This window comes from Xenopus laevis, chromosome 6S (genome assembly GCF_017654675.1).
Source record: "Xenopus laevis strain J_2021 chromosome 6S, Xenopus_laevis_v10.1, whole genome shotgun sequence".
Taxonomy (NCBI): domain Eukaryota; kingdom Metazoa; phylum Chordata; class Amphibia; order Anura; family Pipidae; genus Xenopus; species Xenopus laevis.
The window spans coordinates 79,140,293-79,212,381 of NC_054382.1; the positions used below are offsets into that span (position 1 = coordinate 79,140,293).

Below are 72,089 nucleotides of genomic sequence, written 5' to 3' on the forward strand. Positions count from 1 at the left end.
CAGGAAATGGGCATCCACAGCTCGATCCCTCAAAGTTAAGTACACAGCTACATGATAGATCACTTTATTCATGAAGAGTTCCCAGGAGGATTTTCTGCCAGATGCAGGGAACCAAGCTAGGAAACTTCTTGCATGCCACAGATTCAGGCCCACAAACTGTGCACAGGACATCACCATCTTGGTTCGTTAGGTGTGTCAGTGACACTGCACATGCTCAGTAAGGTCTGGGAAGCTGCAGAGAATCTAGATTTGGGGGTTGTTGCAAATCATGAGACAGAAAAGTTGGTTTACCTGTTGTAGAAGCTGAAGCTACATGGCCGATTATGAAATTCTGAAGCAAACTGCACTGGTTTCTGAGCTGCCATGTCATAAATTTAATTAAATATGAATTCATTAAAAAATGTCACAATACAAGGCTGATTAGTATTTTATATACACAGTATATTGTAAGTGGGTGCATAAGCCCAGTAGCACACACCATGCACTATAGTTGTCTTAGGCTGGTACAGAATCCCTAAATATAATGTACAACATTCTTTGTTAAGCTTTAGGGTAAGGCCACACAAGGAGATTCGGGGAGATTTTGTCGCCTGGTGACTAATCGCCTCATCTTTTGCGCGACTATCTCCCCGAACTGCCTCGCCGTTTTTCCCCATAGGCTACAATGCAAAGTCGCCTGCGCTAATGCACACGCGGCGATGCGTTTTCAATAGTCAAAGTTGCCTCATAGGCGACTATTGAAAACGCATTGCCGCGTGTGCATTAGCGCAGGCGACTTCATTCTAGCCTATGGGGAAAAACGCAGAGGCAGTTTGGGGAGATAGTCGCGCAAAAGACGAGGCGATTAGTCGCAAGGCGACAAAATCTCCTCGTGTGGCCTTACCCTTAGTTCTCCTTAAAGATGTATACCACTTAGAATACAACTATATAAAAATAACTTTGAAAAATTAAACAAGGTATTAAGAGCATTATATCATAACTAAAAGTAAATATGAATAAAAAGAGCCAACATCCTTTTCAGAAACCCTTTATTAAACGAAATATAAAAAAAAAAGACAGATATTGTATACCACACTAACATTGGAGTTATTTCCTGAAAAATGTGGGTGCAAAATCCACTTTCCATAGTGAAAAAATAAATACCTCTTGTAATCTGAAGCTATAAGCCAATGTTCCATAAAAAAGTAGAGCAAATTTTTCATTTGTTTTGACAAAATGTCTGTGCAAAGAAACAAAATGCATAAAGAACACATTAATGCTACATTAAGGCCATAATAAAGGTATAGCAAGAACATTTTCCATAAAGTGACAGTGTAATTCACCCCCCCCCCAGCTATTTTAACAGATATTGCACTCAAAATGGCCTCCTAGGTTCTTTAAACAGCAGGGCAGGATACAGCTGATTGGGCCTTTCAACCAAGTACTGATATTTTCGGCCCAAAGACGCTCTGAGCATTTTTGGGCTAATAAGTGCCAGTACTGCGCTGCCGGGTATTTCTACTTCAAGTGAATGCAATGTGGCAAAGCAGTTTTGAGACTTTCTGCACCAGCTGAAAAAAGCATGCTGCTTGTGCCATCAGCTTTCTTCATATCTTTGGATAAATGCAGTTTTGCAGCAGTCTCTCCAAAGAATTACAAAATGACTCCGAACTCTAGTCGACCACAATGCCCAAGGAAGAAGGAAATGACACATACAAAACAAACAAGAACACAAAAATATATAGCTCGTGAACAATTTAGTATGGAGCTCTGAATCGGTCTGTAAAAAGTGTCTACGATAGAAAGAAAATACGGAATGATCCGATTGTACTAGCAAACTGGCCAAAAATGAGGCTAATATATCTACAAGATCAGAGTTGTATTTGAAGCCGCCACACTTTTGTCTTTGACCTATCTATATATATCTCCGGTCTTTGAAAGCTTTATACAAATGCTTTATATCCAACAGGGAACATTAAAAAAACACTAAACACACACACTAACTAAAGTAATAACAGGAAAGGGTTATATAATCCCACCCAAAAATTTAAAATTGCTTAGAGTGGTCTCCTGAGCAATTCTGCAATGTACATTCATTTTTATGCTTTCATGAGTTTTACACAGCTAACAACATGCTTTCTCCAGCTCTGAACTAAGGGATAAAGGTGTTAAAACTGCCAAGGGGTTCAATGACTGGCTCCGTTTCTCTCAATCCTTTTTAACTCTAAAATCTAAATGGATTTTATTCAGAGATGCTGTCTGCACCAGACAATTAACCTCTTGGCAGTTGGATGGCTGACATGGTAGCTCAGAGCTGCTGTGGAAAAAGCAGTGTAAATCTGCTAACATCATGAAAACAGAAAAGATAAGAAAGTTGCAAAGGTGCTCAGAATAGAGAATTTCACATTATATTTTGGGGAGGGTTTAATGCCCTTTAAAATAAATGCATTGTAAGAGAATAACCCCCACCCCAAATACTTTATATTTAATGGCAATGCCACATGTGGTGATTTCTACCTTTTTCTGTCACAAGAACAGTATCCCACTACAAGCAATGAAAATTGCTCAGAAAGGGCCATCAAATCAACACATTACCAATAATGACAGTCCCTGTTTTTGCCTTGACTTGATTTTTCCTGATCAACAAGCCATGGGCAAAATGCCCCAGGTAATATCTGCATTTGCCTTACGGTATTTGAAAAGAAAGAACCAAATTCTAAAAATACTATGCAGCTAAAACATATTAAGACATACCTAAAACAATACACATTAAAACAACGAGCTAAAACTACTGTGGAGTCATAACTGAACAAGTGCCTTCCAGGCTGTGCTTCCACTGAAATCCCCCTGAAGTATTTGGAAGGTATTTTGGCTTCAATAGTTTTGGGCCAATAATGGTTTATAATAAAATCTAAAAAGGCAAATTCCAAACACTACAGGAAGGAAATATTATTAAAAGAAAATACTAAATACACAACACATGCACACCCCTCTATCCATGATTCAATGAAACAGTTTTCAAGGCATATTGAACCACAAGACCTTTGTGTTTGATCTTCTTTCAGGTTTGATGTCCATTTGGCTGCTTTTCCATCAATAATCTTTAGTCAGAGGAAAGGGGAGAAAGAAATCAATGGTTGTAGCACATTAGTGTAGTCCTAGTAATATACATAGGTACAGTCTATAAAGTGTCCGAAGAGTTCTCCTTCTCAGATTACAGTCAGGTTGAGCAGACTTGCGTGAGTTGGCAAGAACACGTGTTGGACATGTTCCACTGAAGCTCTGCACACAGGACACGACTAGGAAAAAGAAATGGAATTGTGTTATAGTTAAATCTCAGCAGATCATTCTACAAACACATAATGCAAGCATAAAGCACAAATAGCATATTAGGAATAAGTAATATATTCATGCTTACAGGCCTTAATCTGATATAGGGCTAGACATATTGTCAGTTTCCCAGCTGCCCCAGTCATGTAACTTGTGCTCTGATAAAATTCAGTCACTCTGCAAGTTCGAGTGATATCACCCCCTCCCCCCAGAAGCCAATGGAAAGGTAAACAGATAACAGCTCCCTAACACAAGATAACAGCTGCCTGGTAGGTATAAGAACAACACTCAATAGTAAAAATCCAGGTCCCACTGCGACACATTCAGTTACATTGAATAGGTGAAACAGCCTGCGAGAAAGCAGTTCCATCCTAAAGTGCTTGCTGTTGCTGAAAGCACATGACCAGGCAATTCCTTTTAAGAATACTGCTGTAATTAAATAAAACTGGAGTAACGGTAGAAGTCTCTTGTTCACATTATACTGCAGTGTCATAACTGTACATTCAAGTCTATGATGTAATATATGTACAGATACTCTGCTTGTTAAACAGGCTGGAAATCCAGGTCAAGTTCAAAAAGGCTCAACTAAGTTTCCTAACATGCAGCACTTACCTGTAGCTGGGTAGCGCATCCTTCACAGCACACCATATGCCCACATGGGCAGAAAGCAGAATTAATTTCCTCTTCACAACACAACATGCACAGCATGGCTTCTTTCAGCTTCCGCAGCTTTTCCTGCAGGGCCTTGCTTTGCGGACAGCCGAGGCTCTCACGGCTGTTACAGTTCATATCACTGTCAGATGTCTTGAGAGGGGAACTTGGCTCACTATAGTCACTCCCATGGACCAGATCCACAATGCCAGCATTGTACAGGGCTCTCCTTGCATGGTCATATACCTCTTTTGAAGTCCTTCTAATGTCAAATACGTATTTCTTTCCAACGTTGATGTTATCATTGAGGAAGAAAGAGGCCAAGTGTCCTTTAAGGTCTCTACTGTACTGCATCATAACCGCATTAGTGACGGTGTCACATCTTAAAAAATGAAAAATATACAGTAAATATACTTTAAAGGCACCAAAATGCATGCAAGTCTGCAAAGCAGCTGTTTTATTTTGAAGCAAAACAATTCAACAATCAGTAGAACCTCAATAAGTGAACATGTACAGCCTGATAGGTATGCTACCAAATCCATTCTTTTACTGCCATGCTGTACAGATGTGAATTACCTCTGACATAGGGATGTCTAGTTTCAAATATGTATTGCCTATACAGGACATCTGTTTTTTAAAGGTTAATATAATCATAAGTATTTTTACAGCAATTACTCCTATACTGATACATATTATTCAGGTATGGGACTGGTTATCCAGAATGCTCTGGACCTGGTGTTTTCTGGATAACGTATCTTTCCGTAATTTGAATCTTCATACCTTAGGTCTAATAAAAAATCATGTAAACCTTAAATAAACCCAATAGGCTGGTTTTGCTTCCATTAACCATTAATTATAATTTAGTTTGGATCAAGTACAAGGTACTGTTTTATTATTACAGAGAAAAAGGAAATCATTTGTAAAAATTTGGATTATTTGATTACAATGGTGTGTATGTGGGTCAGCCTTTCCGTAATTCTGAGCTTATTGGATAATGGATCTTATACCTGTATAGGAATATGTATTTATCTCCAGAGCAAAAGAATGAACAATCTTTCCAATTCTCTACTACATTTTTCCAAATGAGTAAAATAATCTTAAAAGACCACTAACCCAAGAAGCTGTACACAGGAGAGCTTTATAGTCTTTGTGTTACTAGTCCTTTAATCTACACACAGAACTGAACTTTATGAAAAAAATCGCAAGACTGTAAACATTGCACAAAAGAGTAAAATAAAATTACAATCCATTAATACCAACCTGTAGAATGCATGCGTTTCTGTAATGGCTCTGTAAAGCCCACTGGCAGCTCTGGTGCTGACTACTTTAAAGAGCAGAACTAAACTATTTCCAGGCTCCTTTGTAATCGTCAGGTAGACATTCTTTCCCGACTGAGTTGCCATTTGAATGACAGGATACATAATCCTAAAAATAAAGAAATAAAGATCAACTCTATTCACTCTATAGCAGTTTATATTTTGCTGTGGGAGGCAGTCTGGAACCAAAATAACAGAACATACTGTAGTCGTCAGTATTTACAACATAAAGTCTGTATCACTTATAAACAGATTTTAATACGACATGCCCATTGTTGAAACATTCTTTTATCTTCCACTACAATGCCCATAAATTAACTGTACAGAACAGACAAGCAGTGGTGCTCCTTCAGCTCCTTGATTTTCAGTCATTAAACTGTCAAATATACAACTGCATGCCTACTCAAAGGTGCAACAATTATGCCACTTGTTTGATCTCCATAAGATCTGGCCACACTGTTCAACTGTCTAGACATGTAAGCCAGGTTAAAAGTGGGTTTGAAAATTCCCAATCCTGCGATCCTTCTGTTTGAAAATTTCACCTGCCAATGCACCATGTTGGCAGGTGCATGATGTATTGATAGATGAAGAGTCTCAGTTCCTTTTCACTTCCTGCAGATTAAAGTCTGACCGTCAAAAACATTGAAGGGTTACCATACATAGACCACTCATATGGTATATATCTAGCTAAAAGGCCAGTCGTTGGGATATTGTGGAGATACTCCTGTATGTCCACCTTAACATTCATAACCTTAGTCTCCCTCACACTTTAAGCCTTGTTTCAGGTGTTGCTTTCCCTCGTAAGCATTTTACAGATTTTATACATGTAATTTCTATAGTCCCTTTTCTATAACCCTCTAAAAAAAATAGTCATTAAATTACTTTGGGGTGGGGGTACATCATACTCTATGGAGCATGTATCAAACATGTTACAGTGAACACGATTTAACAAATAAGGTTAATGTTTCAACTGGAAAGACGTTCCACTCCGTTCTGGTGTGAGGTGAAGCATGTAACCATCATTCTTACCTATTAATGGGACTGAAGTCTTCTTTGCAAAGAGAGATGCCTTCTGGGCCTATGCCAACAATTAGCTTCTGTCCATCTGCATCTCGCACAGAATGCCATTCTACGCCATAGTTTTCCAGTGTAGATACAATCTGAAGAAACTGATATTCTCCTGATGCTTGGCTTAACCCTTCCAAATTCTTGTGCTTTGCTATAATACTGTGGGGGGGGGAGAACATTTTCCCATTAGGAGCTGTAATTTTGCTCTGCTGAAAGTTTAAAATACAGTTTACCAGCCCAAATAAAATATTAACAAATAAAACTTAAACAATAAATAAACGGCAAGAGTTTGTTTTTTTCAATTTTCAAGTTCAATTCTAATGTCATTCCTATATATATTATAATCAGGATTATTGCTAAAAAATGGTCAAAATACATGTAAGGGAGTTGTTATTCAGAATGCCGGGACGTGAGGTTTTCCCGATCATGGATCTTTCCCTAATTTGGATTTTACCTTAAGTTTATTAGAAAATTATGTAAACATTAAATAAACCCAATAGACTGGTTTTGCTTCTAATAAGGATTAATTTCATCTTGGTTTGGATCAAGTACATGGTACGGTTTTATTATTACAGAAAAAAAGAAACATTTTAAAATATTTTAATTGACTTAAATGAAGTCTATGGGAGACGACCCTCACGTAATTCAGAGCTATCTGAATAATGTTTTTCCAGATAACTGATCCCATAACTGACAACAAAGTATGTCAATACTCTAAAGAGGTATGCCACCTACTGTAGATTGCCTTTCTCATAGCACCCAAAAACGCAGAAGAATGGGGAAAGCTGAATGTAATTTATATACGGTGATGCACCAAATCCAGGAATCAGTTCGGGATTTGGCTTAATCCGAGTGCCTAGCCAAACCAGACCCTTGACTTTTCATCACATAGACAAGGAAGTTAAAAAATGTTTTAACTGCACTCATAGCATAGTGTAGCACAGCAGTTCCCAGTTCCCCGGCTATACATATTCAAATGCAAGTTTGGATTAGGTTTTGGGATTCAGCTGAATCTTTCGTGAAGAATTCGCCAAACCCAAAAATAGTGGATTCAGTCCATCCTATTAAAGAGATACACCAGAAACGACATTTTTTTTTATCATTGTATTTCCATGCTATTGATAATTTGCCATAAACTTATTTGCCTGATGCTTTTACATTACCTATCTAATCACCTATGTTCCTCTATGAGGGAGCTGCAACACGATCAATAGGTACATTTTACCTTTTGTAAATATTTTGAAGAGTAGTTTTTTAATGTCCTCATCACTGAATGTAAGGGAATGAGGCATTTTGCTGCAATTAAGTCAGATGCTGAATGTAAAGTATTTTACATGATAACAAAACCCATTCCTTATAATTTATAGGTAGTTTCATACACTTTGTCATCCACAGAAGAGAATCTCCTTTAGGGGACAAATAGCTATAGTAGATTAAGAGGTACCAAAATGTAATGTGTGCCATTACCTTTAAGCTTTAATATGTTTATTTAAATTCCCTAATCCCAAGAACAACAACATTTAGTGGTATTGTTAGGCATGGGATTTAAAGCCTTTACCCAGGTGAGCAAAAAAAATAAGGAAGTAAGGTTACTGTGCTATGTAACATTTCCTTTAACCAAGCCCATGTACATTGTCAGACATACATAAGTCTATACCATTTTTCTGCATTCATATATTTTGTAGGACAGAGCCCGAACCAATTAAACACACCAACTTCAATTTAGATTCTGTATATTACAGTTAAGTGGCATCATGGAATTCTTTGAGGGCCTGATCCAGCCCCGGTTTGTTTGACAAGCAAGCAAAGCTTTGGCACGCATTGTGCACAGATTATGTGGCAGAAAATCAATAAGAGAACTTTACAACCCATTTATACAGGCCCTATGTTATTCTGCTTGAATTAAAACAAGGGTACTGGTTTATGGTTTTCTCAGAAGCACAGGAAAAACAGTCATGTAAAGCAACCATCAAACTAAAACTGCCAATATCTTCAGTTTAAGTGCCTGCTACTTAATACGGTTTGTTGTACTGCAGAAACATAAAGCAGGGCTTTCCTAATCATTTTAAAGTGTACCTGATGTGCAATATTGTGATTGATTACAAGGAATAATTATGCTATTTCACTAAAGATCCTGGGAAAGTGCTGCTTTCATTTGCATATCGAATTCCAGATTCTGTCATTTCTTGTCCAGTGTTCCTAATCAACAGGCTATGCCCTACCCACATTCTATTATTGGTCAGAAGGCCAATAACTTTTCATTCTGCAATCTTATTGCATTAAAAATATATTTATTTTGTTCGTCTTTAAAGCAGAACGGTCACCACTCATAATACTAATAAAAATAAAGTCTCCATCTTCTACACACACAAGGAGCAGTGACAGGTGGACATCTGTGAGAAGGGTGCTTTTGATTCAATAGTATTAGGAGCAGTGACAGATAGACTGAGCAATTTGCACTCCACTGCAAAATTCACGTGTACCTCTGGCCTTAGGCTAAAATCACAGCAATGTTGCTAGTGAAGGCATTTTTGCCTTAGAAAGCACTCAAGTGTGCAGTTTGCAAAGAAAGTATGGGAAGAGAAACAAAAGGCACACATGCAGCTTGTTTCCATAAAAATACATTTTCCATAAATAAATTTTCCAGCAGGATATAAGGCTTATTTATTTCAGCTGGCAGAGAATCTGCTGTGTGACATTAGCCTTACATAACAAAATCTACAGCATTATTTGCACTGCTGTTTTATTCATATTTATTTATATCTATAAAGCGCCAACCTATTCTGCAGTGCTGGTTCTTTCTGCCTACCTAAAATCCCTACCTTTCCAATGCAGCAGTGTCAAGTTCATTTGAGCAAAATTCCTGGAAGATGTAAGAAGCAGTATTCACACTGTAATCTCCAAATTCCATCTGGGCCAGAAGGGCACTCAGCTCCACTGCCTGCTCTGGAGAACACTGCAGACGACCTGCCAACAAATCTTCCTTTATATGCAAGAAAAACATGTGCCTAATAGGGAGAGAGAAAAAAAATAAGTGAAAAAAGACAGAGGTCAGATCAGATTTACAATAAAGCAAAAACATAAAAATGACATCACTCCGGAAAATGTGTAGCGCAAACTATCAGCATTTGTTGAATATCTTAAAATGTATATACAATCAGCATTTGTTGAATATCTTAAAACGTATATACAATCTGTTGTAATTTGCCACATCCTTTAACCAACATGTTGTGCTTTGTAAAGCCCTCATATTAAATATGCTACCAAGTTACATTTCCAATTAACCAACACAGTTTGAAAACTCCACAATGCAGATGCATAATAAAAGTAAAAGCCACCTATTATAAGTACAGGTTTGGGATCTGTTATCTAGAATGCTCGGGACCTGGGTGTTTCCGGATAAAGGGTCTTTCTGTAATTTGGATCTTCATACCTTAAGTCTACAAAAATCATGTTAACATTCAATAAACCCATTAAGCTGGTTTTGCTTCCAATAAGGATTAATTATATCTTAGTTTGGATCAAGTAAAAGCTACTGTTTTATTATAACAGAGAAAATGGAAATAATTTTAAAAGTTTTGGGTTTGATTATAATGGAGTCTATGGGAGACAGCCTTTCCATAATTCAGAGCTTTCTGGATAACGGATCCCATACCTGTACAATCTTACAAAGCATATAAACAGATACCTAATCAATTCAATGGAAATTGAAAGATATGTGAACTTATATTCTTGCTTGGTATTGCACAGTTATTGGAAAAAAGAGTTTTACAATGATTTGCATTTATTAGGAGCCTTTGTTTTAATGTAGCACTTTACGCCACTTGTATAAACTATGATACGATCTTTATATGTGGCATGAGTTTTTTTTATATGATACATCTGCACTATGGTCTAGTTGTGTGTGGTCTTGTTCCATCCCCCAATGGGAATCTATACAACGATTGTGAATATGTAATCATTGTCTTTTCTTTTAAATATACAAATGTACCCTTGTGTAAATGACTTTATAACAAAAAGTTTGTTTCGATACATGCACCTTGTTTAATCAACAAGTATACCCTTATATACTGAAACATAGTGCAGGAAAAAACCAAACTTAATTACACCTAAAACGTATCCACTGACATAACGCTAGGGTTTGTCAAATGAATAACATGCTAAAAAAGCAGTGAGGAACACTGCTGCCCATTGTAGGAGTCTAAAAAACCCAAAGTCGACTGCTCTCAGCTCACTTGTTTAGGGCAACAATTAAAAAAAAAAAAAAGTTTAAATATGGAAGAAATATACCATGCTCTACAAATACCCCAAGTAAAAATGTCCAGTATCTATAACAAGATGCCTGTTAAATAATGGACTCCATGGAATAGAAAGATTTGTGGGGCATACACTAATACATACAGTGTCGGACTGGGATGTCGGGGGCCCACCAGAAAACCTTAGGCTGAGGGCCCACTTTCCAAACTACTATACCTCCTCTCCTCACTCAGCCTCTTTATTCTCCTAGTCTCTTTTCTCTACATACTATACTATATTCTTCCATTATTAAGCCTCTGTTTCCATAAAGAAATAGGGAATGACTATGAAATAGGCCAAATAGTTAGAAGCAAGAGGCCCACTGACCCCACCAGGAGTTTTCCTGGTATCCTGATGGGCCAGTCAGACACTGCATACAAAGTATTAGAATACACAAAATCCATTAACTTGTCAAATGTATCCTTAGTACCAGTCTAGAGTAAGCGAGCACATGCATCATAAAATCTAGTTGTTTTAAAGAGAAACAATATGTACCCCTCTCACACTTTATAAAAGTCATGTAGGAGTACTGCGACCAGTATGAAAGCACTGCTAGCCTCATACCTTTTAATAGGTGTACATGACTGGTCATTGTGGGGTATATTATTCCTTATACATCAGTCAATATACCAGAATGAAACGATAATACATATTAACTTAAAGGAACAGTAACACAAAAAAAATTAACATGCAATGAAAATATCATGTACTGTTGCCCTGCACTGGTAAAACAGATCTGTTTGCTTCAGAAACACTACTATAGTTTTATATAAACAAGCTGCAGTGTAGCAATGGAGGAAAGTGAAAAAAGGCTATATGGCACGGTTAAATAGTGGATAACAGATAACATTATGTTCTACAGAGCTTATCTACTATCTGCTGTGTAACCTGAGCCGTTTCTCCTTTGAATGGCTGCCCCCCATTGCTACACAGCAGCTTATTTATATAAACAATAGTAGTGTTTCTGAAGCAAATAGCAGTAATAGTAAATAAGTCATATTTTTATTACTTTAAAACACTTTTTTTATGTTACTGTTCCTTTAACCAGTATGTCTGGATTATCACAGCAGGCCTCTTATAAAATAGATAAAAAGCTATTGAGATTCTTTTTACACACAATATATGAAGAACTATATATATTGCCTGTAGCACAGTGAGACTGCATTCCTTTTAGTGTTGCACTGTGTTTTAGCAGACATGCCTGGGCAGGCAAAGATTAAAGGGGTTCACCTTCAAACAATTTTTTCAGTTCAGTTTCAAGATAGCTCAGTTTCAAGTGGACATTTTTCTAATATTGAAGTGTAAAGTTAAAATTTTCACCTTCTAAAGCAGCTCTGGGAGGTGGGGGTTAACGGTTCTAAATTGATACATTTAGTTGATACATTTAGTTATCTTTGTCCCTGCTGAGCAGAATCCCCAAGTTTCATTAAAGGCAGCTGTAACAGTTGATACAATAGTTGCCAATATTCCACAGCTACTGCCAAGAAATGGATCAACTAATGTATCAAAGAAATGTAGCAAATTGTAACAGTCCAGAATGCACCTGGGTCACTGAGCTGCCAGACTGAACATTAACTTTTAATTTTGGGAAAAATATAAAAAAATAAGAAGCTTTAAGAAGCCAGAAAAAGGACATGCTTTTTACTCAAAAAGTCTTCTCTACTAGCTGGAGATTTTCGGCTTACCTATAATTCTAATGGTTCTGTGCAGTTAGCGTCATCCCTCCAGTTACTTTCAGACAAATTAATTGTATGTTGCCAATTGGAAAGTAAATATTCTGCATGCAAACCCGGCTTTCAATGACACATACCAATAACTTTAAAAATGTTGAAAATGTTTAGTTTAAAGTATATGAGAAAGTTGTGTTGAATTTAGGGATGCACGAATCCACTATTTTGGAATCGGCCAAACCCCTGAATCCTTTGCAAAAGATTCGGCCGAACACCGAACTGCATATGCAAATTAGGATTCGGATTTGGCAAGGCAGAAGGATTCGGCCAAATCCTGCTGAAAAAAAGCTGAATCCTGACCGAATTTCGAACTAAATCCTGGATTCGGTGCATCCCTAGTGAAATTAAATTTTCTTCTACTATGCAAAAAATTAGTTTTGATTGGTGGACTCCTTTAATACACTAAGTTGTATTCTGCAGTCAGAATGAATCTGAATGAATATCAGAGTTTACTTAACTAAATGTATTGTGGAAATGAGGTGAGTGAGAAGTGAACCACTGTAATTAAGTGGCAAGTAGTTTTATTTAGTGCATGTTGTACTTTCTCTGTATTTTAAAACAAATTGTATTTTAACAACAAAGTGAAAAGGCATTGAAAGTCAGATCAACTTTATATTAATGAAAAAGGATCCTCATTTAAAACATTATAACTATATTTTCATTAAATAGACATTTTGTACATTTTTCTTCTGCTTCAACCAGAGGAATACATGAATATATCTTTAAGTGACATGGAACGTGCCATTCATGAACATCAGCAGCAGATGGCTCTACAGCAGCAAATGGAACATCTGAGACAGTCACCATTTTCAATATATGAAGACTCCCCTCTATTCAGGAACCCAATTCTTGAAACAAGAAAGAGAAAGTTTGACACCAGCCCTGAAGAAGATGTAGCTTTATGGAACCCCAAATGATTAAGGCTGAGGTTGGGCAAGAACATATGGTACACCCCAAAGCCTTAGAGAGAAAGCCAGAAGCACAGCAAATACAAGGAAAGGAAGATTGCACAATGGATGATATATTTCCACCCAGAGCAGTAGTAATGACAAGATTGAGGCAAAGAGCAGCAAGTTATGAAGATAAAAGATATGCTTAGAATGATCAGAACTGAGCAGTCGGGGAAGAAAAGGATGAATCCCCAACAAATTAATTATTTCTACATAAGCCATCAATAATAGTTAGAAAAAAATAAAATAATTAAAGTACAACACAAGAAATAATTAAAATAGGAGAAAATAATAGAATGGGAGGTTGGTTAGGAGGTTAGGTTGTGTTACCCGCACTGCTCAAAGAGATAAATACACATGAGAAATAAACATGGACTCAACACTAACTGGATGTTTCCCAGTAGCCTAATTACTCTTTAAACGTGGTATCCTGTGCTCCCTTGGGATACTTAGTAACACACACCGCTGTCCCTTATAAGGGAAATCCTGTTGCAACAAATAAACTGGCCCTGGTGTCATGTGATATTCAAACAAAAATAAAAAAAAAAGAAGATGCAATAGGGCAGCACAGCAGCCTTGCATGGGGTCCTTTAATGCCATCTGGGACCCTATTTACAAGGAGTTTGTATATTAACTGGCTCTGATCATAGTACTGTATGTGTAAATGTGGTAGGGATCTTCGGGTACAGGGTGCTACTAAGGCAAGGAATGGTTTGTAATCTCTATAGTAGAGATGTATAATCTTCTTTAATTATATAACTGCAGCAGCATCCTTTTTTACACTTAAAAAGATATGACCAAAGTCAAAAAATGTTTTTCCACCATATGGGGTTTAACTTGCCGTGGTATGGTGGCTTGACAATTTTGTGATGATAAAGTTGTAGTTAAATTTTTGTTCCAAAAGTTGGAATACATTTCTAAAACATGGGAACTGTTCACCGATTAGTGGTTAGGGACAGAGGGATGGGGAGGTAACATGAGCAAGTATTGGTTATTTATATATAAAATACTGTATTTCTTCAAGCTGTTATTCAGTACTGGATGGAGTTTTTTCGCCAGAGACAGGCTACAATGTTTTGATTTGTTTTTGTTATTAAAATACTTGTAATGGCTTTTCTGCACTGCCCTTGAAGCACAGATAATCATATTGTGGTAGTTAGATTGTAAATACTTTAGGCCAACACAGTTGTTCACCAGATGTGTAGCATGGCACCCACTACTCATCACATCATCAGCACCTTTCTGATACCTTGTTTGAGTATTGAGTATCTAGCCTTAGAGGTGATAGGAACCATTTGACCATTATATTTAAAAACATTTCCCAGTAGCTTGTTGGCCTGTGCATGCCATTGTTTCCACTATAGATAATGGGATTTTGACACAGTACCTAGTGGGATCTGAGAAATGCACCTATGGGTGGTCCCAATAGGAACAAATAAAGCACGCAGTAGCAAACATATAGAATGTTAAATAAACTGGAGTGAAAAGGGAAAGAGACTGACCATGTCAGCTCTGCTTTATAAAGAAATTGTGCAGCATTGACACCTTCTGGCCAAATCTAGAATCTGCCTGGGCACACTGCGTTGGGGAAAAGGACTCTCTCCCCCTCCCTTACCCAATTTAGGTCCAACAATTAGCAGGGGGGTTTCCAACCGTGTGGGGATTTTCCAACCATAGGGGAACTTAACTCAGTGGACCCCTATATAAGCAAATTCTGGTGTATAAAACAGGATATAAAACCATAGAACTATTTATTAAACAACACAATACATAAAGGATTATCAGAAATAACTTAAGAACATAGTATGTTTACAGATGAGGAATATACTCATAGCACCAATGGTCATTTTATTTACCCACAGGGTAAGACAGAAATCCAGAAGCACAGCAAATAAAATACAGCTCCACTACACCCTTCCTGCTTTCCCACAATGGATCCTGAGCATGTGTGCTCAGACAGTTTATACAGTGTTCTGTATTTAGATCATCATTTTTCACACCAAATAATATGTGCACTTATGTGTGCGTATGAATATATATTTGCTGTTGTTACTTCGTTTTTTGGATATTACAGATATACCCTCTAGAACAGTGATCCCCAACCAGTGTCTTGTGAGCAATATGTTGCTTGGATATTGGATATTGTTCCCAGTGGCCTCAAAGCAGGTGCTTGTTTTTGAATTCCTGGCTTGGAGGCAAGATTTGTTTGCATAAAGCCAGATGTACTGCCAAATAGAACCTCTTGTAGGCTGCCAGTCCATATAGGATCTACCAAATAGACCATCACAGCACAGAAACATTTCAAAATTGTGTTGCTCCCAAAGTCTTTTAACATTTGATTGTGGCTCTCTAATGAAAAAGGTTCGAGGATCCCTGCTATAAGGAGATGATAAAGTTGAAAAGGTTTTTATCACAGCAAGTTGCTGCTTGTTATTTGTTTTTTAAGCAATGCTTGCAAAACTGAACAGTCCTATTTTACAATGGTTTATTCTGAATACGCTGAAGAAAGTGAATGTGCCATAAGCATATCTGTGTGCAGCTATTCCACAAACTACACTGTATGGGTCTGTCATTTTTAACTAGTGTTTCCAAAAGGCCAAAGTCTCTTTACAGCACAGCAGTGAAATAATAATCAAATAGGGGTTTACTGTATAATTTTTACTCACAAGTATGCAAGACAACTTTTTTTGAATACACTGAATTAGCTAGAACTAACAACATTTTTGCTACATCTAGCCAATCAAAAATTATTTTAATACTGAATAATTAATACATAAATCAGTCATCTATTGCCTGAAATAGAATGCCATATGTCCAGAAAGCCCTATATGATATGTAAATTATTATTTCTCTCAGTCACAGTAGCTTTTACAATACAAGTCTAAATGTCATCTAATGTTGTCTAACATTAACTATTGCCTGCCAATGCCATGCTAGGATTCTGAAACCCAACATAATGGGTTATGTAATTAAAGGTGCAAAAGTTAGGTCTAGTCAACTATGACAACCAATCAGCAGGAATCTTTATCTTTACATGACTTACTATAGAAATCAACCAGTACTCAAAATTATACTTAGAATGATTTACAAGAATGGACCGATTTTCAGAAACACGGTTCTTAACATTACAGACATGTTCCATGTAGCAGAACTATTAAAACTACAAGGAACATACAAGGAACACAAAGGTAGTGCTTCTTCAAAATAGGAGTGGCTATAGCAGTTTCTCTTACAATAGTGGGAGGAGACTGCAGCTCCTGGGCCCCTGGTGTCCTCTGATTATAGTCCGTATGAGAAAGGCAATAATTTCCCCTACTTTACAGGTACAAAGCCTAATGCAAAGCCCAAATGCAGGAGAAAATTATATCCATAACAAATTTTAGTGACACCGGTTTAAACATCTGTATTCAACTATAATAGGGATTCTCTCCCAGGAAATATATTTAATTAGATATAGTAAGTTGACATGTAAAAAAAGCAGATTTTGGTCTGGTAAATTCACAATGAAAAGACCCCCATACTGTTAAAGGTGGCCATAGACTTTACAATTATGATCTTTCATGGAAAAGATATTTCCAGGAAAGATTGTTATCGGTGTGTCTATGGCCACCTTAAGTCTGACTCAATCCACTTGAACAAAAAAAATAAAAAATAACTGCACACCTGAGGAATGGTGAGGGCACATGAACTTATGTACATAAACTATATTTACTGTAAATATGTTTTAACTGCAAATAAAACCAACCACATTCTGGCATATGATTAAAACAGTAAGTACAGACTATAAGGTACAGCCCATGTAGGTACACATATACTGCTAAACCGTGTGTTAGTTCAGTAGAATAACGGAGAATAACAAAAAATGCACAATTAGTAATACTACACTAAACTCTGAACAAAAGCTGCATTCATAGAGCATCTAATCCCATACAGATAAACAGTACATTAACCAAACAGGTTTTTGAATTGCTTTTACAGGACACTGCATTTGCGATACAAAAGAAATTATTCCATTTGAGTCTCCATAAAACTCTCTGAAATGCATTTCAGTTTAAAACACAGCCTTCTGAAGCGAAAGGGGAAAAATTGCAAAACAAAACTAACTTTACTGCACAGAAACAACAGCAATGCACCAATCAGGGAGGGTCAAGCTTTTCACTGACTAATACATGCCACATTTTTAGCTAGCCGCGTCACTTGCAAGAGGTTACTCAGATTCAATGCCATTACATACTTTCGGAAAGTCTTGTGACTTCCTTGAAAGACTTGCAGGCTTAAGGGGGGGGGGGACAAAAAAAAAACTGTTGAGTCGACTCAGTAGAGATTTAGCCATGATAATATCAGGCACAAAGCCATGCCAATTATCAGTAATAATGTAAATATAAAAGTACAGGTATAGGGTCTGTTATACAGAATGCATTGGACCTAAAGTTTTCCATTTAAATTATCTTTATGTAATTTTGATGACCATACCTTACATCTGCTTAAAATCATTTAAACATGAAATAAACCCACCAATACAGATTCATGCAGCTTAGTTATCAAGCATAATGTACCATTTTATTATTACACACAAAAATTTAATACATTTTAAATATTAGAAGTACTTTTAATCTCTTTTCTGAGGAAAAAATGCTGCATTGTGGGGAAAAACATGGCAATTGTGCTCAAAATTGCACTTTGCTCACTGCACTTGTGGATGCATGTGTACCTTGCATCTCAATGAATGGAATTCCCCATTAACTTTGAATACAGAGGTTTTTTTTAAAGGCATAGTTAACTAAACTTAAAGGAATAGTATCACCAAATCATGAGTGTTTTAAAGGAATAACCATATAATGCACTGCTGTGCTGCACTTGTAAATCTGGTGTGTGCTTCAGAAGCACAACTACAGTTTATATAAACAAGCTGCTGTGAAGCCATGGGGGCATACAAGGGGATTCTTCAGAATTTATATAATCCATTGTGTATCCTGTGCTTGAATGGCTGCCCCCATGGCTACACAGGAGATTGTTTATATAAACTATAGTAGGGTTACTGAAGCAAACACGCCAGTTTTACCAGTGCAGGGTAACAGTACATTGCATTGTCATTCCATTCCTTTTTTGTTGTTACTGTTACTTTAAACAGGCATGTCACCAGGAAAGAATTCCAAAGTCTTTCAGAAAAATGCAAAAAAAAAGTAGCGTTCCCTCCTGGATGTTCACATTTTCTGTATATTTATATACCCCATACTGCTGACTGATAGGTTTCCCAGTCTTAAGTAGGTTGCAGTCACAATCTGTATCCCTTTAGTACTGGATGCTGCAGGTTACTTGATGTATGAAACAGAGAACAGCAAAGGTTAATACAGAAAAAATATATTTTACCATTGCCTATTGTAAGGTAACGGTAACGTGAGAGAAATGGAGATTTAGCACAGGTCACCAGCTCAATTTCAGTTTATGAGAAGTAGCTATAGCGGTTCCAGCCCAATGACACTACATAATGGTGAAGCAAACATCATAAAAAATATCTTGCGACTGACTATGGGAGGCTTAACAGGAATAACAAGACATGGTAATGCAGTATAATCAACAATTACTTAGTGCTGCTTAACATATCCTTTTATTTTCATTTCTGTGTAAAAGTAAACCCCACAAGTGTGTTCACATAAACCCTCCCCATCTTTCCCTCAAAACACAAATATTTCCTGTTGTAAACATGAAGCTATAATACCATCTGATCCTAGGAAAACATAACTCGCATTGAAAGGACTCTATAGTCCATGTGGAACCAAAGGTATTTGTTTACATGTTTTAATATAATCTGTTATTTGTTCATTGCATGCATTTTTCTGTGGGTTGGTGACTGTAAAGGGAATGGCACACAAGGAGATTAGTTGGCCATGATAAATCTCCTCTTCTGAGGGAGACAAATTTCCTATAAATTCTTACCCATCAGCAATAATGTAAATAACTGGTGGTAAAACATACGGGAAGCAGTCCACACTTCAAATACATGAATGGGATCTGTTATCCAGAAAGCACCAAATTAAAGAACAGTTAAATAAAGAACGGTCATCTATTTATATGGTAACAAAGAATCTCTCACTGGAGGCAAGCAATAGGATATGCATCAAAGGACCATTTCCCCACACTTTAAAATCTAATGCCAAACTGAAAGACTTTGGCAAATTAAGTTGTGTCACCACAGTGTATTCAGGAAGAAGTATAGTGGGCAAAATTTTCTTTTTCCATAAGCAGTCACTTTGAATACAAAATGCTCTGACAACAGCAAGGGCTAACTCTGATAGAGGAATTATTTATTTGCTTTTTCAGTTATAATATTTAAGACAAATGTGGATTAACCATGAGTAACTTGGGTAAATGTAGTAAAATGGTCTACATAAACTCCAACAACCTCCATTTTCATATAGGTATCTCCTAAATGGCAGTTTTAAAAAATATAAAATATTCATGTCTCTTGAGAAATAATAAATGAAGAGTACCAGTATCTGGCATGGTTAAGAAACAAATAGCTATTAGGAACAGAAAGCTAACAAGGCCTTTATAAAGCTATAAATATGTAAAAGAAAAACAGGAACAAAAAAAACAGTGTAATATGGCACCTAATGCTGGATAAAACTTGCCTGTTTAAGAGGGAGGGAGTTTCCCTCTTGTGGCTCTAAATGGCTGACAGTAACACAGTAACGCTGTCTGGTATTTGAGGTTACTATAGGGCAAACTGCATGTGTCACTGCAATATAAAATGATTAGAAAATATTATAATGTAAATGTATTTACAATTGAAGATTAATATATATATATATATATATATATATATATATATATATATATATATATATATATATATATATATATATATATATATATATATATATATATATATATATATATATATATATATATACATATCCAAAAAGCGGTCCGCACTCTCAGGTCTTATAAATCACTTATTTTTATTTGAAAAGGTTGGCTGACGTTTCGGCCTCCACCGAGGCCTTTCTCAAAGTACAGAAAGATTAAAATGAACATGCTTAAATACAATCCTTGGCGCGAAAAAATCCCTAATTGGAATAGACTGCTAAATTACATCATCGTTATGCGCCCAAAAATTAGCATACCCAAATGGGTATTTGCTCATTCAGTACTACGTATATACACAACCAGCAAATCTAGCCCACCCCCCTGTTAAAAAATCTGTTAGGATCATTAAAAACATACTTGTAACAGCTCCATGGCAAGGATACAATATTGCTATTTAAAATCCATATTGGTGTCATAAATAATGTTACAAAGTAAAAACTTGAGTAAAGATAGTAAGTCTAGCAGGAGTACACATACGTTCATAATACTATAAAAATATAAATAGGCATTTGAGTATCGAAACTCAGGCTCTGTCCAAACTAGCTTAAAACTAGCTAAAAAGCAGGCGTCCCAAAAAGCAGGAAAATATAATAAAACAAAAAATATATAACAAATAAGTGCTTGCAGTTACTAAAACATATGATAAGGTGCAATAATAAACCGTGATAAGTGACCAAACATCCCCATATCAATGTACAAGCTACCCATATTTTATATACGAAAATAATATTAATGGGTAAACAACTTTAGTTGCTAAGGTGACAAAACCTTAAATAGAAAAAAAGAGACAAAATATTTAAATAAAAAAGTATATATATAAAAAAGTATGTATATAAAAATATATAACTATCCCTCAATATGTGCATAACCCCAAATAGAATCTAAATTAAAGTGAAATAGCACGTGTTGGTATGGGTCCATCGTGCTACTGTCCTGCTTTTAATGGTGCGCCCAAGGAAGGCCAGAGTCCTTACAGTCCGTGATGCGCATGAAGCATGCGTTGTCGCGATGTATGGCTCTGTCGGTGACTCCTCCGGAATGCGGTCAACTGGCACTATAGTTAATGGACCAGACATTCTCCGTTGTCCTTGACACATTGTCCCGCAAAGCACATAACGCCGTAATCAGCCTTGTGTGGCCACGGCTATCACCTTAATGCTGTTCCGGCTTCAGTAGGGCGGACAGCCCTAGATCGTCGCACAACTTTGTCACCCTTATTGGTCCACCGCCCCAGCGTGTAGCGATCCACCCAAGTGCTGTACCGGCATCAATTGGAAGGGTCGTCCTGGATCATCTCGACGCTGAAACACAGGTACTAGTCTACTGCCCCGGCATGCCGCGATAACGCCGCAGTGCTGCCGTGGCGTGCAGCGACAGCGCCACAGGAAACAATATTTCACCGGCATCAACAGCATGGATCGCTCAACACAATATCATCATACACTCGTTTATTGGCCACACATCGGGGAGTATGTAGGACCCACATAAGGCCACGACTCATCGATTCCTCCATAGCCGCCTCCTGTTAGACCCTTAAGACCTCGAAAGGAAGGGGTGTTGCGTCCATCCAACACAGGGATTCCATCGACCATCTCATATTTAGCATTTCATAGGTTAAATAGTCCAAATAGTTCAAATGATCACACGGGTGCCAGGTTTAAAATAGTAAGAATACAAAACAGCACAGAAACCGGCACTCTCGATAAGGGTTTATAGTATGCCTGGGTGCAGTGTCCAAAATCAGCGTAAATACATATCCAAAAAGCGGTCCGCACTCTCAGGTCTTATAAATCACTTATTTTTATTTGAAAAGGTTGGCTGACGTTTCGGCCTCCACCGAGGCCTTTCTCAAAGTACAGAAAGATTAAAATGAACATGCTTAAATACAATCCTTGGCGCGAAAAAATCCCTAATTGGAATAGACTGCTAAATTACATCATCGTTATGCGCCCAAAAATTAGCATACCCAAATGGGTATTTGCTCATTCAGTACTACGTATATACACAACCAGCAAATCTAGCCCACCCCCCTGTTAAAAAATCTGTTAGGATCATTAAAAACATACTTGTAACAGCTCCATGGCAAGGATACAATATTGCTATTTAAAATCCATATTGGTGTCATAAATAATGTTACAAAGTAAAAACTTGAGTAAAGATAGTAAGTCTAGCAGGAGTACACATACGTTCATAATACTATAAAAATATAAATAGGCATTTGAGTATCGAAACTCAGGCTCTGTCCAAACTAGCTTAAAACTAGCTAAAAAGCAGGCGTCCCAAAAAGCAGGAAAATATAATAAAACAAAAAATATATAACAAATAAGTGCTTGCAGTTACTAAAACATATGATAAGGTGCAATAATAAACCGTGATAAGTGACCAAACATCCCCATATCAATGTACAAGCTACCCATATTTTATATACGAAAATAATATTAATGGGTAAACAACTTTAGTTGCTAAGGTGACAAAACCTTAAATAGAAAAAAAGAGACAAAATATTTAAATAAAAAAGTATATATATAAAAAGTATGTATATAAAAATATATAACTATCCCTCAATATGTGCATAACCCCAAATAGAATCTAAATTAAAGTGAAATAGCACGTGTTGGTATGGGTCCATCGTGCTACTGTCCTGCTTTTAATGGTGCGCCCAAGGAAGGCCAGAGTCCTTACAGTCCGTGATGCGCATGAAGCATGCGTTGTCGCGATGTATGGCTCTGTCGGTGACTCCTCCGGAATGCGGTCAACTGGCACTATAGTTAATGGACCAGACATTCTCCGTTGTCCTTGACACATTGTCCCGCAAAGCACATAACGCCGTAATCAGCCTTGTGTGGCCACGGCTATCACCTTAATGCTGTTCCGGCTTCAGTAGGGCGGACAGCCCTAGATCGTCGCACAACTTTGTCACCCTTATTGGTCCACCGCCCCAGCGTGTAGCGATCCACCCAAGTGCTGTGCCGGCATCAATTGGAAGGGTCGTCCTGGATCATCTCGACGCTGAAACACAGGTACTAGTCTACTGCCCCGGCATGCCGCGATAACGCCGCAGTGCTGCCGTGGCGTGCAGCGACAGCGCCACAGGAAACAATATTTCACCGGCATCAACAGCATGGATCGCTCAACACAATATCATCATACACTCGTTTATTGGCCACACATCGGGGAGTATGTAGGACCCACATAAGGCCACGACTCATCGATTCCTCCATAGCCGCCTCCTGTTAGACCCTTAAGACCTCGAAAGGAAGGGGTGTTGCGTCCATCCAACACAGGGATTCCATCGACCATCTCATATTTAGCATTTCATAGGTTAAATAGTCCAAATAGTTCAAATGATCACACGGGTGCCAGGTTTAAAATAGTAAGAATACAAAACAGCACAGAAACCGGCACTCTCGATAAGGGTTTATAGTATGCCTGGGTGCAGTGTCCAAAATCAGCGTAAATACATATCCAAAAAGCGGTCCGCACTCTCAGGTCTTATAAATCACTTATTTTTATTTGAAAAGGTTGGCTGACGTTTCGGCCTCCACCGAGGCCTTTCTCAAAGTACAGAAAGATTAAAATGAACATGCTTAAATACAATCCTTGGCGCGAAAAAATCCCTAATTGGAATAGACTGCTAAATTACATCATCGTTATGCGCCCAAAAATTAGCATACCCAAATGGGTATTTGCTCATTCAGTACTACGTATATACACAACCAGCAAATCTAGCCCACCCCCCTGTTAAAAAATCTGTTAGGATCATTAAAAACATACTTGTAACAGCTCCATGGCAAGGATACAATATTGCTATTTAAAATCCATATTGGTGTCATAAATAATGTTACAAAGTAAAAACTTGAGTAAAGATAGTAAGTCTAGCAGGAGTACACATACGTTCATAATACTATAAAAATATAAATAGGCATTTGAGTATCGAAACTCAGGCTCTGTCCAAACTAGCTTAAAACTAGCTAAAAAGCAGGCGTCCCAAAAAGCAGGAAAATATAATAAAACAAAAAATATATAACAAATAAGTGCTTGCAGTTACTAAAACATATGATAAGGTGCAATAATAAACCGTGATAAGTGACCAAACATCCCCATATCAATGTACAAGCTACCCATATTTTATATACGAAAATAATATTAATGGGTAAACAACTTTAGTTGCTAAGGTGACAAAACCTTAATTTAAGGTTTTGTCACCTTAGCAACTAAAGTTGTTTACCCATTAATATTATTTTCGTATATAAAATATGGGTAGCTTGTACATTGATATGGGGATGTTTGGTCACTTATCACGGTTTATTATTGCACCTTATCATATGTTTTAGTAACTGCAAGCACTTATTTGTTATATATTTTTTGTTTTATTATATTTTCCTGCTTTTTGGGACGCCTGCTTTTTAGCTAGTTTTAAGCTAGTTTGGACAGAGCCTGAGTTTCGATACTCAAATGCCTATTTATATTTTTATAGTATTATGAACGTATGTGTACTCCTGCTAGACTTACTATCTTTACTCAAGTTTTTACTTTGTAACATTATTTATGACACCAATATGGATTTTAAATAGCAATATTGTATCCTTGCCATGGAGCTGTTACAAGTATGTTTTTAATGATCCTAACAGATTTTTTAACAGGGGGGTGGGCTAGATTTGCTGGTTGTGTATATACGTAGTACTGAATGAGCAAATACCCATTTGGGTATGCTAATTTTTGGGCGCATAACGATGATGTAATTTAGCAGTCTATTCCAATTAGGGATTTTTTCGCGCCAAGGATTGTATTTAAGCATGTTCATTTTAATCTTTCTGTACTTTGAGAAAGGCCTCGGTGGAGGCCGAAACGTCAGCCAACCTTTTCAAATAAAAATAAGTGATTTATAAGACCTGAGAGTGCGGACCGCTTTTTGGATATGTATTTACGCTGATTTTGGACACTGCACCCAGGCATACTATAAACCCTTATCGAGAGTGCCGGTTTCTGTGCTGTTTTGTATTCTTACTATTTTAAACCTGGCACCCGTGTGATCATTTGAACTATTTGGACTATTTAACCTATGAAATGCTAAATATGAGATGGTCGATGGAATCCCTGTGTTGGATGGACGCAACACCCCTTCCTTTCGAGGTCTTAAGGGTCTAACAGGAGGCGGCTATGGAGGAATCGATGAGTCGTGGCCTTATGTGGGTCCTACATACTCCCCGATGTGTGGCCAATAAACGAGTGTATGATGATATTGTGTTGAGCGATCCATGCTGTTGATGCCGGTGAAATATTGTTTCCTGTGGCGCTGTCGCTGCACGCCACGGCAGCACTGCGGCGTTATCGCGGCATGCCGGGGCAGTAGACTAGTACCTGTGTTTCAGCGTCGAGATGATCCAGGACGACCCTTCCAATTGATGCCGGTACAGCACTTGGGTGGATCGCTACACGCTGGGGCGGTGGACCAATAAGGGTGACAAAGTTGTGCGACGATCTAGGGCTGTCCGCCCTACTGAAGCCGGAACAGCATTAAGGTGATAGCCGTGGCCACACAAGGCTGATTACGGCGTTATGTGCTTTGCGGGACAATGTGTCAAGGACAACGGAGAATGTCTGGTCCATTAACTATAGTGCCAGTTGACCGCATTCCGGAGGAGTCACCGACAGAGCCATACATCGCGACAACGCATGCTTCATGCGCATCACGGACTGTAAGGACTCTGGCCTTCCTTGGGCGCACCATTAAAAGCAGGACAGTAGCACGATGGACCCATACCAACACGTGCTATTTCACTTTAATTTAGATTCTATTTGGGGTTATGCACATATTGAGGGATAGTTATATATTTTTATATACATACTTTTTTATATATATACTTTTTTATTTAAATATTTTGTCTCTTTTTTTCTATTTAAGGTTTTGTCACCTTAGCAACTAAAGTTGTTTACCCATTAATATTATTTTCGTATATAAAATATGGGTAGCTTGTACATTGATATGGGGATGTTTGGTCACTTATCACGGTTTATTATTGCACCTTATCATATGTTTTAGTAACTGCAAGCACTTATTTGTTATATATTTTTTGTTTTATTATATTTTCCTGCTTTTTGGGACGCCTGCTTTTTAGCTAGTTTTAAGCTAGTTTGGACAGAGCCTGAGTTTCGATACTCAAATGCCTATTTATATTTTTATAGTATTATGAACGTATGTGTACTCCTGCTAGACTTACTATCTTTACTCAAGTTTTTACTTTGTAACATTATTTATGACACCAATATGGATTTTAAATAGCAATATTGTATCCTTGCCATGGAGCTGTTACAAGTATGTTTTTAATGATCCTAACAGATTTTTTAACAGGGGGGTGGGCTAGATTTGCTGGTTGTGTATATACGTAGTACTGAATGAGCAAATACCCATTTGGGTATGCTAATTTTTGGGCGCATAACGATGATGTAATTTAGCAGTCTATTCCAATTAGGGATTTTTTCGCGCCAAGGATTGTATTTAAGCATGTTCATTTTAATCTTTCTGTACTTTGAGAAAGGCCTCGGTGGAGGCCGAAACGTCAGCCAACCTTTTCAAATAAAAATAAGTGATTTATAAGACCTGAGAGTGCGGACCGCTTTTTGGATATGTATTTACGCTGATTTTGGACACTGCACCCAGGCATACTATAAACCCTTATCGAGAGTGCCGGTTTCTGTGCTGTTTTGTATTCTTACTATTTTAAACCTGGCACCCGTGTGATCATTTGAACTATTTGGACTATTTAACCTATGAAATGCTAAATATGAGATGGTCGATGGAATCCCTGTGTTGGATGGACGCAACACCCCTTCCTTTCGAGGTCTTAAGGGTCTAACAGGAGGCGGCTATGGAGGAATCGATGAGTCGTGGCCTTATGTGGGTCCTACATACTCCCCGATGTGTGGCCAATAAACGAGTGTATGATGATATTGTGTTGAGCGATCCATGCTGTTGATGCCGGTGAAATATTGTTTCCTGTGGCGCTGTCGCTGCACGCCACGGCAGCACTGCGGCGTTATCGCGGCATGCCGGGGCAGTAGACTAGTACCTGTGTTTCAGCGTCGAGATGATCCAGGACGACCCTTCCAATTGATGCCGGTACAGCACTTGGGTGGATCGCTACACGCTGGGGCGGTGGACCAATAAGGGTGACAAAGTTGTGCGACGATCTAGGGCTGTCCGCCCTACTGAAGCCGGAACAGCATTAAGGTGATAGCCGTGGCCACACAAGGCTGATTACGGCGTTATGTGCTTTGCGGGACAATGTGTCAAGGACAACGGAGAATGTCTGGTCCATTAACTATAGTGCCAGTTGACCGCATTCCGGAGGAGTCACCGACAGAGCCATACATCGCGACAACGCATGCTTCATGCGCATCACGGACTGTAAGGACTCTGGCCTTCCTTGGGCGCACCATTAAAAGCAGGACAGTAGCACGATGGACCCATACCAACACGTGCTATTTCACTTTAATTTAGATTCTATTTGGGGTTATGCACATATTGAGGGATAGTTATATATTTTTATATACATACTTTTTTATATATATACTTTTTTATTTAAATATTTTGTCTCTTTTTTTCTATTTAAGGTTTTGTCACCTTAGCAACTAAAGTTGTTTACCCATTAATATTATTTTCGTATATAAAATATGGGTAGCTTGTACATTGATATGGGGATGTTTGGTCACTTATCACGGTTTATTATTGCACCTTATCATATGTTTTAGTAACTGCAAGCACTTATTTGTTATATATTTTTTGTTTTATTATATTTTCCTGCTTTTTGGGACGCCTGCTTTTTAGCTAGTTTTAAGCTAGTTTGGACAGAGCCTGAGTTTCGATACTCAAATGCCTATTTATATTTTTATAGTATTATGAACGTATGTGTACTCCTGCTAGACTTACTATCTTTACTCAAGTTTTTACTTTGTAACATTATTTATGACACCAATATGGATTTTAAATAGCAATATTGTATCCTTGCCATGGAGCTGTTACAAGTATGTTTTTAATGATCCTAACAGATTTTTTAACAGGGGGGTGGGCTAGATTTGCTGGTTGTGTATATACGTAGTACTGAATGAGCAAATACCCATTTGGGTATGCTAATTTTTGGGCGCATAACGATGATGTAATTTAGCAGTCTATTCCAATTAGGGATTTTTTCGCGCCAAGGATTGTATTTAAGCATGTTCATTTTAATCTTTCTGTACTTTGAGAAAGGCCTCGGTGGAGGCCGAAACGTCAGCCAACCTTTTCAAATAAAAATAAGTGATTTATAAGACCTGAGAGTGCGGACCGCTTTTTGGATATGTATTTACGCTGATTTTGGACACTGCACCCAGGCATACTATAAACCCTTATCGAGAGTGCCGGTTTCTGTGCTGTTTTATATATATATATATATATAATGTTCTCTGGTTCTGACTATTGAAACAACGTAGCAAGCCAGCCCCCCCCCCCCAAACTGTTGGGAGTTTAAATTAGAGTAAAATGTATATTAATGTCAGAAAATCATTAAACATCAATTTAACAATTGACGTTTACTGATCATGATAATGAACAAGGTGATTGCCTGATCAACAATTTTTTTTTTTACTCCACAAATTCACTATAGTGGCATCCTAATCCTGCATTAAAATGCAGTTGCATTTACAAATAAGCAAAGACAATCTTTTTATGAATTTATATTTAACATTTTCTTATATTATGCAAATCGAACCAAAATTAAAAAAGCAGCACACTAGGGGGCAGATTTATCAAGGGTCAAATTTCGACCCATACCTTTCTTGCAGCTGTTTTGGCCATATTCCATGTAACAGCAACTTTACCCAGAAATGGGAGCCTCCTCTATCTCTTACCTTGTCTGTTCCTGCAAGATTAGATGTGGCTCCACAAAGAACTTCACTTTTAGCTTCAATCTGAAAGGCTCCAGACCATCCATCTGCTGTGATATTCGGTTTCTTAGATTCAGCCATAGATTTTCTCCTTTGTTACCAATAAACTGCAGTCCAAAGTAATCTGCTTCAATAATCCCTAACCTTTTGCAAACCTGGTAGAAACAAAGAAAATACTTAATTTAGAATTCATAGTAAGATATGGTCTAGTATACCAATATATAGCTAAATTACATATGCCAGCACTTTAAACTAGTTACACAAAGTGAAGAGACAACTCTCACTTCATTAACCATTAAAGTAAAGTAAGATACCGAGGCATTAGCTTGCAAACTGAATAAATACAACTTCTGAAATACAGTAATAACAGATTAATTACTTATAATATTTACTTATCACACAATTTAACGCTGAAGGGACCGATAAAAGATATAAAGCTAGACAGCCATCTTTGCTTTGGAACAAATACAGTAACTAAAGGAGAAAACCTCCTGAACTATTACATGCATTACTTTGATACTGTAAAGAAATTTCCCAGCAACTATTACATTCACAGAGAATATAAAGGAGAAAGCCAGGGTGAGAAATTGAGCACTGAACGATGGATCGTCGCCCTGTCGCCATTTCTGAAGAGGATCGCTTTGCAAATTAAAAGTTTAAACTGTATTAAAAAAAAATTACTGGTGCTTTAAGAGTGGCTTGGATGATTTCTTGGACAGACATAATATCGAAGGCTATTGTGATTAAAATCTATAGTTAGTATAGATATGGGTATATATAGTTTATATGAGTGTATGGAGGGGTGAGTGTATGGATACTGGGATTCATTTGGAGGGGTTGAACTTGATAGACTTTGGTTTTTTTTAAACCCAATCTGACTATGTAACTTTGTAAATTCAACCCCTCCCTCGCCTTGTGCCGCTGTAAAGTGATAGATTTTGGAATATGAAGTACCTTTTGCTTTCCACAGTGGGTGGTCAACATGTTCTCTAGAAAGCAGAGAGACTTCAAGTGTAGGGGAATGGGGAACTCATTCTTTGGAACTGACAGACTATCAACATTTACTTGCAATCTTTGGAATCAGGAATGTCTGTGAAACCTCATGAGTAGAACCTCAAGCCTTTGAAATATGAGCAAGGTTTGTGGTCTTTTGCATAATTGTTCCCCAGTTTAGGGCTCAATGTTTGCATAAGAAGACAGTCTGCCAGACTGAGCCAAATGCCCGCAATATATTGTAGTAACTGTTATCACAAAGGATTCACATCATCACTTGTGAAAATAGTAACTATATAGCAAAAGAGACCAAACCTAAACTTAATCACCACTTCAATGGAAGAGATTGGAGTTTCCATTTGCTTTATAGAAAATACATCTGTAGGGGCTGCAAATTGAGGTGCCTAGTATAAATACAACGATAGAGAAGACTTGTTACAGCCAAGCAATCATAATGTAAAATTCAGACATCCCAACATGCATGCCTGTTATACTATTAGATCTTGCATCATGTAGCAGTAATCAGTGCTTAAGAGTAAAACTAAACTGGCACAAATTCTGACATCACATATTTAAATAGTATGAGCACAGAGAAGGAGAGAATGTTAAATAATATAGCAGCCACCTGGGAGGGGGCGTGGTTAACTAGCGATGTGAGCGGACGTCTTTTTGCTTAGCTCCGTAGTTAGCCTACTAAATCCGGCCAGATATCCTGACTTGGGTGGTATGTAACCCGCCTTTTGACTCAACTACTTCTACAGAACCTAGCAGATGGGCAAGAAAAAGCAACAAGCCGCTGAATCTTCAGATATCAGAGCACATCTCCGCACCGCCGCGAGGCCCGCCAACATGGCGGAACTACGCAGTGCCGCTCTACAGCAGGAACAACATGCTCCCTCCTCTCCGCTACCTCTCGATGCTTCAGGGGAACTCTCGGCAACTGATGATACGGAGTCGGGGGCAACATCAGCCCCAAACTTCAACTCGTCACAAGTAGGTGACCCCTTGGGCGAAGCAGAACTGCCTCAGCCTGCTGATTTAACTTTGGCGGAAGTCGTCACGGTCCTAAAGGCTACTATACAAACCTGCCATGTTGCCACAATGGTGAAGGTTGAGGAATTAAAAGTGGACTTTGCGATACTTCGGCAGGATGTGCAAAAGGTGAGAGACCGCACTACTGAGGTTGAGAGGAAGGTAAGCGGCCTGGAGGATCTCTGTAACCCTATGCCTGACCGCACTGAACAACTGCGTCACAGGCTCGACGCTAAGGAGGCCAAAGCTGATGATTTGGAGAATCGGCTCCGCAGGAACAATATAAGGATTGTAGGCTTTGCCGAAAGAGCTGAAGGCCCAGATGCTACCAAGTTTTTGGAACAATGGCTCCAGGAGGAACTTGGTCCAGAGGCCTTCTCCACTGCCTTTGTTATTGAACGTGCTCATCGTATCCCAGGTAGACCACCGCCCCCTGGGGCCCCTCCGCGGCCTATTATTGCACGGTTTCTGAATTTCAGAGACAGGGATGCCGCACTTGCTGCCGCCCGCCGTAAAGGGGAACTACGGTTTGAAAATGCTGTCATCTCTCTATACCCTGATTTCTCCAATGACCTACGTAAGCAACGGCAACAATTCACAGCCGTTAAACGGCGTCTCAGGGACACGGGCCTCCAATATGCTATGTTGTACCCAGCCAAGCTCAGAATCTCAGCGGATGGGCGTACCCACTTTTTTACTACTCCTACTGAAGTTTCCAAATGGCTGGACCAACAACCACAGTCAATCCTAAGCTCTACTGTTCCACTTCTATAGCAGCCCTGCAGCGAAGTTTTGGTATGGTAATGTATTTGTCTTCATACACTTTCCTGGGTAAACCACATGGCTTGCCACCCAACGCCTCCTGGCTTAAGTGGGCCTACGGAGCTACAACGGAATACAGGCCCTGCTACATACACGGTGCTATAGCCCAACTTTTGCTATTTGATACAGTTCAGTTGTATTGATGTATACTTATACTGCTCTCTTTTGATCTACGGGTTAATCTAACTTGGTGTACGATTTGGGTGCACCCTCCTTGTTTGTAATATGTTAAGGGTACAAAACTTCTCCACTTTTGGGAGAAGTAGGGTGGGTTGTGTTGGTTATTTCATGTCTCTGCTGTCCCTCTTCGCTATTTTCTCTTTTCTTCTCTTTTCCCTTTGCTATTTCTCTTACGCTCTACATCTCTCTTTGGGGGGGAGATGGTTCATTGGTTTGTTTTTTATGCAATGACGGAGATAACTGCTATATCTTGGAATGTTAGGGGGCTAAGTTCTCCATTAATCCTTATCCTTGGTATTTAGCTTTTTACGTAAACGGAACCCCCATATTATATGTCTCCAGGAGACTCACTTATCTCAAACTACTAACCCTACCTTCCTTAGAAAACCCTGGATTGCACAGTCCTATTCCAATTATTCTAGAGGTACCTCCATTTTGATAAATAAGTCACTCCCTTTTCAACTTCTCCATTTAAAGAATGACCCGGAGGGTAGGTTTACTCTTATTCATGCCTCCTTAGCTGGCATGCCATATATTCTGGTTAGTGTATATGTCCCTCCTCCCTTCCAAGATACACTATTATACGATCTACTCCGCCATATTGCGGACCTGCCTCTTGGCCCGACATTGATACTTGGGGATTTTAATGCAGTCATGAATGGGGAGCAGGACCGCTTATCCCTATCTACTTTAGGCAGGGCTGATCCTGGGGGCTTGAGAAGCTGGGCACAAACTTCCGGGTTTGTAGATGTTTGGAGGGAATGTAATCCCACCAAAAAGATGTTCTCTTGTTACTCTAGGGGAGCAATGTCAAGAATTGATCTCGCTTTTGCCTCTCCTGACTTATCTTCCAAAATAGTCAAAGCAGAGTTCCTTCCTAGGGGAATCTCTGATCATGCTCCGCTACTAATTACATGGACTCTGTACCCAAACCCTAAAAATAAAATGTGGAGACTTAGTCCGCACTGGATTACCCACCCAGATATACAAAAAACTATACAACTCTCCCTCACTAACTACTTTCAAGAGAATATTAATACAGCCTCCCTGCCTTTGGTCTGGGATGCCATGAAAGCTTTTATTAGGGGAGAATATATCTCAGCTATAGCCTTTACTAGGAAGAAATCGGCCTGTGCTTTGACTGAAGCGGAGCATGCACTGCGGGAGGCAGAGGCGAGATATATTCGGAACCCTACTGAGCAAACAAAAGATCAATACGTTGTGGCCCAGAGGTTATATTCTCAAATACAATGGAAGAGCGCCCATAAAAAGCATTTACACTATAAATTTGCTCTATATGAGAAAGGTGACAAAAATGGTAAAATGCTAGCTTTGTTGGCAAGGGAGGATCAGCCCAGGACAGCTATTCACGCACTACAGCTAGACGATGACACGCTTCTCACAGACCCAACTCAAATCAATTGAAGCTTAGCAGATTACTACCAAGCCCCTATATACTTCTAGAATCAATAAACACCCCGCTGAAGTTTGAGCTTACCTTCATCAGCTAGGTCTTCCAAATCTCCCTCTAGAATATAGAGAGCTCCTGGACCTCCCGATACAGGAACAAGAAGTCCTAGAGGCCATAGCTTCACTTCCATCTGGCAAAACCCCGGGTCCTGATGGTCTACCAAACGCTTGGTATGTTTCGCATGCGTCTACTCTAGCTCCACACCTCACTGAGTTATTTAATCATTCCCTAATTTCGGGGACTCTCCCACCATCCTTTGCAGATGCCACAATAGTTCTGATTTTAAAGCCTGGTAAAAACCCGTTACATCATTCTTCCTACCGACCCATCTCACTTATTAACTCGGACTCCAAAATTCTAACAAAGGTATTAGCCAGATGCCTCAACCTTGTTATTCAGTCACTAGTTGCCCCTGACCAAGTGGGCTTTATACCTCATAAAGCTGCTGAACTTAATCTTAGGCGGCTGTACACTAACATTGTTGTGACACCTGATAATCCAGGTACCAGAGTCATTGCCTCTCTCGACAATGAGAAGGCATTTGACTCGGTTGAGTGGGTTTATTTGTGGGAGACTCTGAAAATGTTTGGCTTTCGCAAAAAATTTTTGACATGGTTGCGGATGTTATACAATAATCCTACTGCTAGAATACTGTCGAATCTGGAACTCTCTGAACCGATAACATTGACTAGAGGTACCAGACAGGGTTGCCCCTTATCGCCAGGCCTATTTGCGCTTGCCATGGAACCTCTAGCATGCCTTATTAGGGATAGCGAGGCAGTTAGGGGATTTGAATTGGGCAATCTCAGGGAAAAAATTTCCCTATTTGCAGATGACACCTTGCTTTATCTACATGATCCGGGCCCCTCACTGAAACACGCCTTAACCCTAATTGATAATCACACTCTTTTTTCAGGCCTCAAAATTAACTGGACCAAATCCTCCCTATTGCTGTTAGATCCGAAAGCTTCTGAGGTAGTTGACCCTTCCCTTCCGCTGACACAGGTAGACACGCTGAAATACTTAGGGATACATATACATCCGAACCTGGATAACTATAAGTCATTGAATATTGACCCTCTAATGGACTCTCTCCAAAAAACAATTGAAAAATGGCTCAAGCTCCCTTTATCATTGCTTGGCAGGATAAATTTGTTCAAAATGAAGTTCCTCCCCAAGTTCCTCTATGTATTTAGACAATCGCCAGTTTGGCTGCCAGCCTCTTTCTTTAAACTACTTAGAATGCAACTTAAACTTTACTGGTCTCCGGGAGCTGCTAGGGTTAAATACACTGCCCTGACGTCCTTGCTGCAGGAAGGCGGACTAGCTGCCCCTGACATGTTTGACTACTTTATAGCAGCCCAATTGACACCTTTGAGGTGGTGGCAAACCCCAACGCCTGAAGACCCAGTGACACTTCTAGAAGCTCAAATAGCAGGGTCGCTTGAAGGGTTGTGTAATCTGATTTATAGAAAGGCTTTTTTCTCTACCAATATTACCCCAATGATGAAAAATGTGGTTAAAGCTTGGCAGTTGGGCTGTAAGAGACTGGGCACTGGTCCCCGAACTCTATCTCCTCACACCCCATTATGGTTTAACGTTAATCTGTCGCAACTTCTTACTGTACCAGACCCTCACCTCTGGGCTTACTACAATGTGAAATATCTCGGTGATTTGTATTTGGATAATGTACTTTTTTCCTTTCAATAACTTAAGGACAAATTTGGTCTGCCTAATGGAATGTTTTTTCGTTACCTACAGTTGAGACATGCTCTCACTCAACAATTTCAGTCCAACACTCCCAGGATTGAACTTTCCCGACAAGAGATTCTAGTACGCAAGGAGCATCTAACAAAACCATTATCCGCAATATACTCTTTCTTGCGTGCTAGTTACCAAACCACAAGGCAGGAACTGCTGCAGAAATGGACTGTTAATATTCCGGATCTTACCATGGAGCAATGGTCCTATATACTGGTTAACTCTCTTGCCCCCTTGATCAGATCCAGGGACCGTCTTATCCAATTCAAATACTTACACCAGGCCTATTATACCCCCTACACACTACATAAAATGAATCCGGCTTTCCCGGACAAGTGCAACAGATGTAATAGCCCTAATGCAGATTTTTTTCACATGGTTTGGGACTGTGCCCAAATCCAGCACTTCTGGACAGAAATAGCTGATTATATCACTCAACTTATGGCTATGCCAGTGGAGTTCCACCCTACGGTTTTACTGCTCAACTACCTACAGGATACTACTTCTTCAAGAACAGAAAGGACTCTGCTCACCTTTCTCCTGTTCCATGCAAAACGGGCAATAGCCATAAAATGGAAAGATGAGAGTCCTCCTACCCTACACTTCTGGATAGCTCAGGTGGAGCAAACATTGCCCGCTCTGGAACAGATTTATTATGCAAGGGGGTGCCCAACGAAATTCAATAAAATCTGGACACTTTGGTTGCTGCGCAATGAGTCTTACACTAATAGAACTGCAAATATTCCGACCCAATCAATGGACTGGCTTGAAGCCCCCATTTAGACCCTGGCTGACTAGCACTATTTGGATTGTCTAATCACCAATTCTTAATCTGCATATGGTTTTCAATGTGGTTCACAGATCATTGCATTGTCCTATTGTCTCAAGTAGGCTTTCAAAGCTTGTGCTGCTGGTTTATTGTTCTGTTTCCTTTGCAGATTGGTCCACCCCCCCCTACTTCTTTTCTGTACTGTTCTTCCTTTTCTACTTCTCCTTTTCTTTCTTTACTCTTGTCACTTGCCTCTCTGTTGGGGATCCCGAGGTTGTAAATCAAAATACGGCTTTCAGAGCTGCGAAATGTAATATACCTGTAACAACTTTTTTCCTGCATGCACTATATTTTGTATGCTTCTGGAAGTTGGAATAAATAAATACCTTTTAAAAAAAAATATTATAGCAGCCACCTGGGAAATCAATTTAAATTAAAAAATATACACAGCAGACACCAGAGGTGTTTGGCCTCAATATAGACCTAGACTTGCATTACACCACATTTATTGCTTTTATTTCTCCAGTTATCCTCACATATACACCAAGCTCCCCTCTTTCTTCTAGATTTACAGCATAATAAATCAACACATTTCAGTGTCACTTATAACAATGACGGCAAAGGTTCCACAACAGGTAACTGCTAACAAAAGCTAATGAGCCATTGCAGTCAGCACCTCGTTTACCTTTCCACAGGGCTTCACAAAGCAAACATTCAAACCCACCAGGTTCAGCTGTGAATACATATATCTACCATTTAGAAGATTAACACCGACCATTTGGTAATGCCAAATAAAAGAGAAAGCTGGAGCCCACCAATAAAAAGACTGAAAGTGATTGTTATCCATGGGGAGCACCATCTGGCCCAGGACATTAGGAAAGTGAATGTAAGTTGCTGGCGGTGCCACATATGCAGATAAGTGCTCACATTTCTTTCCTTCTCAGATGATGTGTTTAGGTGAATGCAAATGAAAGAAGGTTTTGTACAGGGCTGATAGAGAAGGGCAGGCAAGTAGCCTTTATTGTGCACACAGGCAGGTAAGTGCTGGGGATCACAAAATAGTGGACAAACAAGTGGAAGAAGGCAAAATTGAAACAGTCCTATAACATTGATGAATGGGAAACTGGTCTCACCGTGGGCTTGTTCTATAAACATAAGCAGCCATGCCCACCGCCAATGTCACGTCTCGTAGCCAATTACCTGATTGAGACAGTCTTCTCCATTCGCCTTCGGATCCACTTCTACCTCCATAACCACCGCATCCGGCCTCGTCACATAGCACAGCATGGCAGTACGGGGGATGCCCAGCTTCCTTTCCTTCAGCACAAGCCTCCCGTGTTGTCCCTAAATTAGCCAGGCACTGACGACCCGTGTCCTGAATCTCCCAGTGTGTATGTAGAAAAGCGCAAAGGAGGACGCCTACTTCCAGCACCGTCCGCGCAAGAATATCACTAGATTCTGATAAAATCCGCCCCCTGCCGGTAACTTACTTATTCCCTCCTCCTCCTCATCAAGATACGCTGATTGGTTCTCCGGCCGCTGGAATACTGTAACCGGAGCCCGGAGCTTTCATTTAGAAAGGACCTTCAGAGATGGTAGGCAGGGATAGTATTACAGCATGTACTGTGTCGCTTCTGTACACACACAAACGTGTCACTCTGCGTTGCACTCGCTGTCCCTTCCATGTGCGATAGCCAGCTCCTTCTACTGCTCATTTTATACGATTCTTTTTCGAAAATTAGATACATATTATGATCACAATCTAAACTATGCTTATTGTTTAGATAATATCAGATGACCGGTGGTTTTTGGCGAGGGGTTCTATGTTTGTGAAAAATGCCTAAAAACCCGGTGTCACTGTGGGTAAGGTCCCTGTGGATCCCGTGAGCCAATATTTTGCTGTTGTTTCTATGTAGTGGCCTGACTGAACATTTTAGTACTTTTATAAAGACAAATATTAAATGAACAATTTCCCCTGCTAGCAACCAGGCAGTGACGTGTCTGAGAGACTAGAACCTGACTAGAACGAGAAGTAATATAAAGTACTTACACCAGATAGAATTTTATAATGCACAAAAAGAGGCATTTGTAGGTAAAACTGACCCTAAGCACCCCAGTCCCATCTCCATGCCCAATCTAATGCTGTCCAGCCCTAATCCCTATTGTTCACATACACGTCTGTCCTCATTAAATTAATTAATTACACAGGCAGCTGAGTGACCCCACAGTCTATGCCGCCCACAACCAAGGCTTCTACTTCCCAGGCCGGATTTGTGGAAAGGCCACCCAGGCCTAGGGGGCGGCAGGATTTTTTCTCACTAGCAGATGAAAAATTCAAAACCTATAAATAATGAAGACCAACTGAGGAGACATACCTCCCAACTGTCCCTTTTTTGGAGGGACAGTCCCTCTTTTGACAGCTCAACCCACAGTCCCTCATTTGTAAGTCCCTATTTTCTCTGCACTGAACAGCCAGAAAAATAAACAAAGTTTCTCACTTAATTGGCTTTTAGCAGAGAGCCCAGAACAGCTAACGAGTGCAAATAAGATACTTTGTAACAATTTTGAGACACAAAAACAGTTTAGATAAGGAGAAACAGTTCTTCTCTTTCTGCATTATTTGAAATCCTGGCAGGGAAGGAGGGATTAAACACTGATGTTACAAATTATAACAACTTCTCCACAGTTTACAGACAGCATGTAGGAACTACATAACCCACAATGCATTACACTATGATGTTTTGTTCCTTATTGAAATCACGTGTGCAGGGAATTGTGGGGTTTGGAGGATGCAGGCTAAAGACAGCTGGCTGTTGATACAAAGTAACAGTAGTCAGCCAGCTCAGCAAGGTAGTCAGACAGATCAGCAGGAGAGCAGGGGGCTAGGCATAGGGAACTGTCAGAAACCATTAAAAATCATGAAAATCTTTAATTTTTAATTGATGTATATTGCAAAGTTGCTTGAAATTATGTTTACTTTTCAAAAAGCTTAAGTTATGTTTTTGTGGAGTTCCCCTTTAACTTAAAGGTAACTTACCACCTTAAGTAAAAATGGCTGAACTGTCCATTGATGATTAGGCATAATTTGTAGGGTGGTAACTTGGCCATTGTTTTTCAGAATTGGACAGTAAAACCAGATGTTTGACATATATATAAGAGAGAGAGATATAAAACGGAACACAATTTTTCTTGGTGGGCCAAGTAGGTAAATGTATCAGCAAAATGTCTACAAATATTTTTATGGCAAATACACAAATCTAGGGCTGAAATTATTAATGCACTTGAAAGAACTATCAGCTAAAATGGTTATGGGTTTGAATAGACTGATGGTGTAAAGAAATTCCACGCAGAAGAAATTATATAAGAGTCATATCTCTGAGCCAATGTAGCCATTTTTATACACTTTGCAAGCAAATCAATGCACTGGGCACACACATACAGTATTAGCAGGTAAGTCAGTGCATAAGATGCAGTAATCAGTAACCTTAGTTTTTCTTACACACTTGCATTGACTCACACACTTGCACTTATAGTCTCAGACTAGTAAGAAACTACTGATCTGCTGGAATCCACTTGCTTTTGCCTTTTTCATTGACAGACACCAGGGCCGCCATCAGGGGGGGGGAAAGGGGGGACAAGTGTCCCGGGCATGAAAGGGGGCAGTTTTTGAAAGTTTTGAAAGAGCCGGGCCCCCCTTGATAGCGCCGAAGCCGTGCGGCCATTTTTGAACTCCCGAACTGCCGAAATGTGGAAGTGCCGTAAAGCTGAAGGTCCTGAAGCCACGAAAACAGCCGAAGCCAAACTCCCGAAGCAGCGAAAAGACCCAAAGCTACAAAAATAGCTGAAGCCGAAGTCCTTTAGTGGTGAAAAGACCGAACTCACGAAAACAGCCGAAATTGAAGTCCTGAAGCAGCAAAAAGACCCAAAGTCACGAAAGGAGGCGAAGCTGAAGTCCTGAAGCCATGAGTTCATTCTTTGGGGCCCCACTTTTTTTTAACTTGTATGGGGGGCCCTGGCGCCAATGTTTTTTTTTTTTACTTATAAAGGGGCCCTGACCATCAATAGCTTTTTATAACTTGTGTGGGGGGGTTACTTTTTTAGCACTGATGTCTGTGTGGTCTTTGGGTGGGATGAAGTGGGGCTTGGGTGGAGTGGGCGGGATCTGGGGTGGGGCCCCGAAAGTTTTGTTGTATGGGGCCCTGTGATTTCTAATGGCGGCCCTGACAGACACATAGTCGGCCTGGCTACATACACAAAGAGAAGATTTAGCAGTGAAAACATGCATTTGTGCTGAGACCCATTCTGTGTTTCTTTAGCCAGGCTGACACAATTCTCTCTGTGCAGAGATATAAGCAAGTTAGTTGAAGCCAATAAGATCATGTCCGTGTGCACTAGCCTGAGATGGACACACATCTGCATGTGGAAGAAAAAACCTGCATTATTCAGAGGAGACACTCTATTAACAGTAACATAACTAGAGGGGGGCGGGCCCTGGCATGGGAGATACTGCTGGGCCCCCGCCCCCCCTCCGTGCAGTGGCGCGCAAGCTGCCAGGGGGCCCTGAGGGGGTGCCGACCCTGGCCCAATCACACCCCCTGGTATTTACGCCACTGCCTATTGATCCCTTACACAGTAGTGTTGCTGGGAGCTCCAGTAGTGGTGCAGGCACAGGCAGAGGGTGATGTTTTGGTTTGGGAAGGCTAATTACAGCTATATACTCATATACTCAATTACACGTTTCATAGTCAAATGGAACAAGAATTCATGCACGCACACACAATGCAGTGCCAATCTGATGCATAAGTCCCCAGAATATAGTTTCAGTGCCAATGTCATATTAATTGTCTCCATGTGGTAACATAACAAATAGGGCCAACTCTCTATATAATAGGCCTGAATACCCCACAGTGTAAACATAGTCTCAGTTCAATAGAGAATCCCCCAGATCACAGGGGATATTAATAATAATGTGGCATTTCCATTTATAACACACCAGAAAACATAACAGAATGAATACAGTGCCAACAACAGTGGTGCCAGTTCCATTAATAATGTCCCTAGAAGACATGGCTGGATAGATACACAGTGTCAGTTCTAAAGCTGATAGCTCAGATCACAGGGTAGAATAAACAGGGTGCAGGTCTTGCCAACAGTGTGAATGGGCTCTACTCAATCAGGGACTCAGGCAGGTGCACAAACACACTTATACACACACATATAGGCTTATGAAAAGAGCCTTGGTGCTCGAAACATGTCGTGTTAAATAAAGGCACTTTTGCAGCAGAACTTCTACGCTGTTTTGTATCGGCACCTTTATTTTTGGAACCACTATTGATGGCTTTGGATGGAAGCAAGGTGCCGCGATACCTAAACTAAACAACAGAGGAAAAAGTACCAGTTTATAGCACTTACTATAGGCTTATGAAGGCACTGCAACAAAAGCAGATGTAACAGACACATTTACACAGGAAGAGAAATTGTGCCAATACTTAGCAAACACACTAATACAGAATTAATTAGGCAGCAGCACAAAGAGATCTGGGTCCAATCCAGAATCAAATTTACTTAGTAAAACACACACATGTACATAGCAGGCACACACATACACAAGACATTAGAAGATTAGGACAAATCTGAAACTTTTACTGACAATAAACTTTAGTGCTTTTACTTTATTCCAAGCCTGCTGCTGCCTGCATAAACTGCTCCTCTTCCCCTCACTCTAAGTCCCGGTATAGCTGCACAAGGATTGGCTAGGCTGCAAAGCAAATCTTTTAAGTCTATCCAATCGTGTACAGCTGCACAGTGATTGGCTAGACTGATCGGTCAATCCCTCTAACCTATCCAATCAGTGTTCAGCTGTACCGGGACTTAGACATTGAGATCTAGTAATGTGCGGGTCGAGAAAAAATTGACCCGCACCGGACCCATGCTCCCCTGATCAGCTTCCGACTTCCTTTTATAGACCTACGCCGGCCCGCTGATGACATCACAAAAGGAGCGGGAGGGGCAGGTGCGCACCAATAAAACTGTTAGCCAGCAGTGTAAGGTCGTAGGCGCTCAGAGCCCACTGTACCTTCCAACAGTCCCGTTTTTTGCAGGACAGTCCCGATTTTGACAGCTTAACCCGCAGTCCCGGATTGTTACTGAAAATGTCCCCACTTTCTCTCTGATCTCCTGCACTGAACAGCCAGAAAAAGATACAAAGTTTCTAAAACTGAGGCTTTTGGCAGAGAGGCCAGAATGGCAGGTGTAACAATTTAAGATAAGCAAAGAAACAATTGTAACAATCTAAGCTAAGCAGGTCTCTTGAAATGCAATTCACCTTCATTAGCAAAATTGTAATAACACATAAAACCTAAATCCTAAAACCCCCATGTGTTCGAACTTTCCATAACCTGCCGTATTTTGTAAAAAGGATGTGGTATGCGCGGCAAAGATTTTTGTCCCTCTTTCTGTTTTACAAATGTTGGATGGTATGTTAATGTTTGCTTGTGGCTTATCCCACAGGGTATCCTGTGCCCAGGGCAGCTATTTGTCACAGTTACAAAATAGACAACGGTGATAATTGGCTTTGCTAAGGTGTGTTATGTGTGTTTTAGCAGAGGCAATTTGCAATATTGTCTATGGCAGTGTATTTTTTTTGGCATTTTGTTGCCACAACATGAAGCTGCTACTAGTAGCTCTATGTGTCTTCACCCTTATAAAACTGTCCTAAAATAAATTCATTTTTGGGGGTCGGCCTTCCAGACTTCTGTCTTGGCTGCTTTCTAGTCTCGTTCCATACCAGTAGAAATGAGATGAAATGATGCAGGTCATAATGTGCAGGTTGGTTGATAATTAGTGAAGAAGGTCACTTACTAGGAGTTCTGTTCAGAATGCAGCTTAAAAATCAGACTATATTATACAAGTCTCCTAGTTTACTTACTCATAAGGGAGCGGTAAGTAGTATGGCAAAGAAATGCTATAGTTAGTATTCTTTTAATGCTATATTTACATGTGTGCTTGTTTATTAAAGAGTATGTTCTTTACTGCTTTTTGTAATAAATCACTTGGTGATCTTTTGTGCCACCTGTCTTGGTACATAGATTAGGGTTTTTTTTTACATTAGTACTCTCTTGGTATTCTCAGAATGACATGAATATGAAAAAATGCAGGTTCTGCTGCATTTTTTTTGCGATAAGCTAAGCACTATATTTCTAACTAAATAGATAATATTCCTTCACTGTGTTCTGCATGGATAAATAAAGCAATGCTAACTGTACAGAAACACATTTACTATGACTGCAGGCCTCATAACAGGATCAATAAGGCTTTTAAACTTACATTTTTAGTTGACTTTGGAATTGCAGCTCTATAAACATCTAAAATGCCCCTATTGGTTGGCTGGAAAATTGACAAAGCCATTTAAAGGGCAAGTCAACCCCCAAAGTAAAAAAAATTGCACAAAGGAAAACCATACCCCCCCAAACAATGTAGGTATCTTTAAAAATATATTGCATAAAACAGCTCATGTGTAAAACCCTGCTTCATGTAAATAAACCATTTACAATATTTACTTAAAGGGGTTGTTCACCTTCCAAACACTTTTTTTCAGTTCAGTTGTTTTCAGATTATTCACCAGAAAAAAATACTCTTTCCAATTACTTTCCACTTTTTGTTTTACCGTTTTCCCAAAATTGAAGTTTAAAGTTTAATGCTTGTGTCTCTAGTGTCTCAGTCTGGCAGATCAGTTATCCAGGGGCATTCTGAACTGTTACAGTTTGCTACATTTAGTTGATACAATTAATTGATACATTTCTCAGCAGTATCTGTGGAATATTAGCAACTATTGTATCAATTCTAACAGCTGCCTTTAATGAAACTCAGGGATTCTCCTCAGCAGGGACAACGATAACAAATGTATCAACTAAATGTATCAATTTAGAACAGGTAAAGAGTCGGCGACCCCCCCCTCTCAGAGCTGCGTTAGAAGGTGAAAAATGAAACTTTACACTTCAATATCAATAAACAGTCATAAATAGAAAAGAAAGTAATTGGAAAAAGTCTTTATTTCAGGACAACTGTCTGAAACCTACTGAACTGGAAAAGGTGTTTGAAGGTGAACATCCCCTTTAAATATATATACTAGTTCAGTTAGTTTCTTTAATATGCCACTTAATATGATATAAACTATCTGTTGCTTCAGTATTCATTTTGGGGGTATAGTTTTCCTTTAAAAAAAGAAAACATAATTCCAAGCAACTTTCCAATATATATTTCCGGAAATCTAGGCAAAGCAGGGCATATGTTTTTGTGATTGTGTGCCCATTAAATGATGCAAGGTAAGGCTCACAATTGATAGTCTAAAAGGGGATAATGCCTGCCCTCCCAGCAGTGCACAGAGAAATACAATGTACTTTTGTTTGCCTGGGGTCCTGGAAGGATAATTGTGATTAGTATGACTGCATTACCCTTTCTCTGGGCTCTGCAAGCTACAATACACCCTCAGGCAAGTACCTGGTGCCTGAAATCAACCTCCAGAATAGAAATGACATGGGATTTTAGAATATTAAAATAAAGGTGACCATTTCTATCTCTGAAAATGAATTTAATAATTTCTAGCCCTGCCGGAGTTCCTGCTCTTTTTCATCAGGGCAAACTGTACATTTTTACAGGACATGCAAAGTTTATTTGTTACATTAATGGTACTTACTGCATGTATAGAGATTGTAAATATTCAATTGGAAACCCCTCTGTGAAAATACAGTGTTTGTTCCAGACACCCTTGGGAAATACATAAGCTCTGTATGAGGAAGGACTACAGATAATTATGAATCCCTAAAGGCAGAGATCAGATGGAAATAAATAGTATAGGAAATGCATTCAGTCTAGTCTGTAGTAGCAATCAAATACTGCTTTACTATAAACTTCACCCCCATTTTACAGTAGAAAGGGCCATGCATATCATGGTTTTTTTAGTTGCTCTTAGAAAAATCAAATACCTATAGGTGATGGATTTAATGCTTCTGCTTTATGGAACAGCAGCAATCAAAGGTCTTTAATTTAAGGCACTCAGAGGGTACACGTGGATATCCCATTTTGTATGGGTAAGAGCAGCGTTCATGGGTTTGCCAGCTATGTGTAAGAATAGAAATAAAAAATGAACCATAAGAATGAGAAAAGAGAAAGCAACCATTTAAAAGACAGAATCTAGATTATATAGTGCATCTTTTTGGGCACCAATTTCTAGGAAGCATAATGATAGACTACAAATGCTAAATTAATGAATACAGTGGATCAATTAGCTAATGATGTAAAATAAAATGTAAATGATGTTAAAACTGGGGATGCTCTGTTTGATGGAGATGTTTTCAGAGAATAAGGAGTCACTCCAAGAAAGTTTGCAATACCCAGTTCAGCACAAGCCAGGCCCCCCCCCCCGATCCAAGGACATGGATGCATTTCGATTTTCAAATTCTGAAAGAGAAACCTGAAAAAAGGGGCTCATTAACCATTATTTCATAGTGGTGCACGGCAGCTGCATTTTTCCCTTGTTGCGGGTTCACTTTTTTATGATACATTTCATGGAAAATTCAGATTGCAGCACTTTTAGGCACAAAGGAGATGCACATTACCTAGATCTGCACAGGTTTCTATGCAAGTTTTTGCACAAAGCTTCACATTCACTGCTCATCATCATATAGAATATGCCAGATTTTCCATGGTGTAGTTAGAAGTGTATTAAATGTGGCACAAAAAATCATTTCAGCTACACTTTTTACACAGATTTATAAATATGCTGAATGACTTGCTACAAAAGAGAAGAATGCAAAAAGTTGTCTTAGTTCCCATAATAATAACAGAAACCATGGAGCTTGGGGCACATATAGTAGTCCTAGTCCATTACATGGTATAAGCCCAGCATTTGGTGCCACACAGTTCATTCCATCACATAGCACAACTTGCAATAACTGCTCCAGTTCATCTGTACGGGCATGAAGACGAATGCTTGCTTTCATGCTTGCTTGCTTTTTGTATTGTATTGTATTCAGCATTGATCTCCATCCACTGGGTACATAGCTGTGCGATTAAAAATGATCTTACATGCCACGATGAGGATAAATGCAGCTGAAAATGCTAGAAGCAAACACTTGTTATAATAAAACACTATTTAATCCCAGGTATTTTGTCTGAAAATCAGTAAACATTAGAATAAAAAGGAAAATAGCAAATACAACCTCATATCTCATACCAAAGCATTTGGAAAATACACATTTAAAGGCATATACCTTCTTCCTGATCCTTCAAGGCATTAAGACAATCTGATGACTTGACATACTGAACACTACTAATGTTGTTTTCCAATGGCAAGGTCCCATACCCATGGGCTACCTTGGGTGCACAATAAAAATGTGCATGAGGTCTTAAAGGAATAGAAACATCAAAAAACAAAAGTGTTTTAAAGTATTAAAAATATGTTGCCCTGCACAGGTAAAACACCAATATAGTTAATATAAATAAGCTGCTGTGTAGCAATGGGGCAGCTATTCAGAGGATAAAAGGCTTGGAGATAAGTTCTTTAGAACATAATGGTGTTATCCACTATTTAACCTGTGCCATATACTGTAGCCTTTTTTCAATCTCCACCATTGCAGCTTATTTATATGAACTATAGTAGTGTTTCTGAAGCAAACAGATCAGTTTTACCAGTGCAGGGTGACAGTACATGATATTTTCATTACTTTAAACCACTTTCATACAGCATGATGATTAAGAGAAATTGATAAAGAGGCCCAATAGTGTTACAGAAAATAATTAACTGTAGCTAAGGCATGGGATACAGAACTGAATACAACACTTAATACATTGAGCCATTTTCTTTTTTTTACCTCTAAATAGTAAATGCCCCTAATAGGTGTTTAACAATAGTAGTAGAAAACTCTGAATGATATACAGAATCAGTATGTGTTTGCAAAAGGGGTTTTCTTTTCTGACTTTTAGTAGGCCAAAATGATTTCCTATGAAGCTCAGTCACTCAGTGGCCTAATAACCTAACATTCAGGCCCACACCCGCTTGGTGATCCAAGTCTTATCACGGGCAGCAAGGCAGGGTGAAATATTTTGGTGCGCATTCATGTGGGGGGGGGGTCGGTGGATCCCACCCATGGCTAGTTATGTCCCTACAGTAACATCTAGTTATGCTGCTGGTACGTGAATACAGGGGCTTTGTTTCTCCCTGGTCAAACATTGATGCAAACAACATACCTCCCAACATTTCAGAAATAAAAAGAGGGATAAAAAATTTGGCGCTTAGCGCGGTGACATTTTTCTGACCATGCCCATTTTTTGGCCACACCTCTTAATTACCATGTTCATTTTACAAAATTTAGCAGGTTATGAAAGTTTGAACATATTTCTGTGTTGTTTTTTTTTTAAGTCATTACAGTTTTGCTAATGAAGGTGATTTGCCCTTTAAGCTGTGAGTCTGACTTCTCCCAAGGGACCTGATATCTTATATTGTTAAAATTACTTATTTGCCTATCTCAAAATTGTTACAAAGTATCTTATCTGAACCTTGTGGCTTTTCTGGGCTCTCTGCCAAAAGCCAATTAAGTTATACACTCTGTATCTTTTTTTTTGCTGTTCGGTGCAGAGAAAATCTTGACTTTCCAGTACAAACCCATGACTGCGGCTTGAGCTGTCAAAAGAGGGACTGCCCCGCTAAAAAAGGGGACTGTTGGGAGGTATGAAACATTCCTGGAATATTTTTGCCTGTGACTGTTATGCTACTAAGTTATTCCACAAGGTCCTAGTTAAACACTCAGATTGGATTAAATAGCATGTGTTACTGTACAAATACAACAACCTGTTAGCTTTATGTAATTAGTTACTAGGCCATGAAAGAGGACACTATTCCTAGCCAGTGGAGCTGAACCAAGGCCACATCTATAGCTTTCACATGATTATAATGACTGCAGTATTCTAAGGAGAGTTGTTCGAAATAGTATGATTTGCACTATAAAGTAGCAAAAAAAAATATTCATGACAAAAATTATTCAAGTATAGGATTTATTATACATTATCAAGAAAGCTCCAAATAATGTCAATGTGATTTATGATGATTTTTCGGTAATAATAAGACAGTAGGGGTAATTCTAGAGCACTAAGGAACGCAGTAGCCAAAAGTAAAAATTTACAGTAATACTCGCCATTCCTTTCAGCTATTTATTGATTTAAGGTCACTGATCAAAATCTGTTCATAAATTCACACATAAAGTCCTCACCAAGTCAAAAGTCACAAGTAATTAAATTATAGCTGGAAACTAACTGTCAAGAACAAGACATAGCCTGTTGTACTGTGGAAAGGCTGCTGTGACTGTGAACTGAGGGATTCAAACACCATTTTCACAGGACTTTATGCCTACGGCAAAATGAATGCATTCCCAGGTTTCGTGTTAATGCTTGTTACATGTTTATTAGAAACATGGGGTGTGAACAGAAAACCTTTGGTCTCTAAACAAGATACCTCAGCTTAGGTTAGGTGGTAGACTTTCTTGCTGCATTTAAAATAAGGATGTCTTATCAAAAGTTCCCTGCAGGGTTCCTTTAAGCCTGCAGGCAGCCAAGTGAGTGTCAGATAAGACACATTCCTACGTCTGTAGGTGGAATCCCTAAAGTGGCAATCTCCTTCCACTGAGGCAACTCTACAAGGGCAATAAGCAGAATATATATTTAAACAGGGCTCTACTGAACCGCCATTATATTAGGAGAAACCCTGGTGGACCCCAGCGCGCCACGCTCATGTGTAGATTGTTGAGGGTGTGTGTGCTTAGAGCAGGTTTGTATAATTGGTGCAGATGGTGGGACCCTTGAGGTAAGGTCCTTCACTGGTCCCAAGGGTCCCCAGTCCAACACCAAGATTTATTATAAACAATGGGAAAAATTACACCTGGGCAGTAATCCATAGCAACTTATTATGTGTTTGCTTTTATTATTCAACCTGCAGCTAGGTGAAAAAGGGAAGTTACTGATTGGTTGCTATCAGTTACTATCAATTTGCAAATTTGTACAGTATATATATAAATGAGCCCTACCGTGTTAAACAGAAGTCATATTTTGGAGTTATGTTTTTCACAAATGTCAATAAGTAGAGTCCCTGTAGCAGCAATCTCCTTTCAGTGAGGCAACACTCCAGGGGCATGTGCAAAAAATTCTCAAAGCACATTGCATATTTGCCTTTGACCAAATGTTCATGCTTTCTGTATGCGATGTACAAGCTCTAAGTTATAATCCAGTGACATTTCCTGCACTGCAAACATTGTCAGACCACACTGGCTTTCATTAAGGGGGCCAGTGCACCTACAAGTCTAATAATGGTTATGCATTACTGAACCCTGACCCTGTCTGATATTAGGGACATGATACCAATGAGTGTATATATAGGGGACACCTGAAGCACTGGGGAGGAGGAATGTTTGTGTGTGTAGCTTAAGATCAGAGACACAGGCGAAGGTTCGGGGAGATTTAGTCGCCCAAAGTTGTCTCACGAGGAAACTTCGGGCGACTTCGGAAAACAAAGCGCTCCGAGTGCCATCCTGCCGGCGATTTAGATTCTATCCAGCAGAAAAGGCATTTCGGGGAGATTAGTCGCCCAAAGAAGAGGCGATTTGTAGCCGGGCGACTAAGTCGCCCAGAATCTTCGCGTCTATCTCTGCCTTAAAGATGTCTAATGCATTCTGATATTACTTGAAAAAAATATGACAACATACTGCTAGCAAAACAGGTTCTCATAAAAACAGAAGCAACTGCAATACCAGCAATGTTATATCATAGTGCTATTACTTGAATTAACTTTGAATAATGTTAGCTAAATACAGTATAGCTATGCCTCCCGAGCCCTGCCTAATTTGCCCACACCTTGGAACACCACCTATGCAATTATGGAGAAATCCTGATGTTAACTTAGCTCATGAACTTAGATATCTAATTATCAAGAAAATCTATTTATAACCACTCCTAACTGTAAAGTATTGGCCCCACATATTGTGTACCAGGAATATTGGAACAAAGATCCTAGACTGTGTTATTATAGAAAAGGCACTTCATTCATACTAAAGAGCCTAAAGGACCTGTACAAATTATTATTAGTCCTGTGCTAAAAGTAATGCTGAAGGTGTGGTAGTTTTACTGTCAAAAACTGTCCTGAGTTTTGTGATTTATGGGTGTTCAGTAAAAACCAACAATCTCTTTAAATATGAATACAGAAGTTTATATATTTAGGACATTGTATAGTGAATGCTCTGTCCCCATCATTAAAATCACCAGTCACCAATCATCATAAGCTATGCCCATATATTACACTAAATATGTACAGAAATTTAAATGAATATGGCTTTTCAAAATAGTTTATATTTAAATACAAACAAATTATTCACCTGCAACATATTTTTCTCTTAATTAACTTTGCATTTATTTGTAGTGTCAAATTAATTATTTCCCAGTGTACTAAAGGAAATGTGAAACAGAACCTGGGCCTATTATTAAGCAATTGCATAACTATACGAGTATGCAAAACAGTTTGGAATATGAGGCAAATAGTTGCTATTATTATTCCTATTAGGAACACCCAGTGTGTGTGGCTGTCCAGCATCCAGAGAGGCTGATGTGCTGTTTTACAACAGCCTTACTAGTATGGAAGCACCAAATCCCGGATTTGACAGAATCTGAGCCATTTCAGCAGGATTCAGATTCAGCCAAATCCAAGTGCCTGGTCAAACCAAAACTAAACCCTTAAAGTCATGTGATTTTTGGTCAAGACATTGGCTATTTATAGCTAGTAAGTGGCATGTAACATGCAGCTGGGTAGTCTCTATATCACATTTTATGTGATAATTTGTGCTCAGCAGATAGATATTGGGATTATTATCCCACATTTACCTGTTTTTGTAATGTTTAAGGGAAGCAGCTGGTCATATAATCTGCTTTACCTCTCCTCCATAATTTTATTATTGTATAGAACTGCATATTGAAAAGCTCTATGTGCATAGATTTATATAAAGTCTTTTTTAAAAATAAAATATTTTAGTTAAAAATATAACAAAGCATTAGGACCTTACCGGTCCCTATGCCCATAGGACATTTAGCTATATTTGAATCAAGTGTTTTACGTTTTGTATGGGCGGGGAAATCTCAAAGGATTAATAAAGCCACTTTGTATCGCCCTAAGTCTGGGGGTGGCCTGGGTCTCCCAAACCTCTCTCTTTATTATAGAGCGGCTCAGTTGGCCCAGGTCCTCACGCTACATTCCACCGAGGACTGCCCACACTGGGTCGCATTGGAAGCCACATTTACTCAACCATTTTCCCCCCTTGCACTGGTGTGGAGCTCTCCGGGGAAGAGACCTAGACAGGCTAGTAGTTGTCTCCAGCAAACTTTAAAAGTCTGGGATATTTCCAACAAGAAATTACATTTGGGCTCCCCCTTTTGCCCTGCAACACCTATATTTGGTAACCCTCAATTTACCCCAGGCCTCCAAGGGTGGTCGGACCAAAGAATTTGGGCTATGGGTCAACTATGCTCTCCCTTAGTCCAGCTTTCCCTTCAGCAGGTTATTGATAAGCTTTCTGTTCCAACTAGTGAAAGATTTTGGTTGCAACAAATCCTTCACTTTATACGGTTTCAATGGAGTCATGTGGAAAACAAGAATGTTCCCATGACCTTTTTTGAAAGGTGGTGTATTCACTCCCCCAGATTGCGCAAATCGGTGTCTTGTCTCTATAGTAGGTTTTTTGAATCCCACCAGCCTCTGGAGCTACCCTACATACAGGCTTGGCATAGGGACCTATCTAAAGAGTTATCTTCAGAGCAATGGGAGCGAGTCTGGTCCACAACTAAGAGGTCTTCTAATAACATTTCCTTACAGGAAGCTAATTATAAGGTACTTTTTAGGTGGTATCTAGTCTCAGCGCATATAGCGAAATTTTCCCCCACTGCTGATCCCGGGTGCTTCAGAGGCTGTGGGGAAATGGGCATGATGTTTCATATATGGTGGACCTGTTCGGGTGCCCGGAGATTTTGGATCAGGGTTTTTAACATGATTTATTCTGTCTTTGAGGTTTCCTTGCCCAGAGACCCGGCGATAGCCCTACTTAACGTTAAACCTCAAGAGCTCACCAATACTCAGTTTCGCCTGTTCTCGTTCATAATGTTAGCTGCTAAGAGGACCTTAGCGGGAGCCTGGAAACAGAAGCAAATTCCTATAAACCCAGTTAAGTCCAGAGTTGACTGGATTATGTCCCAGGAAAAAATGACTAGCGTTCTATTAGATACCCATCAGAAGTTTCTGTTAACCTGGAACCCGTGGATTGAGTACAGATTTGGGACTGATGCTCCCAATATCTTTTTTTCTCTGTAGCCTTCTTAGGGTATATTTGGTCTAAGTGCAGGAGAGGTATATTATTTTGTTTTATTATTTTTTGTTCTTGTTTTATTTTTTGTTTCCTTTTTTATTAAAAGATGCTTTTCTACTCAATATGTTCATTTACGGCAGTGCGAACTTTGGTTCACACAACAAATGTACGTTTACAGATGATGTATGTTTCATTGCTTATTGTATGTACATGTTGGCATGCTGCTTTGTGTTTTCTGATAGCAATAATTGACTGTACACTAATGTTGTGATAAACAATAAAAATTTATTGAAGTAAAAAAAACAGCAATATTGTGTTCTGAGACAGACTGCATAAGGCATGGCTTATTGGCATTACATTTATTGTCTATACAGTACAATGGGATCATCCATTTGGAGAAAGTTGGTATTATTCTGGTCTGCAAGCTTCTGTTTGGCATCAAATTTCCTTTGGGAACAGCTGTTGTACAGTAAGAGACATAAAGCCAGATCACCTTGGTAGAACTGTGCATCATTCATGATCATCATTCACCTTAGCCCATGATTCAGTAGAGATTACTATCTAACTATCACTAGGAAACACACGTACTCATGTCACATTTATCAGCTCATCGCTATACAAAAGTACAGCTGTTCCTCTTCATTTAGAACAAAAAAAATACAGACACAGACTTGTTTTTCTGTTCCTGACTCCAAGCCAACACAGTTCTCCTGGATCCACATTATATTTATAAAGTTAAATATAGTTCTCAGAACTTTGGCTGCCATGATTTTGCAGCAGTTTTCTTTGCTTGCATACAATCTCCCTTTGGAGAAGAGATGGTCCGAACCATAGTGTAATAGATATGGATGGGGTCCAAGATGGCGACGGCGTCCAAGATGGCGACGGCGTCCAAAATGGCGACCCCATGCCTCACCATGTGGATCCTGCTGGTCGCGACCTGATGACGCCCACTTCTTCCCGTCTGCCGATTGGTCGCCGGCGACGGAATGGTCGCCGGCGTCAGAACATGCGTCGGCGTCAAAACGTCATGACGCCGGAACCAACGTGATGACGCCATTGCGCCCAATTGGCGCCAAAATAGGCCTATATTAAGCCAAAGGACATTGCTATCACTGCCCAAGTATAGGTCTTACTTTGTATATTCCTGGGTGTGATTACTGCTTACTGACTTCTCGTGTACTGACTTCTGCCTGTCTTTTGGATTGAATCTTCGCTGCCTGAACTGAACCTTGCCTGGACTTCGACCATTCTCTCGTCTCATCCCTTTGTACTTCATTATCGGCTGGCTACCTGCCTCCTCCTTGGTCCACACTCCTACTGTGCCTTCGGGCCCTGACACATAGTAACAAACTCTTGTAAAATTACACATATGCTTAGAATACATAAATACCATGGATATGTTAATCTGCTGCATGTTATAAATTGAGTAACTGACGCCTTATTATAATTTTATTAAAGGACAAGGAAAGTCAATCTACATTGGGAGTGCCAAAAGTTAGGCACCCCCAAGTGATTGTATTTACATGCTTAAAACCCTGGGCCGGTGCTCCTGTCAGCAGAAAACTGCACCGGCCCGGGGTTATACCAGTGAGCACCACAGAGCGATCTTCTTCCGTCTTCTTCAGTTTTCAAATTTCCTCGGGCAGACGCATGAGCAGTAGAATGAAATAGTTGGCTTTTTCGCTCTTCTGTGCTCACTGGAAGAACACCAGGCCTGTGTAGTTTTCTGCTGATAGGAGCACCGCCCCGGGGTGTGACGTAAGTAAATATAATCACATGGGGGTGCCTAACTTTTGTTAGTCTAATTTGCCTTCGTTCTCCTTTAAGCATCTGAATTGTACTTTTGTCCCTTGGATGTATACAGTTTAATTTTATATGATATGCTGAAGGCTTGTGCAAGATCTACATCAAGGCTGTGCAACTGGAAACCAAAGTGCCTGATGTGCTCGACAAAGGATTTTTAAGGCTAATGGGTTCCAAAAAAAGTGGTGTATTACATCACTGGTTTGATAAAATCTGGCCCATGAACATTTAATGGGGTCACGTACAAAAAGCAAATGCAGTATGCAAAGCGCAATTTCAAATGCAGGACGTGATTTCTTAAAACCACAAAGCAGCGTTATTCCTCAAATTCATGCTCAGGTTTGGATTTCACTGATTTTTAAAGTGCACTATGAAAACTGATGGTCACTGTGGTAATACTAGACCTGCAGGGTTCCCCTCGTCAGTAGGTTCACTGCTTTGAACTGGTAACAGGAGACAGGATGGACTGAGCAACAACAATTACAACTATAATATATATAATATATAGTTGTTTTTATACAACTATAAAGAATGCAATGAGCTCCTTCTGTTGCTTGTACCTTGCTGCTGTGTGTTCAGGAAGAACATTGGCAGTCAAATCTTTTCTCCCTACACTCACTTCCCACGCAAATATGGAAATACTGCCATAGTTGTGAAGGAAATTGAGCCCCATGATGTTTCCTGGAAGCACCATGGTGGTCAAAGCACTTTGGGGATCATTTATCAAAATTTGAGACAGAAGTGAAAAAAGTGTAAGCACATGGTTCAGAGCACAAAACCATACTTGAGCATCTAAATCATGGGGAAGGACATCTTTATGCCTCCTCCCTCCTGATCCTTATGAATGCAGCAGGCAGCACAGTATTCATGAAGGTGGACACAGGTGTCTGCATTCTATATGGCAATTCTTTAAACAAGGCAGGCAGTGTGCAAAGTGGAAAAAATTAAGTCTTTTTCCAATTGGCTCACTTCCAAATTGTAAATGACTCCGTTTATTTAACAATGGCCCTAGAGGTCAATGGAAAGAACCCCACGGGTCATGTTCTATTGGTTATATATGTCCTTAGTATTTTATGAAAGTCGCAAGATAATTTATAAAACTCTGGATGCAAGTGCTACAGCACTAGGTGGAGCAAAATTGATTTGGGGCATTGAACATTGGCAGCATTGTATTAATAGGGGATAATTCTGGTCTTTGCACTTCATTATGGAACACTATGTTCTATGAAATAAGTTGATTTGGACTGTACCGTATTTATAACAAACTTCATTCTTTATAATTAGTTGTGGATGAGTTCCAAACAGGACTAGATATTACTGCATAATGATAAATGATTATGATTATACTTTCCAGAGCTAAACCATTTTGCAAAGCCATGCTCTATGAACATATGTTTTAATGCTGGTAACATGTTTTAGCTAGATGTGTTTCTTTCCTAGTTTTTTAATAGAACACACACACACATTATAATTTCCTATATTTACATGTCAAATATACCTAACAAATGGACAATGGCTATAATAAGCCTAAGCAGTCAGGGAAACATCTGAACTCTGGTTATGAGGGGCAGCTGCACCTGGTTTCTGTGGATGGTTCAGCGAGAAAACAAATCTATCACTGCATTTTCTACATTAACCCTTTAGTGGCAGCAGTGGAATGGTGTGATATGTATATCTGTGTGCTTTGACTTTTCACTTTCAAACCACACTGTCTATACAGGAATCTATATCCAGGGTCATCCTAGGAGGGTGGTTTTTTGATGGTAATAAAAGTCTATATTGTACATTCTTTGGACAAGTTAATAATTACAGATCATTTAGAATTCTTAATAAGTGAGCAAAGTGGCTAAAAATCAATACCTAAAAGTATAATTGATTGGTGAGAAATAGACACCTGTTCTGTGGCACATTAGGGGTACATATGTAGCAAAGATAAGGTAAAACATATGGTTACTACATACTGTAGTTATACATAGATAGGCAGGCCCCAAGGTTGGTGAAAGTTGAAAATCTAACTTGCATTTTAAGCAACAATATGAACCTATTGGTGCATACTAATTACATTTTACAGCAGGGGGTCTACTTTGTTTACTTATATAAGGATAGGATCATGGTCTGGATCAGTGACTGTACAATGAGATGATAATGTATGCACATGTTAACATTTTTGAATTAAAAAAAAATATTATGATTACAGTATTTGTATAGATATGTGCACCATTTTAGGATTGTAAATTGCTTTCCCATGTAATTTTAAATGGATGGTGCATTTTAATGAATTGGTGTAGTAAAATATGACCAGTTGTGGTAATTTGTGGAGTTCCTTGTTGTTCCCATGAGATGATGCAGTGATCAACACATTCTTTCTCCAATACCATAATATAAGATATAACCTTTAATTGAGTGCCCATTATATCCACAATTTTGCTATGTAACTATAAGGGGCTGATTCACTAAGGGTCGAATATCGAGGGTTAATTAACCCTCGATATTCGACTAGGAATTAAAATCCTTCGACTTCGAATATCGGAGTTGAAGGATTTAGTGCAGATAGTTCGATCGATCGAAGGATAATCGAACGATTCGAAGGATTTTAATCCAACGATCGAAGGAATATCCTTTGATCAAAAAAAGTTAGCCAAGCCTATGGGGACCTTCCCCATAGGCTAACATTGACTTCGGTAGCTTTTAGATGGCGAACTAGGGGGTCGAAGTTTTTTTTAAAGAGACAGTACTTCGACTATCGAATGGTCGAATAGTCGAACGATTTTTAGTTTTAATCCTTCGATTCGAAGTCGAAGGTCGAAGTAGCCCATTCGATGGTCGTAGCCCAAAAAAAACTTCGATATTCGAAGTTTTTTACCTTCGAATCCTTCACTCAAAGTTAGTGAATCGGCCCCTTAGTGATTGCTATTTTGTGAATCTCTAGATGCAGAGATTGGGTCTTTATATGTTCTGTAGCTACGCCCTCAGCTGAACTGGGTATAATGGGCCCAGTGGGGCACTGACTAATAAGTAGTTTCCAATAATGTTTTTTAATGATTTTTCCAATAAGTGTCATTTGCTCCAATTGTACATGAAAACAGAACTTTAAAATGTCTTTCTATGCACAAAAATCTGCATTCTAGCAACCAGAATGAAACACATTAAATGGCATTTACCAACAACGGCAATCCCTACTTTACCATTAAAGTAATTTATGCAAGCAGCAAAAACTAGTTGGCCTATAGAGAACATCCCTGGAAATCTTATATCAAATGTATGAAGCTAGACACATATATCAGCTCTGGAATTTTGTAGAGGGATGTTTTAGTATACAGTTGTTATGTTTTGGTAGCCGAGGATGAGTAGAGTGCTTTATTAGCAGGCTAAAGCAGCCATTACACAACAGTAAGCAACTCTAACACCACAAACTGTATAGAAAGTATGCACAGTATAAGTCTTGAGCACAGTGACATCTACAGGCCATTTGTATAAACACCGCATATTCCCCCTATAGTAGGAAAGCATTTGGACAACTATAATAAGCATTTTAAAACAATATTATACATTCTTCACATCACAAAGTCCTTGGTCCATGCAGGTAGTTTTCTGATTCTCTCTGTACACCTTATAGGTTCACTTTCTTCAGGCCTATTGCAGTTGACATCAGGAGAAGGAAAATGTCCTTCATCAAATGGAGCTTCTCCAAAGTCATATCTAACAGGAGCAGGACGACTTGCATTCCATTTGCGTCCATCAGACAGTTCATATGTGTATGGTCCTCGCTGGCGTCTCACTTCAAGTGGTGTAGTAAATTTAGATTGTCCTTGTTTCAGTATTCCTGGTTTCTTAATTCTGACTAAAGATCCAGACTGAAAGTGTACTTCTCTGGCACCACTTTTCTGTCAGTATAAGCCTTGCATTTGGCTTGTTGACATTTCACAATGTCAGCAGTAGATGATTTTGTAGGCACAGTATTTTGTTGAAGTTTGATGTCTGCAACTTGTAACTTAGTGTGCATCTGCCATGTAATAATTCAGCAGGAGATGATTGGGTTGTTGCATGGCACGTTGCTCTGTAGTTATGTAGAAACTCTGTTGTAAATACTTTCCAAGATTTCCCAGTAAGATTTGCTGTCTGTAGTGCTTCTTTCAGACTTGAATTGATTTCTCCATTTGCTTGTGGGTAATACACTGAAGATTTCCTATGCACAATATTCCTCTCGGCATCTATTGCTGGCCACCAGTATAGTTCTCGTAGTCTTTGTTTTGAACGTACAATTCCTTGATGACTCTCATGTGCAAGTTGTATGAGCTTTTTTTGCAAGGTCTCTGATAAACAGTGAGCTCCACGGACAACATAGCCAACTACTAAGGACAGTTTGTGTCTAATCCTGTAGTAAGGTTGAAGATCAGGAATGAGTTTCTTCTCAGCATTTGGCCATTTGCTTTGCAAGATGTCCTGTATTTTTACTTGAATTGGACATGTGAGGCAAGCTTGCTTAAATTCAGCAGATAGTAAATCAGTCAATGCTACAACTTCAACGTCCTCATCCAGTGTATCAGAAGCTGCAGGTAATGATAAACGTGACAAACAATCAGCAGTAACATTTTTCAAACCTGGTTTGTATTGCATTTTGTAGTTGAAATTCAGTAGCCTTGCTGAACATCTAGCTATACGCATTCCAGCTCTTCCAAGTCCCTTTTTTGTAAGCAGTGTAGTTAATGATCAGTGCTATGATCAGTGCATAAGGTAAATTCTCTACCCCATAAGTAGGTTCTCCATTTTTCTGTTGCCCAAACACATGCTAGAGCTTCTTGAATACTTACGCTATGCCTTGTAAGTGTTCTGGACAGGGTCCAGAACACTTACAAGCATTTGAACCTTTCCAAATGCCATTTCAGACAAACTCAGCTGTCATTTCTGGGCCAGACCCCTTGTTCCGATATAAGAATGACAAAAAAAAAAACCAAAAACTTTTTTTCCCGGTGCCGCGCTGTCTACGCATGATATTAGGGAGGTGGGCCCCGGGCCCTCAGTTCTGGACAACTGCTCTCCCCATAGCTTATTGGACAGCGGCTGGGTATACAAATTTGTTCACAATTGGGATAACTTTTAGAGTCAATCGAGAAACCAGGCTTCTCTTCCCAGTGCTCCTGGTACAGTGCCTTATGCTCTTGTGGCCGGTTTCTTCAACTATAGATTTGAAGAGAGAGAAATCCCCAGGGAGAACTGAAAGGCCAGGTTGCCAACTTCTGTCACCAAGCTATCCGGAAGTGGGGCTGGCTATACAAATTTGATCCTATAGCTCCTGGGATCCTCCCCTTGGGGATGTTTGTAGAGAGGTATCTCCTGGTGGCATGAACCAGGCTGGACTACTGGCTTACCTCCCAAAGGCTCTTGAGACCAGTCCTGTGCATGTGGTGTACCTTGCCCATGTGTTGCACTTCTAACCCATCCAGGTATATGGTGGTTCCCCATCTTGAGAACCTGCACTGGGATCCTGCAGCTGGTTCCTGCCCCTGGGCACTTCTGGAGAGGGGCATCTCCTTGCAGAAAGCACAGGGCTGGGCTGTTGGCTTCTCTCCCCGAGGCACCTGGTACCCAGCCCTGTGCTCTTGTGTCCAGTTCATTCACCTTTTAAATTCCAGAGAGGTGAATCCACTAGGGGGAGCTGAGAGCCTGGGCTGCCAACTTCTCCCCAAGACTCATTGGACTGGGCTGGCTTTGCAAATCTGTTCTCATCAGGGAAGCTTCTCTCCAAAAGGCCCGTGAGACCTTGTCCTTGCCATATGCTGGTATCCCATCAAACCATTGCCCTTAACTTGCCCTTACCTTGCCTTACCTTTCTCATACCTTACCTTGCCCTTCTAACCCACCCAGGTATATGGGGGTTCCCCATCTCGAGACCCTGCCCTGGGATCCTGCAGCTGGTTCCCCCCTGTGGGCACTTCTGGAAAGGGGCATCTCATTGCGGAAAGCAAAAGGCCAGGATGCTGGCTTCTCTCCCCAATGCACCTTGTACCCAGCCCTGGGCTCCTGAGGCCGGTTCCTCTTTTTGAATTCTTTTGAATTCCCAAAGGGCCATCAACTAGAGGGAGCTGAGAGGCCAGACTGCCAACTTCTCTACCCAAGACCTTAAGAAAGGGCTGGCTATGTAAATCTATTCTCATCAGGCCAGCTTCTCTCCCAAAACCCCATGAGACCCTGCCCTAGGCATATGCTGGTATCCCATCAAGACCTTCCCTTGCGCTGTTCTTCTAAGCAACCCAGGTATATGGTGGTTCCTCGTTGAGGGACCCTGCCCTGGCCTCATACAGCTGGTCCTCTGTTGACTTCCAAAGAAGGCCATCTCAGGGGAGAACTGAGAGGCCAGACTGACAACTTCTTACCCCAAGAGTCCTAGTGCTGAGTTTGGCTATGCAAATTTATTCTCATGAGGACTTCCAGAGATGGCCATTTTTTTTGGTAGCAAACGAGAGGCCAGGCTTCTCACTGCCCTGAACTCCCATGGCCAATTTCACCCCATGGGGATTTTAATAGATAGGTGTCTACTGGTGCTAACTGGGATGCTGTACTGCCGCCTCCTTTTCCAAGGCTCTTTTGAACATGCCCTTACTTTGCTTTTAATTTGCCCTTCTTAACCGCACAGGCATATTTGTTACTGATCTATTGACCCTTTCCTGGTCTCCTGCAGATTGTTCCTCCCTTTGGGCACTTCTAGAGAGGGGCATCCCCTCATGGGAACCAAAAAGCAGAGCTGCTGGCTTCTCTCCCTAAAGGAAGGCTGATTAATAATTTGAATCAGAATATGCTGACTGCACTGGTTCATGTGTTGCCATGTAATTAAATGTAGGTTTTATGGTTTTGTATTGTTTTGTAAAGCTTTTCCCAGCTCTCCAAATCCAGTGGCTCTATTAATATGCATAATAATTCTCCAATGAGAATCCCAGCTGATCTGTGGGAATCTAACTCTATGTTATTTGTTCCTGCAATTAGAGTTGGAAGCAGTAAGCAACGATTGATAGCACTATATATGCACTATAGCACTATACAGTATTTGTCTATATGAATTTTGTGGTCACAGCCTCATTGCACCCCCGCTTAATGGTTTAAAAATCAGTGGTGAGCACAACTTCCCCTTGTTTCTTATAGTTTATATAGGACAGTGGCCAGCGCCATGTTGTAGCCCCCACCCATCCCAGCTATAGTCACGTAATTCCAGTGGTGTACTCACCCTACATGTTTAAAAAAAATTATAAGCATTATAAAATGAAAAGATCCTATCTGGGCATTAAGAATTCCAGTATTTCCCAACCAAATGGTTAAATAATCTCTTAAAATGTTTCAGAAAGTCATGTGACACAAGTGACACGCTAAGAAGTATTTACAAGAAAACACTAAGGGGCATATTTATTATGCTGTGTACAACGAAATTTGTTGAAAAAAAGGTGAAAAAAGCTGTGTAAAATAAATGTGAATTTGTGAAGGTGTGTGTAATTTTACGCCAGACAAACACCAGATTTGTTATACAGTTGTTATTTTGCCTTTTACACCTTTTTGTGCCATTTTTCGCCATGCAAAACCTGGTTATGTGTGGTATATTATCCTGCAGGTTTTTACACAGTATAATAAAAATGCCCAAAATATAGGGTTGCCACCTTTTGCTGTTGCATGGTCCAGGCAGGGGGGACAGGCTGGTGACATCATGGCAGGGTTGGAAATATGGGTAGACAGAAGAGGCACCTGCCTAGAATCCAAAGATGTGGGGGTGCGGGGCAGGTACCTGTTCAAAGGTCTTCTGCCTACCCCTAGTCCGGGTGGTTCGCTCCCCTGCTGCTCTCGCCTCACTCCTCTCTGCTCCTCTCTATCACTCCCCCCTCCCTCTGTCACACCCCCCTACCTCCCCTGCCATGCCCCTTTTGTTACTTCCCTCCCTACCATCTCATGGCGCATGCGCTCATAATGAAAGGGGGCATGATGTAAATGGAGGCCTTACAAGGAGCGGGTGATGTAAAGGAGGGGGAGCAACAACACAACAGAGAGCTAGAAGGTCGACCAGGAGGAGAGCAGCAGGGTTTAAATGGATGGGCCAGGGCTACATTTAAGGATATTTCAAATATACCGGCAACGTAGTTGCCTATAAATTTGTTATAACCTTCGATGGGTGTTTTACTGACTAGGTCAGTAAAATACCATCCGGGTGGCAACTCTGGGTTATTGGGTTATTCTTGCTTTTGTGTATTTTAATAAATACAAATCAAATCTAAACAGTCAATTCCTCTCACAGGGTATACATTTATAGCCAGATGTTTAGCTTGTTGACAGAGACATCTTTGAGGGGTTAATTTTTATCCATGTCCCTTTACCTGACCATGCCCAGTTACACCCCCAACCAACACTCTCCATGCCATTTCAACTAAGAGACATAAATCTAGGAGGCTCCAGGTGAAAATAAGATTTGGCAGCTGTGTTAATATTATACTACTAAATCCCTGCTCACGGCATAGGCATTTAAGCTACTAAGGAGCTATTATAACCCAGTTGCTTCCCAACTAATTTTAGCTGCATTTTAGAGTCTGTCTTGCAATATAAAACAACAATATACAAAAGAGCAGGAAATACTTTTGTATGCTATACAAAGTCTTAACTGTATATTACAGTACAGCATGAACAGGTTCCTCAGTTTCAAAATAACAGTAGACTGCCATCTTATGTCCATAAACCTCTGTACTTCGCGATATGGTCATTATATTTTTTCATTATTCCATTAGACATTTTGTTTATGTGATAAAACATCCATCATTCTGATGAAGGTAGGGAGTGTCTTCTCAAAACATTGATTGTTGTGGTTTAAATGACAAAAAATGGGACAAGCTCCCAAGCCTGAGTGTGCAGTCTCTATCTCTTGCTCTGCACTAGTTCATTATTCATCAATATATTTATATAGTAGTTTTGCAGCTAATTAATTCTACAGTTCCCAGCATGAAGCCATCAAGTGCTACTTTTCATGCCAGTCTTAGCCTCTTGCATCATCTTTCATAGAATGCCCTGCTCTTGCTGATCAGTAACATTGTATGGTTTGTATCCTGATTCATGCCAATGTTCCAAATCTATGCAAACAACGTAATGTAGACATAAGGATGTGTAAATTCATATTTATTTGTATAAATAATACATAATGCATGCTGATAAAAAAAATTAAAGCTTTGGTGTATAGTAATAAGCAGTTGTGGCGCTTGCCTTTCTCCCTTTCTGGTTCTCCCTATTCCTTAACTTTTCCACATATAGTGAAATGAATAGTGAAGCAGAAGATCACAGAAGTCATGTAATCTATCGTCTTTCCTGTGATTTCTGTAAAGGAAACAGAGCTACCGATTGTGTATTACCAGGGTCCATTTGCCCTCTTGGGAGTCGGGAAGGAATAATTCTTATTATTGCATCGCAGGAGCCGTCTCAGGTTGGAAGAGACATAGAATTGCCCCTGGTGCAGGGTGAAACACAATCTATTTATTTTACGGGGCCTGTACTCACACAAACACATGTAAGATGCATCACATTACATTCCACCTGCGTTTGGCACTTACATGAGTCTGTGTGAGCACAACCTTGTAAGAAAGAATAGATTGTGTTTTGAATAGATTTGTCCTGTCCTGCACTCCCCTGCAGTGGAACACATTAAAGAAGAATTCAACCCTTAACTAAAAAAAACCCCTACCCCCTACCCTAAGTAGACCCCTACGTAGTTAAAGGGATACTGTCGTGGAAAAACATGTTTTTTACAAAATGTATCAGTTAATAGTGCTACTACAGCAGAATCCTGCATTGAAATCCGTTTTTCAAAACAAGAAATGTATTTTTTTATATCTAATTTTAAAATTTGCTATGGGGCATTTTGACATTTCCCAGCTGCCCTCAGGTCATGTGACTTGTGCTCTGATAAACTTCAGTCACACTTTACTGCTGCACTGCAAGATGGAGTGATGTCATTACCCCTCCCTCCTACAAGCTGCTGTAATGTAAATAGAGCATTGTCTGCTGAGCCTTTCAATTGAACAATAGGCAGGAATCAAGATAAGCTCCCACTGACACCACTTCAGAAGGACTGAAATCCTGCATACAAACATATAAATAATAATCAGTATAGGACAGAGATGGGAGGTTCTCAAGTTACTCTACTGTACCCATGTGTGACAACTGTGCAGAATATTATGCCTGTACCTCCTAAGCAGCTACAACTAGCTAACCCTTGGATACTTACAGGCAAAATGTTATAAGGGCAAGTGAGCTGCATTTGCTGATGCCTCGTGAGTTACTATTCTGGGGATGAGGTAAAAGTATTCTCACGTTAATTGCTATTAAATAATATACACTGTGAGCTATTTTTTTTTTTGCTGTGATATAAATATATCTGTTTGCGTATTTATATGTATATATATGCAATTTGTGATCTGATACTTTGGTCACGTGTTTATGTGGGTAGATTTTGACCAGTAGAATTAATGAGCACAAAAAAAGGAGTTTTACTACTTATAAATTGTGTGATTAGAGTGCCTGTTTAAATCCTTGTTTTCTCCTTTCTTTTTTCAATATTGTAAATACCCCAATGGGCATAGAATGATGCAGAAAGCTATGCATTTAGGGTTGCCACCTTACCACTTTAAATCTGAACACATGGAATCCACAGCCTACATGGCTAATTAGCAATTCATTTAGATGCTTGATGCCTGGCTGCACATAAATCAGTTCAGTCTGCGGCATGCATCTAAGGGTTCTTACAGACGAGCGATTTTACCTGCACTCCCCTGCGTTCTGTTTTTCTGCGTTCAGCCGCAGGGGAGTGCAGGAATAGACGCATTACATTTTTTCCAATGGGGCTGTACTCACACAGGCGCGTGTAGGTGCCGAACGCAGGAAAAATGCTGCATGGGGAGCGCAGGTAAAATCGCTCGTCTGTAAGAGCCCTTAATGAGTTGCTAATTAGCCATGCAAGTTGTGGATTCCATGTGTGTTCAGTTTTAAAGGGGTGAGGTGGCAACCCTATATGCATTTGATTCTTATTGTATGTGCCACAACATTGTGGAGCTCTGTACATAATATGCACCCATCTACGCATTGCGCTCTGTGGTTTAGGCTTACAAATTAAGTAAAAATTCATAATGCAATGTTTTAACTGGCAAAGACATTATTCTTACTATCCAAAATGTTGCAAAAAAAAAAAAAAAGGAGGCAGGATCAAGTTTGTTCTGTGTTAGTTAGTATTGTTTGAAATTAAAAGAAAGGGAAGAATTTCCAATACAAACCATTAACTCATTATTTATTTTAAGCTCAGGTGTCTTTTGTTCTGTCAGATCATCTACCACACATGATTATTAACGACCATATTAAGTCCTCCAGCAGGTATTTTAGGAGCATTTGTGTGTGTTTGGCTCTTTTGCATTTTGGAAATTGCAGAAGAAGGTGATTGTCAGAGCTGCCAAAAAAAGCCAGTTTGCAAAAATGGCCAGCAGGGGTAAGGGGAAGAAGGAGAGGGCATGGAAAGAGGGTGAGCATTGGAAGGCGAGTGAATATTGGTGTGGGGGGACTCAGGACTTGTTTGAGGGGGACTCAGAGGAGGAATATTTCTCTGAAACAAGTCCTGAGCCCCAGGGGGAGAAATCTATTAGGGCATACAACAGGTTAGTCCGAGGAAAGGAAAGGAGTTGGGAGGAGGAAGATGGGCAGGGGGGCAGCAGCACCTGGGATAGGAGTAGGGACACAGGAAGGGAAAGGAGGGAAAGAGCCCATGACCCATTGTGGGGGGAGGAGGTAGAAGAGTTCTGGGAGAGGGGGCAGGAGAAAAGGGCATCAGGAAAGGGATCCCATGGGAGGGAGGAGGTAAGGGCAGCAGCAATATCGTCCCAGTGGAGGAAGGATGGAAGGGCAGTAACAATGGAGTCACAGGGGAGGGAGAATGAAAGGACAGCAGCAAGAGGCCCCCATGGGAGGGAGGATGGAAGGGCAACAGGAAGGGGGTCACAGGAGAGGGAAATGGGTAGGGCAACAGGATGGAGTTCCCAGGGGAGGGGAGATGAAAGGGCAGCAGGATGTGGTTCCCAGGGTAAGGGGGAGTATAGGGCAGCAGCATGGGGGACCCAGGGTGGAGGGAAAGGCAGGGCAACAGAAGGTGGGTCCCCGGGAAGGGAAGAGGTAAGATCAGTAGAAAGGGGGTCCCGGGGGAATGAGAAAAGAAAGGCATCAGTAGGTAGGGGGTCCTGGGGGAATGAGGAGAGAAATGCATCAGGATGTAGGTCCCAGGAGAAGGAAAGGCCAGCAGCTAGTGGCTCACAGCGGTGGAGGACATTGTCCCCTGTACCTGCCACCAGGCGTCCTAGAGAGGAGGAGACCGAGGAGGAGAACGAAGAAGGGCCCATCTATAAACTTGGTCCCCGGTTTAGCAGTGAGGAGAATGCAGCATTGGTCAATGAGGTGATCAGACAGTGGGACTTGTTGTTTGGTACTCGGTCGCATTGGATCACTCCTGCCAGGCGCAAACATCTCTGGCAGGAGGTAGCGGAATGTGTAACATCTGTAAGTACTGTGCACCGTGATGGACACACTGCATACAAGCGCTTCAGCGACCTGAAGCGATACATTAGGAAGAAATTTATGGTCCGGAGGACTAAACGCCAGAAGGCTGGAGGAGGGCCTCTACCACCACTCAGGCTGAGGCCTTATGAGCGCCACCTTTTGGAGACCATGGGTGAAGAGGTGTGCCAAGGGTTTGAAGCTGAATTCTGGGACACGGATCGGAGACGTAAGTTTGATTGTTTACAAGTTATCTCATTTTTTATTTGTTAAAATGTCTGCTTGTTAGCTATGCTGAAAAGTTTGGACATGTGGTATTTTTCAGCCTTTCTTTTCTTTCTCTTTCACACCCGCTGATAAAAATAGATAGAACTTCATTAGCCATCACTTGTGGTGGGATCAGCTGACATCTATTCATATAAACTGCTGTCCCTCCAGCTTTTATAAGATTGCAACTTTTATGTGTTTTCCTCCAAATGAAACTAGCCACAGCCAAAAATAGAAACCTAGAAAGTTTACATTACTTGTTTTTAAACATTGTTAACCTTTCTTGGTACTTTTGTTAAAAGGGTGGTTCACATTAACATTTAGTATGTTATAGAATATATATATTTCTAGCAATCTTTCAGTTGCCCTTATTTGTTTTTATAGGTGGTTTTTTTTTTTTTTTTTTTTTTTAATGTGCTTTGCTTTTCTGCCTCTTTCCAGCTTTTAAATGGGAGTACTATCCCCTATTTATATAAGTCTCTCATTTAAACAACTTGCCCTTGAGAAAGGGCAATCGTAAGCCCGAAACGTTACCTGGTTGTTTGACATAATAAATTCAAAGAGGTGCTGCAGCAGTATTTTTTCCTGTATGTCTATGCAAACCCCTGGCAAGGGTTTCCAGATGGCTATGCACCCAACCTACAAGGTTAAATAAGGTAGTTGAAGCACACACAATATTGTCTATTTTGCATCTCATTTAAACTGCCTGGTTGCTAGGGAAAATAAGACCCTAGCAATCGGATAGCTACTGAAAAGCTGCTGCTACTACTACTGGAAATGTTATAAATAAGAAGCTGAAAAACCAAAAATAAAAAGACCAACTGCAAATTGTATAACAGTCTACATCATACTAAGTTTTTAAATGTTAACTACTTCAACTTGTAGCCCAAGCAGCAAGACAGCATCACAGACCAACAGACATGTACAGGGGACAGACCTCTCAGCAGGCCACTGTAGCGGCATTGGCACAGCCACTGAATCCCAGTGAGGCAGGCGTACAGGAGCCTATTGAATGTCAAGGCAAGTACTTGCAAGAATTTTGGTGAACAGTGAAGATAATTGCCCTTTTTTTGGAAAACATTCTTATATATAATCTTTTTTATTTTTCTCAGAACAACAAGTTGGATACCACCACCAGTCCTTGTCCACACTGCCTGTGAAGTCCCCCAGACGTAAGTAAAGTAATTAAAATTAACAATTAACCCTTGTTTGGAACTAGAGGTAGGCAGAAGTTTTGAGATATGAACTGCAGAGTGGTTTGGGGCAGGATCAGCAGTGGCAGCCAGGAGGGATGATTTGCACTGAAGGGAGAGTTGTGTTGGTGATGTAGGAACTTTTTTTGTTATTGCAATTTTTTTAATTTTTATTTTTTATTTTTAGTCATTGTTTTTATTAAGAGCCTTCTATTCAGATGCAATCCCTTGTTCAAATCTATGCATGGCTGCTAGGGAAACTGGGACCCTAGTAACCAGATTGCTGAAATTATAAAAAAAAAAAAAAAAAAAAGCTAAACTCAAAAAATACAAATAATAAAAAATGGAAATTAGTTGCAAATTGTTTTAGAATATCATGGTCTACATCATACTAAAAGTTTAAACTGCCTGGAATCTGTGCTAGGACTGCTTGCAAGATTAACCTTTCAACCCCCCTGGGCTGGAGTAGATCCTTAGTACAGGAAAGGCACGCAGATAGGCAGGCTTTAGTAATCAAGAGGAAATGAGTAAAATACATAAAAGGAAAGAAAATCAGTACAGAAGAGCACTTTTTTTTCCTATCTGAGGAGTCCTCGGTTCTTGGGTAGCTCAAATAAACTAGTGCTGACACTTGACATTTGCTAACCTGTAAATTAGATTGCTTGCCACAATCTGGATTAACTGAAATTTAAGTCTTAAGCAATTAAGCAAAATCTCAACAAGTAATTTACTTGCAGTGATTTTAAATGTTGGCCAAGGGGATGGCATTTCGAGAGATTTGTTAGGGTTACCATCCGGCCTGGATTTCACCGGCCAAGCCGGCAAAATACCAGCAAGGGTCAGGCCGGTATTCCAAATTTATCAAAAATGTACTTGCTGGTAAATTTGTACTAACTTGTCATCTGCCCGACCTACCCCCTTTTCCTCTAGCCTGCCTTGTGCTATTGTCTTAGTCCTTACTCTCTGCCGCAGGAAGTAGTATATGTTTCCATATGAGGAAGCAGAGTGCTTTTTTTAAAGCAATATGTTTTACTAATCTGTTGGGTTTATGTAAATTAATTTTGTGATTGATTGTAGTCACTATAACTACTTTTATTTTGCTAGTCTCTTAACTTAGTCTTTTTTGGCTTAAAAAAATCATACTGACATATTTGTGGTTTAAACTACCTTTCATTAGTCCATAGCAACAATGGTTAGTTTTGTTCTTTTTTAATTGGCAAATGTTGCTAAAAGCGATTCCAAAAAACACGGAAATCCTTTAACTTATACAAATATACTTTTTAATTTATTTATTTTTTACCCTAATAGCTGCTGCTGCATCTGTTGCTGCTGCCAGGGGACGTGAACAGGGGCAAGGGCAAGGACTGGATGAGACATCTTTGGATTTCCCAACAGAGGCTCTATGGACATCTGCTTGCTTGTCTGCTGTGTTCCAGCCTTCATTCGTGCACCAACGCAGACATAATCTCCGCCTCAGGCGCTGGATGGCCCGCGTCGATGGTCATCTACTTGACCTGAGATGGGAAATGGCTGTGGTGAGTCAGGAACTCAAAAACTTAAAAGTGGAACTGCATGAATGGAGGTTGGAGGCTCAGAAGCAGCATCTAGAATGGCAGTCAAATGCGGACCGGCGCAACAATGCCCTGTTGACAGCCCTAGAACAAGCACTGCATGTGCCTACTTCTGCCAGGTCTACTGAGGAGACCGTCCCTGAACCCTCTCATGCGCCTCCCCGACGTGTTTCTCAACGGACTAGGGGAAGGCCCAATAAAAAGGGCAAGTAGGTCTCAAATCTGTGTCCCTGCTGTTGCTTTCAAGCCCCTAATGGCCAATACTTCTTCACCCAGTTCCATTGTGGCCACAAACTGTTACTGAATACATTGCTTCAGGACATGTTTCGCTACATGATCCAATTTGACTGATTACCAAACAAGAAGTCCCATTATTTCAAAAAACCTCATAAACCATTGCTGCATTCTTCTCACTGAGGGACATCACCATAACATCTAGCGGTGCCCTTTCCAATAACATCTGAAAAAGCAGTTTAGTATTGAAGTGCATTTGCTTTAACAACCTTTTTTGCTTTTGCCAAAATAAAAATTTGCCCATACCTCTGTCTTGGGCTACTTTAAAGAAACGTGTACTAAAGCTTCAATTCTATCATACTGTACATACTATACATCTTTGTCTGCAGTGGGAAATTTGATTGTTAGTTACTTATTCCTTTTTCTACAAGTACACTTCAAGCATAAGTTTGTGTGCTAAATGCACACTTTATTGTATTATAATTGTATTCGTTTTCAACAAACATACTGGGGCTCATTTATCAACACTGGGCAAATTTGCCCATGGGCTGTTACCTATAGCAACCAATCAGTGATTAGCTTTTTAAAGCCAGCTGCAAGAAGAACAATGAATGCAGCAATCTGATTGGTTGCTATAGGTAACAGCCCATGGGCAAATTTGCCCAGCATTGATAAATGTACCCCAATGTGTCAAACATAAATAACACTAAAATAGTGAAACAGTCCAACTGAGGCTGTGAGCTGCGTCATTCTTAAGATGGGGGGAGTAGGTTAGAAAAGAGGGGCTTAAAATAATAAGCAAATGAGAAGAAATATAAAAATGTAAGTAGATGGGGGGGTGGAGGAAGAGGTGAAAGGTAATAGCCTTGGCGTTCTTAGTGGTAGAATACTTTTCAATGATTTTTCTCTTTGAACTGCTACCATCTCCCCCAAATTTCTGTGTAACATGTCTATCCATGTGGAGCAAGAGGTTAACAGGATTCTTTTCTAGTTTGCAACTGAAAATTTCTATGGATAGCTCTATGACCTGCCTCAAGAAGTTTTAAAGTAAAGGGCAATACCAGAAGATATGCAAATGTGCCTCTATTGCAAGTACATCTCCAATATCATATCAGATGCATTAGGATAAACTATTAAAGGAACAGTAACAACAACAAAAAATAGTTTTAATGAATGAAATTCTAATGTAATGTAGTGTTGCACTAGTACAACTTGTGTGTTAACATCAGAAAGACTATTATAGTTGTATAAAAAAGCTGCTGTGTAGCCATGGGGGGCAGCCATTCAATGCTGAAAAAAGAGAAAAAGCACAGAATACACAACAGATAACAGAAACTCTGTAGTATACAATGGAATTCTTCAGAGCTTATCTGATACCTATGGTGTATCGCACATTCCTTAATGGCTACCCCCATGTCTACACAGCAGCTTGTTTATATAAAGTAGAGTTGTGTTTCTGATAAATATCCAAACGAAGTACTGGCACACAGCAGCGTTTGCAAAGGGGGAGTGTCCCCTACGTGTTTATTGTCAACCAAAATTCACTCGTGGAGGGCCAGGGTGTGCAGGCGGACTTTGCTGTGTTTCTGATAAAAACACATCAGTTGTAACCGTACAGGATTACATTATGTTGTATTGTCATTCCTTTAAAACGCTTCCATTTTTTGGTGTTACTGTCCCTTTAACAGGAATAGAGGCTAGGGGCCCAGTTTGATCAGAGAGCCCTTTGTATTTTCTTGTAATATTTATTTTATTTGAGCTGCTGCATCTGGCCTAGCTCACCTGCTGGGAGAAGGAAGGCAATTGCGTGTGTGTGTGCATCCACCCAGTTACTGTATGTCACTGGTATGTGCTGAACCTGACCCAACATAGAGAGAGCTTGGTTGCATTTGTGCCTGGTTCTGTGGGACCCAGCAGAAGCCTAGAAGGGGGCCGTTT

The 72,089-nt window shown here is 39.9% G+C and overlaps 2 protein-coding genes across 2 annotated transcripts in view; one reads left to right on the top strand and one right to left on the bottom strand.

Moving 5' to 3' along the window:
- Positions 1 to 1,011: 1,011 nt before the first annotated feature.
- Positions 1,012 to 37,516, bottom strand: mylip.S (myosin regulatory light chain interacting protein S homeolog). The gene is given in 7 exon segments (NM_001092199.1): positions 1,012 to 3,278; positions 3,922 to 4,342; positions 5,221 to 5,385; positions 6,306 to 6,503; positions 9,167 to 9,352; positions 29,077 to 29,267; positions 37,341 to 37,516. Coding segments are annotated over 7 exon segments (1,338 nt in total). The 5' UTR covers positions 37,428 to 37,516; the 3' UTR covers positions 1,012 to 3,188.
- Positions 37,517 to 65,775: 28,259 nt separating this feature from the next.
- Positions 65,776 to 72,089, top strand: part of LOC108704447 — an 11,596-nt gene continuing 5,282 nt past the window's right edge. Inside the window, exons 1-4 of the mRNA XM_041567690.1 lie at positions 65,776 to 67,115; positions 68,039 to 68,173; positions 68,266 to 68,325; positions 69,655 to 69,881. Coding sequence (XP_041423624.1) covers positions 65,819 to 67,115; positions 68,039 to 68,173; positions 68,266 to 68,325; positions 69,655 to 69,881 — 1,719 coding nt within the window. The 5' untranslated portion in view covers positions 65,776 to 65,818. The remainder of the gene's footprint in view (positions 67,116 to 68,038; positions 68,174 to 68,265; positions 68,326 to 69,654; positions 69,882 to 72,089) is intronic.